The sequence below is a fragment of the Perognathus longimembris genome, chromosome 17 (genome assembly GCF_023159225.1).
Source record: "Perognathus longimembris pacificus isolate PPM17 chromosome 17, ASM2315922v1, whole genome shotgun sequence".
Lineage (NCBI taxonomy): Eukaryota > Metazoa > Chordata > Mammalia > Rodentia > Heteromyidae > Perognathus > Perognathus longimembris.
In genome coordinates this window covers 54,080,565-54,138,021 of record NC_063177.1, presented here as the reverse complement: position 1 = coordinate 54,138,021, position 57,457 = coordinate 54,080,565, and the positions used below count along the sequence as shown (strand labels likewise).

The 57,457-nt window shown below is 55.2% G+C and overlaps 1 protein-coding gene across 3 annotated transcripts; it reads left to right on the top strand.

Annotated features, from left to right (window-relative positions):
• Positions 1-2,574: 2,574 nt before the first annotated feature.
• Usp36 (ubiquitin specific peptidase 36) lies at positions 2,575-34,796 on the top strand. Of its 3 annotated transcripts, none has more exons than XM_048365434.1 (21): positions 2,575-2,658; positions 4,528-4,680; positions 6,253-6,592; positions 7,117-7,338; positions 10,950-11,060; positions 11,772-11,874; positions 16,394-16,461; positions 17,110-17,180; positions 17,758-17,840; positions 19,362-19,473; positions 21,043-21,183; positions 22,362-22,462; positions 23,097-23,235; positions 25,456-26,121; positions 26,727-26,857; positions 28,843-29,388; positions 29,733-29,932; positions 31,049-31,150; positions 31,658-31,773; positions 31,965-32,114; positions 34,314-34,796. In XM_048365434.1, the coding sequence occupies exons 3-20, from the start codon at positions 6,340-6,342 to the stop codon at positions 32,094-32,096; spliced, it is 3,297 nt and encodes a 1,098-aa protein (XP_048221391.1). In that variant the 5' UTR covers positions 2,575-2,658; positions 4,528-4,680; positions 6,253-6,339; the 3' UTR covers positions 32,097-32,114; positions 34,314-34,796. The 3 variants fall into 3 exon arrangements, with proteins under 3 accessions (XP_048221391.1, XP_048221392.1, XP_048221389.1); XM_048365435.1 differs by having other exon boundaries at positions 6,331-6,592; positions 29,736-29,932; positions 34,314-34,795; XM_048365432.1 differs by having other exon boundaries at positions 6,331-6,592; positions 34,314-34,795.
• Positions 34,797-57,457: the final 22,661 nt, after the last annotated feature.

Below are 57,457 nucleotides of genomic sequence, written 5' to 3'. Positions count from 1 at the left end.
ACTTCATGTTTGACTCTTGCTTGCACAAACAGCTCCTGGGAAGGCCTTGGAGACGCGCCTGGCAGGTGCACCCCCTCCTGGCCACCACCAGCCTTGCGAAGCCCCTCCTGGTACAGGAAAATGAGAACCGTTGCCCCTGAGATTCCTTCCGAGTCTAAACAAAACCGAAAGCGAGAAAACTGCTGGGCGGTGGAGTGCGGTCTTCATCTTGCTGTGAGGGCCTTGATCAGCCGGGGCCCTTCGGCCGCAGCCAGGCTTCTGGACCAACACTAACCGATCCGCAGACATGGATGGGAAGATGGCACGCATGTCCGTCTGTCCCCTGATGATGGGCTCTCTCTAACCTGAGAACCCAGGCCCACCGAGGTGCCCATCACGGGACTGTTGTGTACTAGTTATGGCCAGATGAGGGGCTGGATCCTAACTTGAAGTTTCTAGAAACTGGAAACTGTCAGGGATGGGGAGGCTTAACCATGAACAAACTCATAGGGACCCCAGGCTGCAACTGATGTAGAAGTCAGAAAAAGGAGCAATTTATGATTAAAAATGCAATAAAAGTTTCCCCAGAGATTACCACACATCTTCAGCCATTCACAGAGGCTATGAAGTTGGAGGAAGGGCCGAATCCATTTTACCTGGCCCTTCCAGGCTAGCAGCCAGTCAAGCAACTCCAGGGTGACAAGGATATTACTCTCCTAACATACCTTTTTCTCAAGGTATGTTCTAATTCAGTTAATTTGGGTTATTTTGTTTGTTGGGTCTAGCTGTGTAGCTCAGACTGGCCTTGAACTTGAGGTCTTCCTGCCTCAGATTCTGCAGTGAGGGGACCACAGTAGTGCACCGCCATGCCAGGCCTCAATGTGGCTTCCAGGTACAATCACTGGTGACCTTTGGAGTTGAGCACATTAGACTTTCAAGTTGGCCCTGTGAACATGTTGAGGACTTTCTCTCTGACGGCTTCTGAGGGAATTAGGCAGCGGAGGTGGGGTTGTCAAAGCTCCTTCCTGTCCTAATTCTAGGTCTCAGGTACATTCTCTAACTCTGAAGGATTTCCAACAATTCCTGTCTTTTCCTAAAAAGGTAACTGGGTTTCTCTGAGGGCCTCAGCTTAATATGTGAACTTGGAACCTGGCAGACCTAGGTCTTGCACACTCAGTTGTTTTTAATCTATAAAACGACACCCCCTGCAAAAACCCTTTGGTGGGATTGCCATGAGGATGGAATCTCACTGTATTGGTAAAGTTTGGTATCTGATACCCATGGTAGCAAATGTCAGTTTTGTTCTCTGAAGAAGTAGAGAGATGTAGATCTTTTCCCCAGATAAGGAAACCAAAGCTTGGAAAAACTAAAAGAAATCTCCAAAGCAATAGGCTAATTACAGCAGAGCAGAGACTAAAATCAAAGCCAAACAGCCCAGGTTTATTCTGCCAGCTGCCCCTTCTCAGCCCGACACGGTGACTATCACCGTGACATACTGTGTCAAGCCGGGAAAAGTGAGGATTTTCTTGTTTGAAACACACTCTGACCTGGGAACAAACAGTGGTCAGAGGGCCAACGTGCATCAGTTCTAAATGGCTTACGGAGCCAGGTGCTGGTGGCTCCTGCCTGTGGTCCTGAGGACTGGGGACTGAGGCCAACCTGGGCAGGGCTACGTCTGTGAGGCTCTTATCGCCCCATCAGAAAAGCAACCAATGGACTGATGATGGCCAGAGCAGTAAAGAGCTAGTGGTGAGCGGCAAGAGCGCAAGGACACACGCACACCCTTAGAGGCAGGACACAGCCTTCACCTCTAAGAAGGTTTTGGCTTTGCTTGCCTGCTTTTCCAGAAAGACGCCCGCCACGCGGGCGAGGGGGTACATGCCTGTCCGTCACGCGCCTCGGGAGGCAGAAGCAGGAAGGCCGCAAGTTCGAGGTCAGGGCGAGGCAAAGGGAAGCCAGTGAGCGCGGTGTCAATACCAAACGAAAACAGGCAGGGCTGGGGGTGCGGCGAGCGCCGCCGAGCACCGGCTGGAAACGCACAGCGTCCTGGGTGCGGGTCCCAGCACCGCCACAACGAAACCCCGCCAACCGAGGGAGAACGTGGGCACGGTGCCGGGCGGGGTCGGGGAGACCGGGGCCCGCGGCCCAGCCACCGACGGGGCAGACCACAGCCCGGGAGGCTGCGGCCGGCGCCCCGCGGCCTCGCCCCTCCCTCCCCGCCTCCCTCCCCACGCCGGCGGCTCGGCCCCGGGCCCTCCCTCCGCGGGACCCGCACGCCCGGGGCTCGCTCCCCGGACGCCCCGGCTCCGCCCGCCGGCTCCGCTCCGGAAGTGACGACGCCTCCCGTGCTCTGCGGGAAGGGCACGCGACCCGGGAGGCGGGGCGTCCCTGGCGCTGCGCGCTGGCGTCATTGCGTAGGCCGGTGGGGCCTTGGGGTCGGGAGGTGACGTGCGCTGCTCGTCAAGGGGCGGTGGGCGGGCCCAGGACAGCGGGGGGCCCGCCTCTTAAAGCCGTGCGGTCCGCGCCGGGTCCCGGCGACGCGGTCTCCGCACGCGGCTCCTTTAAGCGTCGCTGTGACACGTGTGTGGGGCGCTGGGGACCCGGATGGTGAGCGTGCGGGCCCGGACCCGAGCGGACGCCGACACCTTGCGGTCCTGCGGCGGGCGGCTCAGGGGCCAGGTGAGCTGAGGGCCGGGCGCAGCGGCCTCCGCGGGGCCCGGGGCGCGCGGGGAACGCGTGGTCCGCAGCCTCCGAGGAGGGAGGGCCCGGTACCGCTCCAAACGCCCGGGGGCCGGGGGGGGGGTCCCCAAGAAGGGGCCTGGGGTCGCGCCGTCCGCGCGCGGGGGTTCGGGTGACCCCAGGGGTGGCGCTGTCAGCAGGGGTCTCGGGTCCCCGAGAAGGGGCGCAGCCCGGAGCCCGGGCCGGGGTGGGGGGGAGAGGGGTCGGCCCGGGCCCCCTCTGGACAGGCCTTGCCCCCGCCAGACCCCCGGCCATCCGCTCCGCGGGGTCCCGGGCTCCCGTGCGGCGCCGGCGGCGGGGCCGGGGCGCCGGGCTCGGTGGCGCCGCGGGAAAGGCTACCTAGCGCCCGGTGGCGATCGGGAAAGGCCCAGCCGCGCTCCGGCCGGGGACGTGGGTTCACATGCCCCCCTGCGGCCGTCGGGCTGTGTGGCGAGTGCGAGTCCGCGGGGGTGCTGCGTGCCTTAGCACCCACCCTAAAAGTAGAGACGGGCAGCGGAGAGGGGAGGGCCCGGCACCCGCCCAGCTCAGCCCGGAGTGCCCGCCCAGGTGCTGGGCCGAGGTCCGGCCGCTCCTGCCTCGGACTCCTCGTCCGCAGCACGTGCTTGGCTGTCGGTGTGAGTCAGTTTATCTTGGGAGACTGGCTTTAAAGGGAGGAGACAGCCAGCGTGGGTTCCAGTGGCGTTGGTTTGAAAGGTAGCTTTGCTCGAGTACTTGGAGAGTTAGAGATGCACGTTGCTAAAGCTTTAAATTGCCCCTGAACAGATGCCAGATCTCCTCAGAAATCCTCAGAGCATCCCTCCTGGGCCGTCCCAGATGTTTGTGTTAATAAGCGTGCAGGGCAGAGAGCATTTTTTCCCCCTTGGTCCCCACAGATCAGAGATCAATTTTAGGTTAGTGCTTAAGACTTCAGGTGCAGCTGTGAAGAGGGAGGCTGGTCTTTTTCTGCCACCACTTCAAAAACTATGTCTGTTCAGAATCTCTGACGGCACTAGGATGGGTTAAATGGCTTATCCCAAATGGCATTGGGTAAGGTCCCCTCAGGTTCCTAGCAGTAAACGCTGAACATGAAAAGAGGACCTGTGTTGGTGTAGCTCTCACGTGTCCACCATGAGGTATGAGCAATCTAAAAAGAAAAATGACATTGTGGGGACTTTTTTCCATTATAGAAAACTATATTCTTTGCATTGTATCTCCCACTCCCACCCCTCCCTTTTCTTTTTTTTTTTTGCCATCCTGGGGCTTGAACTCAGGGCCTGAGCACTGTCCCTGAGCCTCTTTGTGCTCAAGGCTAGCATTCTGCCACTTGAGCCACAGTACCACTTCCAGCCTTTCCTGGGTAGTTTATTGGAGATAAGGGTCTCAGGGGCTTTCCTACCTGGGCTGGCTTCAAACCACAACCCCCAGATCTCAGCCTCCTTAGAGTAGCTAGGATTACAGGCGTGAGCCACGGGCACCAGCTGCATTTGGCTTTTATTCCATTGGACTTTGTGTGTGTGTGTGTGTGTGTGCTTGCCTGTGTGTGCAGTGATAGGCTTTCATTTGTATACTAAGTGAAAGGTCAAAGACCTGCTTGGTGGTAGCTTGGGGCTGGAGAGGGTCTTGCTGTGTAGCCCAGGCTTGCCTTGGATTTGTAATCCTCCTGTCTCTGGAGTGCTGGAATTACAGGCATACCCAACCACACCTGGCTCCCTTTAACCTCACTGCCGAAGGTTTCCTAGTAGAAGGTCACCTTCCCACATGCAATCCACAGGAAGAGCCTGAGACAAGTGAAGAGTTGACTTGCGTGATGTCTTCCTGATTATCCCGTAGGTGCTGACACCAATTCTGGATACTATACTTGGCGGTGTTGGTGATTGATTAGGCCAAGGTCAAGCAGACAGATCACCTGCCCTGCCAGAACTGTCCCTTCAGATTCTGACTCCCTGCTGGCTTGGGAAACAGCAGTCAGGATCACACACCCAGGTGAGCTGCCGAGGTCTCTTCCCACTTGAGACAGCAGTGATGATTGTTGGCGAGATGTCATAGTTAAGATTTAACAAGAGGCTGGGTGATAGGTTTCCTCATGCTAGAGAGCTGGCATTAGAGTTGTAAGATAAATTTATTGCACGTATGTTCTTTATAGATGTACTTACAGAGAATATAATTGACTCATGTATGAAATTAGATGGTCTGTAATGACGTATTTGAGTGACTTAGTAAGAGCTGAGTGGAGAGTTTCTCCTTCCACTAGAGTGGAAGTGGTTTGTTTTCTTTTTTTTAATAAGTGGTTGTACAGAGAGGTTGCAGCCCTCTAAGTCAGGTATCTTGATCAGTGTCATCTGGAGTGGAGTTCCTTTTTTTTTTTTCTTTCCTTGCTAGTCCTGGGGCGTGGACTCAGGGCCTGAGCACTGTCCCTGGCTTCTTTTTGCTCAAGGCTAGCACTCTACCACTTGAGCCACAGCGCCACTTCCGGCTTTTTCTGTGTATGTGGTGCTGAGGAATCGAACCCAGGGCTGCGTGCATGCTAAGCACTCCCAACCTGGAGTGGAGTTTTGATGAGCTGATTCTTGAGGGAAGTCTGGGTATTCCTGAGTTGTCCCATATGCTGTGAACAGGCAGCTGAGGGAGGTAGTTTCTAATTGTGACTCAGATAATGTGAGCTTTGACTAGGATGCTGCAAGGCAGAGGGTGATTCGTGCAGGTGGCATTGGGGGGTGGGAGTACCCCCTGTCGTCTAGCTTCTGTGCACTTAGCCAGCCATCTCACTAGTCCCTGCACTGCTTTCCACTGTCTTTGTCCCTGTTTTACAAATCACCTTCTACCCAGATCTGTAGCCGAAGGTGGTTAGAAACCCCCGAGTCTGCCACCTCAATGAGCCAATAGAACTTAAAAATGTACGGCAGCTACATTAGAAAAACAAATGAGTAAAAGTAATTTTCATAGTGTATTTTATTTAGCCCAATTATATGTCAAATATTATGATTTAAGCATGTAACCAATCCAAAAATTATTGAGGTTTTCCTCTTTTGTTTGGCAATACTGAGATTTGCGCATGCTGGGTGGCTGCCATGCGCTTGACAGATAGGATTTTGTGGTTTTGCCTGGTGCTAGCCTTGGAGCACACCCTCCTTCCTGTGGCACCATCAGGCCGATAGAGAGTGACACCGTGCCTGGATTATTTGTCGGAAGAGGGGGGGCCTGTTCCCTCACTTTTTGCTTGGCTGGCCTCGAACTGCAGTCCTCCTAGTGAGGGCCTCACGTAGGTGGTATTCCAGGCTGTGCCGCCATGCCCCACTCTTCGTTGCATGGCTGTGAGCGGGTGAATTCGCCGTTCTCTGTGGGCAGCTGTCGAGACGCACGCTGCCCTTGCGGAGGAGGGGGCTCCGGGGCCCACGTTCAGGTTCCGCTTGGTGCGGTACTTCTTGAGCCTGGATCTGTTCTGTGCACTTTTCCTGTTGGTGGGGTGTCTGGCCTCTCTGAGAGGGACATGTGGACTACACAGGGCCTGAGCGCCTCCCTCTCCACATGTCCCTGTCAGGGGGACAGCTGGCTCAGGGTCGCTGTGTTGGTGGCCGCCATCCACGGTGGCCAAGCTTGTTCCCGGGACTTAGTGCTGTCCTGCTGTCTCTGCAGGGATGCGCCATGCCGATCGTCGATAAGCTGAAGGAGGCCCTGAAGCCCGGCCGCAAGGACTCCACCGAGGATGGGGACCTGGGCAGGCTGCTGGCTGCCTCTGCCAAGAAAGTCCTTTTACAGAGGATCGAGTTTGAGCCGGCCCGCAAGAGCTTCTCCTACCAGCTGGAGTCCTTGAAGAGCAAATACGTGCTGCTGAACCCCAGGGCAGAAGGAGCTGCCCGGCACAGGAGTGGAGATGAGCTGCAGGCCAGGAAACAGGGTATAAGCGGGGAGAGCGCTTGAGGAAGGGCCTTGCTGGGTGTTGAGTGGGTGGGTGGACCGCGGCGGTGGCAGCAATGGCAGAATGACAGGGCCTTGATGTCTCACGGGTGGCCTGTTTGTACATGTCATGACACGGGTGGCAGCGGCGGCGTCTGTGTACTGGCTGTCCCTTGGGACTGCCCCACCTCGAGTCCCGAGGCTTAACACGATCACGAGAGGCTTGGGAACGGATACAGTTGGCTGTACGTGGGGTGCAGTGGGGTGCAGTACTGAGCAGTGCTGGGATCCACCTCTTCCTCTCCTCCACAGGGTGTGTGTGGTGGGGGGCTGTGTGTCTAGAATTCAACACCCAAGCAGTCTGGAATGACTGACAAGACACAATTTATTCTGGGCCTTTCTAGTGACCTCCGGGCCATGGGCACCCCAGCTCCCGCCCAGTGCTGTGTTCTGAGTAGATATCCGGCGAGGTGCGTCTGTGTGCGTTTGGACTGACTCTGCTTTCTTCGCTCTTCTCTTCCTCAGGCAGCGAGCGTGCATCAGGAGGTGGAGGGGATGGAGTTCCTGCTCCCCAAAAAGTGCTCTTCCCCACAGAGCAGCTGTCCCTCCGGTGGGAGCGCATCTTCCGTGTGGGTGCAGGGCTGCACAACCTGGGAAACACCTGCTTCCTCAACTCCACAATCCAGTGCTTGACCTACACACCGCCTCTGGCCAACTACCTGCTCTCCAAAGAGCATGCGCGGAGCTGTGAGTGGGGCTTGCGGGGCGGGGGGGGCACCATAAGTTGGAGCAAGTGAACCAGACTGTCTCCTCACAGATACACACTGTGCCACTGTGCTGGACACTGTGATTCTGCCTGGATCGTGTTCGGTTGGAGTTGATGACTGAACCCTGGCGCAGATTGGGGCTGCATGGGACCACCAGGGTCATGTGCACCACACTTTCCTAAAAGAGAGGGTTTCTAAAGATAGCTCCATAGTATACACTTCCAGCTCTTTTGTTTATCAGTTAGGCCAGTGTTGGACACACATTATAAAACATGGCCCAAAGTAGAAATTACAAAAGATGAAGCCAGAACCTGAAGAAAAGTGGGCACTGGCTGCTCGTGCCTGTAATCTTTGCCATTCAAGAGAATCCCAGTTCAAAGCCAGCCTAGGCAGACAAGCCCAAAAGACTCGTGGCCCGTTAATCAGCAAAAAGCTAGAAGTGGAGGTGTGGCTCAGGTGGGAGAGTATTAGCCTTGATCAAAGAAGCTAAGGGACAGCACTCAGGCCTTGTGCTCAAGCCCAGGACTGGCACAAATAAACCTGAAGCAGAGTAGTAATAGAAGCACATTTCCTTCCCCCAATAAGGGCATCTGCTGAAACCACAGCAAGCAGCAAAGCAGCATCGGGGTGACAGGGCTGGAAGCCAAGGCTTTGGCGCACTCAAGTCCGGTAGCTGCCTGCCACTTTACTTTGTGGGTTGCAGAGGGACAGGCAATGAAACTACCATGCTAGCCAAGCGCTGGTGGCCTGTGCCTGTAATCATGAGCATGTAATCATGTGCTGAGATGTGAGGTTTGAAGCCAGCCAGGTAGGAATGTCTGTGAGAGTCATATCTCCAGTTAACCATCCAAGAGCTAGAAGTGCAGCTGTAGCTCAAAGTCATAGAATGCTAGCTTTGAGCAGAAAAGCTTAGGGACAGTGTCCAGGTCCTGAGTCCAAGCCCCATGACTAACAAATAAACCAGCAAAAGCCACAATGCTTTGAGAACACTACTCCTGCATAGAAAACCAAAAGAATATGAAGACAAGTTGGAAAATAAGTGAATGGAATGGTGAAATACAATGTTTCAACATGCAGTTGTAAAAGGACCTTGCTGTCTTTAGAGAAGCAACTGCAAACACTAAAGTATCTAGACCTAGATTTCCCAGGAGGTGTACAGCAAACAGAAGGGATGAAGTCCCTGCCTGCATGGGTAAGGAGGTGGAGGCCAGGGTGTGGCGCTCCAGCTGCTCACAGAGGGAAGAGGAGAATGTCCATCCCATTCTAAACTTCACATTGAAAATCAAAGGACAAACCGGCAAGAACACGTTGCAGAGCGAAGATGTGCTCCCCCAGCTGGAGGCCTCCGGTATAGTCACGGAAGTCAGGGTGCCGTCCTGGCAGCTCCAGGGCGGATGTGCTGACACCAGCACAGCACACCAGGGCCGTGTGGAAGCGCAGCGCAGCTCCCCGGGTTTTCACGGCGATGGCGGCTGTTGTAGCAAAGCACTAAAATAAAAACTTGATCTTACATATGGAAGGCACTGACTTAAGGTCCTCGTTTTATGTTTTTAAAAAAAGATGAAAAACCTGTCTTCCAAAGTAAACTTAACTCATTTACAAGTACTTCTCTGACCTTGGAATGAACAGCTTCTTAGGACTCCAAGTATTAGTCTTAAAAGAAGAAAAGTTGGTAAATTCCGCTGCGTTAAGGTTTTGGTCTTCAAAACCCATCCGAAACACGGAAAAGACTAAATACAGGCTGGTAGACAAGGCCCGGGGCGCAGAGGCCAAGCATTGGGATTGAGGGTGGTGCCTGTGGAAGAACTAGATAAGAGGAAGAAATCCAGGCCGGCAGGTGCACTCGATGACCTGCGGTGCTCTGGCTTCGAGCCGCCGGAGGAAATCAGGAAAACCACACCTGGCTACTGTCGGACACCTGTGAGTTGTCACTCACCTGAAGGGTAAACACTCCAGGTCAGAAGGGAGGAAGCCCAGATTCTTTCTTGCCACTAGCTGGAAGCGTTCATCGTCATGGAACCCAGCGCCTAGCTATTGCGTAGGTGAGATCTGGCATTGTACAAAATGGTCTTCTCAGCAGGCGCCGGCAAGCAGCCCCGGAGGCTGTAGGCCAGACTTGGGTTAAGTGCAGTGCTAGGACAGCAGTAGTCAGCAGCGCAGGCCTGCCTTTCAGCCTCCAGGGCTCCTCACTGGGCCGTCACCTGACGGGAAGCAAACCCAGGAAGCAGCAGTAATTCCTTCTCTAGGGAAGCTCTACAACTCAGCTTTTGTTTTGGTTTTGTTTTGGTTTTGAGACAGGGTCTTGCTAACAAGATCTTGCTCAGGCTGGCACCAGGGTACCGTCTCTGAGCTTTTGTGATCGAGGCTCTTTTTTTTTTGGCCAGTCCTAGGCCTTGGACTCAGGGCCTGAGCACTGTCCCTGGCTTCCTTCTTGCTCAAGGCTAGCACTCTGCCACCTGAGCCACAGCGCCACTTCTGGCCGTTTTCCATATATGTGGTGCTGGGGAATCGAACTGAGAGCTTCATGTGTAGGAGGCAAGTACTTTTGCCACTAGGCCATACTTCCAGCCTGATCGAGGCTCTTTTGCTGTAGCACTTTGAGCCACAGCTCCATTTCTGGCCTTTTGGTAGTTACTTGGAGATAAGGGTCTCATGGATTTTGCTTCCCAGGCTGGCTTTGAACCATGATCCTCAGATCTCAGCCTGTGGAATAGTTTACATAGATGACAGTTGTGAGCTGTTGGTGTCTAGCCCAACCTGGATTTTTAAGAATGTGAGTTGCCCAAGTACCCAGTACTTAACAGCATAGTACAGTTAATATGCAAGCTTACAAACAGCCACGAGGCCAGTTTCTGACTGTGAATCCCCACCGTGTAGTAATATAGTGCACGCATGCTGGGGAATAGTAATTTCCTGTTCAGGGCAGAGGTTGCCATGACTGGAGGAACGTGGAGAATGGATTGTAGGGGTACAGGGGTCTAGAGACACCTGAAAGTGTAGAGCAGGGCCAGTGTCATAGTCTTTGTCCTTACACCACGTCACAGTTTAAAGCCCAGTGTACACCAGGCGGCTCGAGTGTTGCGCCAGAGCTCCCGGCCGGCCGGCACGCAGCAGAGGCGACAGGCCGCAGCGGCCGCGGGCTGGGGCTGTGGATCAAGCTCCTCGCGCCCGTGGCAGAGGCGCGTGGTGGTGACACATTTGCACAAAGCCAGAGTGTTTGCCGTTGAGGTCTTCAGGGTGTCCCTGGCCCCGGGTGGGCAGCAGAGGCTCCTGACTGAGTGTAGCTGAGCAGGGATTCCCGTGTTGGAGAGCCAAGGCTGAAGGATGTCAGCAAGCCCTGCAGTCTTGCAGCCCGTTGCTTGTGTGCTAGAGCTTTGGAATGGAGATGATTTTCCTGGGCCTCCTGTTCAAAGCCAGACTCGGCCTTCGCGTTAGCAACCAACACAAAGGTAGCACGCGCCGCGTGTGGAGGAGCCTGCTGCGGGAGTCCTGACCGTGGTGTGGGCCCCTCCGAGCCGCGGCCCTGCCAGCCGGGAGCACGGCATCGCGCTCGCTCGCCCTCCTCACCCAGCTGCGTCTTCTGTGCCGCAGGTCACCAGGGAAGCTTCTGTATGCTCTGTGTCATGCAGAACCACATCGTCCAGGCCTTCGCCAACAGTGGCAACGCCATCAAGCCCGTCTCCTTCATCCGAGACCTGAAAAGTAAGCACGGGCTTGCTGCTCTGGGGTCAGCACAGCGGAGCTGGGAGAAGGGAGAGCGGGACACGGATGAAGGCGTGGCACTCATAGGCACAGGCGCAAGTGTCGACCAGGAGGTAGTCTGGTGGATGGAATGCGTTGGGGCGGGGGGCTCTGCTTTGCCGAACAGCAGGTATGTTTTGGCCAAGGGGTGTGGTTCAAGTTAGGAGAGCTGGGAGGAGCACGCCGCGTCCTCTGAGCTCCAGAGGAGCTCCTGCTGTGTGCTGGGGACATCCAGTGTCCCTGTCACTTGGCAGGAAAGGTTGGTGCCTATGGTTTTCAAACCTGCGTAAGTTGTAGCACTAGCGCGTGGTTACGGGCTAGCTCTGGGAGATGAAGCAGTGGGCTTTGCATTCTTTCTGCTTGGTTTTGCTTTTGAGTCGAGGGTCTCGCTATGTTGCCTGGGCTGAGCTCAAGTTCCTGGGCTGTAAGGCTCCTGCTTCCCAAGTAGCTATGGTTCCAGGTGTGGGTCGCTTACCTGGCTCAGCCCTTAGGCTTAGAGAGCAGCCACGGTGGATGGGCCAGGTTGTAGGTAATGATGTCACCACCACCGCCCACCCCCATTTCCTTAGCTGACACTACTTCCTTGTCCCCCTGCCAGTGACTGGGAGTGAGGGGCGGGCGGGCACTTGAAGAGACGGCCCCACCTTTCCTAACCCTCTCTCCTTCCTTTAGAGATTGCCCGGCATTTTCGCTTTGGGAACCAAGAGGACGCACACGAGTTTCTGCGGTACACCATCGACGCCATGCAGAAGGCCTGCTTGAATGGCTATGCCAAGTATGTGTCCTGCCGCTCTCGCCCCTCCTTGGAGGGTTTCCAGAAGAGGAGTAGCCCCCAGAAAGGTGTCTCCTAGCTGAGGCAGCTCGGTAGGATCGGCATAAGAGGCAGAGGTGGAGGGGCTCTGTCCTGGCAGTCAGGGAGGAGAAGGGTTTTACCAGATGTCTTTGGGAAGGTCAGCTACTGCCTTAGACTCCCTTGTTTGTCAAAAGTCACTGATGCTTTGGTTTTGATTTGGTTTGATGATTTAAGACAGGGTCCTGCTATGTAGCTCGGGATGGCCTTGAACTCTCAATCTTGCCTCAGCCACCCAAGTAGTGGGATTGCAGGCATGTACCACTGTGCCCAGCTTGACTACCTTTTTTTTTTTTTTTCTGGTCGGTTGTGGGGCTTAAACTCAGGGCCCGGGCACTGTCTCTGAGAGTTTTCGCTCACGGCTAGCACTCTACCACTTTGAGCCAGAGTGTCACTTCCGGTTTTCTGGTGGTTAACTGTAGATGCCTGGGCTGGCTTCAAACCTCGACCCTCAGATCTCAGCCTCCTGAGTGGCTACGATGACAGACGTGAGCCACTGGCCCCCAGCTCTTGACTGCTTATTTTGATACGGGGGCGGGGGGGGCGGCAGTGGTAGGAGCTGTAACGTAATTGTCCGGTTTTGAAGATATTAGCCCGGTGCTGCTTCTCCACATGTGAAGGGTGGAAGTACTCTTGAACTTGGTGCGTCCCCACCTTGTACCGGTGCTCGTCCTGGGTTCCTGGTGCAGAAGAGGCCAGGCCAGGAGGGCTCCCCGGCTATCACCAAGGCTTGGAAGCGGGCCGCGCCCTCTGTCCTCAGTGCTTTGGGGACACCTCGCTGCCCTAGAGAACAGTGTAGAGTGGCTGGTTGAATTTCACCGTGAGCCACTAAAACAAGCAAAGCGCCGGAACTTAAAAGCTGCGGAAAGAAAATGCTTTGCCGGTCCTTGGCTGCTGGCTCCCTGTGCCCACGGTCGGGATGTGTGCGTCCTCACGCGTGGGGCCCGGTGCCGGCCTCCAGCGGACCGAGGGGACTGGCCCGGCCACTGCGCCACACACTGGGGATTTAGTGCACAAAGGTGCAGCCCTGGTCTCAGGAGCTCACGAGGTGACAGAGAAGACCGAGACACTGGGCAAGGTTGACCGTCTCGTAGGGGAAGCACCATCGCGGACACCCCTAGTGGGTGGGGGTCACCCTGGCCTTCTAAGGAGCCTATGGCTAAAGCTGGGGTCGGCTCGGTCCAGGCTGGGCGGAGTGGGAGCCTATAGCCCACAGTACCGGTGGGAGATGTGGTGATGGACTTAGTCTCAGGCCAGATGGCCAGAGTTGGCCTTCAGGGAAAGAAGATTCCAGGTGTGTGGGCCAGGCCTTTGGGTAGAGCCGGGTGGGTAGAAGGGAAAGGATGCTGGCTTGTGAGAGATGATGCATCCCCTCCCTCCTCTCTAGGGCAAGGCTGTAGGGAGAAGCACTGAGCGTGTCAGTGTCACTGGTGCAGTTGGTGGTGGTGCCGTCCTTGGAGCGTGTTGGTTTCTGTGGAGTGGTCTCATTGTTGCCCCGGGGTCTGTCCATCAGTGTACGAGTGTGTGATTCTCCCCAGATGCCACATTGTCACCTCACCAATGGCATTTAGAGGTTGAGCCTGGTACCCGCTCCTTGGAGATGGAGTCAGGGAGAGAACGGTTTTTCTGCCTCGGGGCCCACCCCCTGCTGTGGCTTCTGGATTGTGCCCTTGTGAATACCGGTGCCGCAGTGGCGCAGAAGCCAGCCTTGGATAGGTGCCACCCTGCCCCTGTGAGACACCCTAAGGTGCCCGTTGCCAGGCAGCAGAGCTTCCTGTGGGACATCACTCTCTCAGGTTGGATTTTCTGCTTGTTCTGTTTTTGTGTCACTCCTGGGGTTTGAACTCTGGGCCTCGTAGTCTCACTGGGCTTCTTTTGCTCACAGCTACTTCTCCACCACTTGAGCCGCATCTCTAGTTTGCATGTTGCTGGTTAATTGGTGGTAAGAGCCTCTTAGATTTGTCTGCCAGGCTGACGTCAAACGTAAGTCCTCAGACCTCAGCACCCTGAGTAGCTAAGAGACACTGGTGTCCAGTTTCTTCTAGTTCATGCATTTTACTGTTGTGGGAGTTCCAGTCACAGCTTTTTCTCTGAGCTGCTTTCTCTCAGACCGCTGTCATGACTAAATTTTTATTTCCTGGTGGCTTCCTACCTTAAATGCTCCATGTTGAATTTTGCCTGGCCTCTGTCTTAGGCAGCTTTATGTAGTCTCCGTCTCTTTTTTGTTGTTGTTATTGGTTGTGGGGCTCGGACTCAGGGCCTGGGCACTGTCCCTGAGCCTCTTTGTGTTCAAGGCCAGCGCTCTATCTACCACTTGAGCCACAGCGCCACTTCTGACTTTTGAGTGGCTAATTGGAGATAGGAGTCTCACTGGGACTTTTCTGCCCCGGCCATCTTTGAACCACAATCCTCAGATCTCAGCCTCTTGAGTAGCTAGGATTACAAGTGTAAACCACTGGTGCCCAGCTTGTATTCTCCACCTGAAGTCCATCTGAAGACTGAAGTCTTCAGTTTTCTTCCCAGAGTTCACGTAACTCTTACTTTTAGCATAGTTTTCTATTGTTTATTTTATTGTATTCTATTTTACTGGGGTTTAAGCTCAGGCTTACTTAGGCAGGTTTTGTACCATTTCAGCAGCCCTCAGATATCTCCATTTTTTTCTTTTTTTAAATTTAATTTCATTGTCAATGTGATGTACAGAGGGGTTACAGTTACATATGTAAGATAGTACATTTCTTGTCAAATGTTGTTACCCCACTCCCTTGTTTTTCTCCCATTTTACCTCCCCCTCCCCCATTTTTCAGATCTGATTGATCCCTAGACTTCGCCTGGGGCTGTGCTTGCACCTTGTTCTTCTTATGTAAACCATGCCTCCAGTAGAGCTGGGATTGTAGGTATGGCTTCCTGGTTAAGATGGAGAGCTTGCTAACTTTTTTTGCTGGGACTAGCCTCCAACTGTCATCCTCCCTCCCAACCTGATTCCCAAGTGGCTGGGATTGCAGGCATGAGCCACCCCTCCTGGCCCCAGGCTGGTTTTCTTCTTCCTGTTGTTGTGAGTGTGGTTTTCATGTGTGCCAATGGTGGAGGATAGCTGATCCAGTGTGGACTTTGTGCCGCCGTGTTCTCTGCCCTGGCGTGTTGCCTGGGGTACTTTGAATCAGTGATGTGCTTTTTTTCTATATAAGAAACAAAATGTCAATCCATGGCATTTTTTTCTGTCACCTTTCTGTGGGTTTGGGCTGCCTTTCTGACAGGCAGGACTGGTAGTTCAAATGTTTTTTCTGGGTGACAGAAGGAGCAGCAGCTCTGATATTTCCTTTGGCTTTTTTTTTAGGACCCTAAGTGTTCCTTCCCCCTTAGCTCTCCCCTCCCCGCGGCACGGACGCTTGCTCCCCTCCCCTCGGATCCTGTGCCTCCGGGAGCTGGCCGGTACCTGAGGACGCCAGGCACTCACAGCAGGTGGCCCTGGCTGGCGCTCCCTGCCCCGGGCCAGCGGGCGTTTGGGGGTACTGCTTCCGCCTGGCTCCTGGGAAGGCAGGCAGAGGCTTGAGTGCCGGCCTCTGCGGCCGCTCCGCTTCCCGCCGTGCCGCTCCCGAGCCGGCCGCCGGGCTGCTTCGGGAGTTAGCAACCCCGTCTCTGGCTGAGCTGCGGCCACCGTGGGTGCTGACCATTGGCTTTTCATTTCCTAGCGTGGCAAAAGTAAGCATTGGTCCCCCGTGTCTCCTAAACTCCCCGGGGAGCCTTGTGTTGACTGCAGGCCTGGCGTTGCCCAGGTGGTGTGGGCAGCATGGGGGCGCTGGGAGCTGCGCCCCACAACACCTGGCCGGATGTGGCACTGGTGAGGGTCAGAGGGCTAGGGTTGTCCAGAGCACGCCGGATGTACGCCACGTGCGGGGGCATGGGCACTGGGCCCTGGGGCACGGGGGTGGGCCGGCCTCAGTTGTTGCCCCAGGTTAGTAATAAGCAGAGTGAGGTGGGAGAGGTGGTTTGAATCCCACTCTCAAGTGGGCTTCCGGTCCCTGTCCCACTCAGATCTCGGGCTTGACTGCTCCTCTGTGGAATGGCCCACCAAGGAGCAGATCTGAGCCTACAGGCTGAAGGTTCCATGAGCCCCACCCTGCTCCAGGCCCTTCCATGGCAGCTGAGAGCATTCACGGGGGGGGGGGGGGGGCAGCGCTGTCCTGGGCCTGTCTTCTGGAGCCTGTGGCCAGGTTGCCTCCTAAGTAGGCCTGCTGTGTGGCTTCGGCAGTGGACCGTAGGGCAGGAGGCTCGGAAGGAGGGACTCTGAGAGGCTCTGGACACGGTTGGGCCTGCCCATGAGGTCCAGGAGGATGGGGCTCGGGGGACAGGGCCACAGCCGGCCGGTGACTGGAGAACTGGGTCTGGGCGTGAGTCCTGCTCCGTGTGTCATGCCGTTCTCTTAAAGGTCGCACCCTGCTTTCAGGTTGGATCGGCAAACTCAGGCTACCACTCTGGTGCATCAGATCTTCGGAGGCTATCTCAGGTCCCGAGGTGAGCGGGAACACTTTGTTCACCCTGCCCTGGAGGGCCAAGACCTTCCTAAAGACCCTCAGTGCTCCCGGGCGTGGCCTGGAGATCAGGCCTTGGCTTCCTACCTGCCCGTCTCCCCGGATGGTAGCAAAGTCCTTGTGAGGAACCTGGAAGCGCAGTTGTTGGCTGGGGGGGTGGGGTGGGGGGAGGGGTGGGTCTTCCTGGCACGCTCTCCCAGCTGCCCTCTGCAGGCCTGCCGTGCCAGGGCAGCCAGTCAGCGGCAGGCAAGGCCTGTGGGGGAGCCTGGCACCTCCCTGGTAGCTTTCCCACCCTGCGTCAACCCGGAGAGACAGTCGTCTTTGTCGGGAGCTGGGTTGAGTTCTAGACCTCCAGTTGTCCTGGGAACGTGGCTTAGCAGTAGAGATGCTCGCCTTGCATGCACAAAGCCCTGGGTTCGATTCCTCAGCACCACGTACACAGAAAAAGCCGGAAGTGGTGCTGTGGCTCAAGTGGTAGAGGGCTAGCCTTGAGCAAAAGAAGCTCAGGGTCAGTGCTCAGGACCTGGGTTCAAGCCCCACAGCTGGCAAGGAGAGAGAGAGAGAGAGAGAGAGGTGTCAGACCCGCAGTTGTGGGTGTTGAGACCCAGGTGTCCTCTTCCTTCTGTTGCAGTGAAGTGCTCCGTGTGCAAGAGCGTCTCGGACACCTACGACCCCTACTTGGACATAGCGCTGGAGATCCGGGTACACGTGGGGGTCTGCCTTTGTGGCCATCTGGAGCGGGGCCAGGGGCTTTTATCAAAACGGGTGCAGACAGGAAGGGCTTAGAGTTCTGCTCTTTTCAGAGGGCTACAGTAGAAACCTCATTTTACATCCCCCCAGGTCACACTTTGAGTTTGTGTCCCGAGGCAGACTAGTGCCAGCCCCGTCGGGCAGAGCGGGAGGAGCGGCGAGTGACCGGAGTGCCCTCCCACGGGCCCGTGGCTCTCACCGCAGCGGCCTCTTTCCCGGCTTGCTTTTTGAGAGCTCATCCTTGACCTGGCTGGAGCCCCTGAGCTTTGAGCAGACCCAGCTGTGGTCTGCGCACGACCGACCTCACGAGGCCGCCGAGCCACCCCGAGCCATGGGGCGCCGACTGGCCCCCGGCCCCTTGGCCCTGCCTGTTCAGAGTCTGCCGAGGTGGCAGATAGGGAGCCCGTTTTTATGCAAGTCAAGGTTTGTGACTTGCTGCCTCAGCCTGAAAGAGACCTTAAATTTGGCATTCATCAAGTCAGCCTTTTTCTTCTGCGGTTCATCCTGTTTGGTTTTTTGTCCTTCTCAGCAAGCTGCAAATATTGTGCGCGCTCTAGAACTTTTTGTGAAACCAGATGTCCTGAGCGGAGAGAACGCCTATATGTGCGCTAAGTAAGTCTTACTTTGTTAACGACGAAAAAAGGAATATGCATAATGCCTTGTGTCTGGCAGCTCATCCCTGTATTCCTAAACTGCCTGGGATGCTTGTAGCTTGAGGCCACAAGACCCCTTCCCAATCCACAGCTTGCCGTGCACTGCCCAGTGTCATCTCAGCTACTGTGCGAGGCCTGAAATGGGGTCACCGCCCCAGCCAGCCCAGGCAGAAGGCGAGTCCAGGTCAAAACCAAGGGCAGCCGGGCTCACGCCTGTCATCCTAGCTACCAAGGAGGCTGAGATCTGAGGATTGCAGTTCAAAGCCGCCCTGGGCAGGAAAGTCCATGAGCCTCTTATTGCCAATTAACCCCCAGGAAGCTAGAAGTGGTGCTTTGGCTCCAAATGGTAGAGTGCTAGCCTTGAGCAAAAAAGCTCGGGGACAGCGCCCAGACCTTGAGTTCAAGCCCCACAACCACCACCACCACCACCACCAATAACAAAGAAGCCCAGGAGGGGCTGGGGGTGGGGGGCTCAGGTAGCAGAGAACCTGCTTCACGAGTCCACACCTCAGTGCCGGTGGAGGAAAGCCAGGTTCCGGCGGCTCACCACTGCAATCCTTGCCGCTCAGGAGGCTGAGGATCTAGACAGGAAATTCCAAGAGACGTGTCTCCAGTTAATCAGCAAAAAGCCAGAGTGGAGGTGGGCTTAAGTGGGAAAGCACCAGCCGCTAACAGAAAAGCCAAGTGAGAGCCTGGGACTTGAGTTCAAGCCCCAACACTAGCTTGGAAAAAGAAAAAAAGCACACCTTGTGTGTCTGTGCCTGTGCTCTGCACAGGCGGTGGCAGCCGCGAGCCCCCGGCACACACGGTTGCCGTGGAGGCTCCTGGGGCGGCCATTGCTGGGGTGTCCACAGTCCAGGTCGGAGGACTGAGCCCCAGGGCCGCCACGCAGAGCCACCTACTGCCCTGGCCGTGGGCGAGAGCTCACCTCCCCTTCCATGGTGAAGCTCCTGCTGGTGCAGGCAGAGCTGCCCCCTGCCCCGTGCTGGCGCTTGGCTCGCCAGACCCTGTGCGGCTGGGACTGCCCAGGAAGATGACCTTGGTCCTTCTCAGACTTCTTGTTCTGTTTCCTTGGTCTCTCTGTAATTCACCTCCCTGGGGTCTGGAAGGTACTCACATTGGTCTCCCTTTCTTCCCGCTCCTCTCCTTGTCCTTTGCCTTGGCTTGCATCCATTTCCTGCTGCCCGCCTGCCTGATTGCCGGGCCCCACCTGCTTCGGTTTCTTCTTTGTGTGTTGGTCCCAAGACACTCTTTTTGCACTTCTTACCTGGTCTCCTGGAGGGCTGAGTGTTCTTGCTGGAGGCCCCCACCTATTCTTACCTTCCTGCCCTGCGCCAGCTTGTGGGTCCCCCGGCTCGGGTAGAGAAGGTACCGACCTCATTTCCAGGTTCCGTTAGCACAAAGCCATTCCTGTCATCGAAGCAACACGAGCAGTGTTCTTTTGAGTGTGCCCTGAACCTTTGTATTCACTTGTTCATAGATGCAAAAAGAAGGTTCCGGCCAGCAAGCGCTTCAGCATCCACAGGACATCCAACGTGCTCACCCTTTCCCTCAAGCGCTTTGCCAACTTCAGTGGGGGCAAGATCACCAAGGTGAGTGCTCGCAGGGTCCAGCCTGCTCCGTGGTCCCCGGTGGGTCACAGCTGGCTAGGTGGCCTTGTGCGAGGACAGGTTCCTCGCTCTACCCCAGGGCCAGCACGTAGCCTCGGAATCTGAACGGCTCTCAGCACAACCCAGCAGGAGGAGAACCACTGCCCTGGATCCCCCCCGCAACCTGTGTCCGCCCTTAGAACGTTTCCGAATAGAAGATCCAGAGTTCCGGAAGAATAGGTGTGATGTACGCTGTACTTTTTGTCTCCGACCTTCCACGTCCCAGGTCTAAAACAAGTGCAGTTGTGTGCTATGGCCTTTTGTGGAGTAGGGAGTGAAAATGTCCTTTTTTGCATGGTAGGATTTTGCTAGGAATGTGTGTTTCCTAAGCCCGCAGGTTGGTTTTCAGTTAGGGCCTGTTTATGTGGTTTGGGGCAAGCATGCGTCTGAGCCTCAGTGTCAGCAGGACTGCAGACTTTCTCAGAGCCGTCATGAAGCCATGTTTCATCTTAAATCTCCAAACATAATCCTCTGAGTAGCTGCTTGCACGTGAGCTTTCTCCTCCATTGTGGGGGTGCTGGAGCTCACTTGAGATCTGTGGTTGTGCTTACTTTTCAACGTCGGTCTCGAGGATTTTTAGGGTACCTAGTAAGGTTGGGTTGAGGCTCATGAGTCCTTAGGGCTTTTGAGATTTTGTCAGAAACAAAAACATAGCCACGTATAGAGAGGTGTATGCTTCTAATCTCAGCACTGAGGTTGCTAAGGCCAGAGGATGGTGAGTTCAAGGCCAGCCTAGGCTACATCGTGAGACTTGGTCTTTCCTTTCCCAACCCACCCTCCAAAAGAAGCGATTAGATAATATAGGTATGTCTCACAACAACAGAAATCCAGACAAACTGCATGCTTTATGATGGCAGAGAGTCCATGCTGACAGGCCAGAGCAGGGCATGCTTGAGCCGGGGCAGTGGCGGGCACATTTGTGCGCTGTGGGCTTCTGTCTCGATTGGAATTCAGGCTGTCACCGGGGTGTATGCCCGAGCACTGGGTCTTGTTCTAGATTATACACGTGTTTAAGGATCTTATATGTTTACGTGAGCAAAGACATACTGCCCTGTCTGAAAAGTAGAGCACGAAGGATGGGCATGTGGCTCAAGCGAGAGCCCCCACCAACCAAGTGCAAGGCCCTGGCTTCAACCCAAGCACGATCAGGAAAAAAGTTCCTTGACAGTTAGCTGAAAGTGTTTCTCTGGAGGAAAGGGAAAGGAAGTTGAGGAGCGCCTCCTGCAAGAATGAGTTAGGAATGGACCCCAAATGGCCCTGTGGGTTGAGAGCACAGCTCTTGGTGGCTCATAGCTCCCCATCGCTTACAGCTCCCATGGCCTCGCTGGGAGGACTCGCCATTCGCCTGCTCCACTTCTGTCTGCGACCTGGGCCTCCTGAGGCAGCCTTGTCACACAGCCAGCTGCTCCCCCATTGCTGAAGCCCGGTCAAAGTGGACCCCTCAGATGGATATGGAAGTAAAAGCAAACCTCTCCTAAATAACCGCTCACCTCTCTGGGTCTTTTCCGACAGGATGTGGGCTACCCGGAGTTCCTGAACATCCGGCCATATATGTCCCAGAATAGCGGGGACCCCGTGATGTATGGGCTGTACGCTGTCCTGGTCCACTCAGGCTACAGCTGCCATGCCGGGCACTACTACTGCTACGTGAAGGTGAGTGCCGTCGCCATGCACGGGCGTTCCGCGTGCCCCGTCCTCCGCCTTCTCAGGCTCGCTGGCAGCGTCAGAGCCAGAGCCGGCCTTTGCCCGCTTCTTCTGGGAAATGGTGATTTTTAGCGTGTGCCTTCGGGTCTCACGGCTTCCACGAGTAGAAGAAAAGGCACCTTTAGAAGGCAGTTCCACCAGAATCCGCAGAGCTCCTGGGGACCTAAGGAAGCAGCGGCCTCCACTGCCTTCCTCCTCCTGGAGAAGTCTCACTGGAGGCTGCATGTGGGTGGGAAATAAAGTGGTACCTCGACTTGCCTAAGTCTTCTTTAGAAGTGACAGCAGGGGGCTGGGAAGGTGGCTTCGTGGTGAGAGTGCTCGCCTAGCATGCACGAAGCCCTGGGTTCAATTCCTCAGTACTACATACACAGAAAAAGCTGGAAGTGGGGCTGTGGCTCAAGTGGTAGATCACTAGCCTTGAACACAGAGAGGCTCAGGAACAGAGCCCAGGCCCTGAGTCCAAGCCCAGGACCGGCAAAAAACAAGACAAAACAAAAAAGAAGTGACAGCAGGAAGGACTGAGCAATGTGGAGCACTGACAGAGAGAATTACTAATTAGCACTTGGATATATGTGTAGCAAGACTAAAGCACATACTGCTTTCTCCTTTTTTTTTTTTTTTGGCCAGTCCTGGGCCTTGGACTCAGGGCCTGAGCACTGTCCCTGGCTTCTTCTTGCTCAAGGCTAGCACTCTGCCACTTGAGCCACAGCGCCACCTCTGGCCATTTTCTGTATATGTGGTGCTGGGGAATCGAACCCAGGGCCTCATGTATATGAGGCAAGCACTCTTGCCACTAGGCCATATCCCCAGCCCTGCTTTCTCCTTTTAAAGAAGACTGAGCTGAGTGTGGTGACTACTAGCCACTCAGGAGGCAGAGTTGCAAAGTCCCTGAGTTCAAACCCCAGTGTCACACCCCCCCCCCCAACAAGAAAAGAGGGAGGGAAAGTGAGGACTAGTCAGGTGTAGTAGTACACGGGTTTGAGGCCAGCTTGGGCTTCAGCGTTTGCCCTTGTCTCAAAAAAAACAAAACAAGGCAAAGCAGCAAGGAAGGAAGGAGACCATGAGGATTGTGGGCTGTCTGTCGATTGTCCTTTCCTGCAACCTCCCCCCTCCCCCGTGTTGCTCAGGCAAGCAACGGACAGTGGTACCAGATGAACGACTCCTTGGTCCATTCCAGCAACGTCAAGGTGGTTCTGAACCAGCAGGCCTACGTGCTCTTCTACCTGCGGTGAGGACCCGGCCCCTCCGGGCAAGCCCCTGCTCTCCGGAGCTGTCTCCCCGAGCCTCTCCTGACCGGAGGAGCACGCGGGCACACGGCGTGTCCCAGGCGCGTGGGAGGAGCACGTCCACTGGGCAAGTGCTCTGTAGTCTCCCTGGCTGTTGGGTAGGAACCGGAGCCCCAGAGAGGGCAAGGCCGGACCGGAGCCCCCCGCCCCCCACTGAGGTGGAGCAGGGTCGTGTTGCCGCATTGGTGGGCTGCGGCACCTCCTTCCCGAGTGAGGCTCCTTTCCTGCCAGCCGCTGACCTAGAGGTTGGAGGACAGGTTGGCAGGAGGGCCTTGCTGGTGCTCACAGCCCCCCGTAGGGGTGATGGAGTCAGTTCACTGGAGCCTGAGGGTCTGATCAGGAGACCGACTGCCCTCGGCTTCCATCCCAGCCTCATGGTGGGAGGAGAGCCCGGCCAGTGTTCAGAGAAGGCCCCTGCGACATTGCGGGTTCCATAGCTGTTTCTCTGCTTCTGCGTGGCTTTCCTAGAAATGGAAGTGTAGCCCTAACTCTAAGTTAATTGACGTCCTCACCTTCCTCTCAGCACCTGTGGGCTTAGTCAGAGACCTCCCCCAACACCTCTCTTTGCTCTGACAGAATCCCAAGCTCTAAGAAGAGTCCTGAAGGTGCCATCTCCAGGGCAGGCCCTGCCCTTCCCAGCCGCCCAAGTGTCATTCCAGATCACACCAAGAAGAGCACTGGCAATGGAGTGGCTTCCTCCCCGCTGACTGCAAAGGTACGGTGGTTGCTGATGGGGAGACGGGGCTGGGCTGGACTTCCTGCCCGAGATCACAGAGCTTGGAGGCTCCTCCTGTGGGAACCTCAGCCTTGGGAGGAGTTGAGGGGTGGTGGCCCTGTGTTGGGACATGCCATTGGAGAACATCGAGAAGGCCTAGAATGCACAGGTACATCAGCTAAGTGGTCCACCTCTGCTGACGAGTGCTGGACAGGCTCCCTGGTGAACTGCGAACCCCAGGCATGTGAGGGTAGCCCCCTACCCCCCCCAGTCCAGCACTGAAAGCATGACGTGCCAGTGTTGTGAGTGTGGTGTTTCACCTGTGATGCTACGTGACAGTATCCTTGTTCTTCGGAGATAGACACGAACATCCCTGGCAGTAAAAGGACATGACATTTGCAAGTTACTCAGATGGCCCCCAAACAGAAATATACGGATGGATGCATGTGTGCATGCCTCATGCATGCACGCGCACACACACACACACACACACACACCTGGGGCACTAAACTTACATGGTAAGACATAAGGAACGTGAGGAATCCTTCAAAGTTATCTTTTTGTGCTTGCATTTTTCTGCGAAACCATTCGCTCGGTGTTGCTCACCCAGCTGATGATTTAGTGCGCTGATCTTTTTGATGACTGTGTGAGTCATCGCTTCTTTCTCTGTGGAGTTGACCCCCATACAGGCGTCAGGGGCTGGCCAGTCTGCAGGGGTGGTAGCCAGTTATGTGAGTGTAAGTCCATCTCTCACTTGAAGACAATGGAGGCTAAAGTTAGAGACATTGGAATGGATGTAGCAGTTATCACACAGGATTTCCTTGTAAAGCTGGAGGTCCTGTAGCCCATGCCGGGTAGCCGGTGGGCTTGCTTGTCCCAGGAGCACCTGGGGCAAAGTGGCCAGGGCCCACAACTCCATTAGGCACTCTGGAAGGCCATTTCGCGTACCATGGAAATTGTCATTACAAAAAACAGCTTTCCAAATATACCACAGTTGCACTGAAGTCTTTAAATGATGAGCCGCTTTGATGTGTATGTAAATGTTTCACAGATGAGCTGGGCAACAGTGGTTCACACCTGTCATCCTAGCTACTCAAGAGGCTGAGATCTGAGGATCATGGTTCAAAGCCAGCCTGGACAAGAAAGTCCATGAGACTATTATCTCTAATTAATCACCAAAAAGCCAGAAGTGGAGCTGAGGCTCAAGTGGCAGAGTGCTAGCCTTGAGCAAAAAAGCTATGAGACAGTGCCCAGGCCCTGAGTTCAAGCCCCAGCATTGGTATTTAAGTTTGGGTTTTTTGGGGGGTTTTTGTTTGTTTGTTTTTTTGCCAGTCCTGGGGCTTGAACTCAGGGCCTGAGCACTGTCCCTGGCTTCTTTTTGCTCAAGGCTAGCACTCTACCACTTGAGCCACAGCACCACTTCTGGTCATTTTCTATATATGTGGTGCTGAGGAATCGAACCCAGGGCTTCATGTATGGAAGGCAAGCACTCTTGCCACTAGGCCATATTCCCAGCCCCCAGCATTGGTATTTAAAAAAAAAAAAAAAATTAAAGCATCTTTTGCTTCATTTGGAAGTCATTAGTGGTAGTCATACATGAAGGGTTATCACTTTGTCTTGATGAATTGACACTTTTGTGAGTATATAATGTGGTTTTTTTAAATCCCTGCTAACATTCCTTATTTTGAGATCTGCTACACATGATATTACATAATACAATTTGTTGTGCTTAATGTGTACATAGAATGTCCAGGTTTTCTTTTATAAGTACCTCTAAGCCATTGGATTCTCTATCAAAAGAACATTCCTAAGAATAGAAACTGGACAGTGTTTGTTTCAACCCCAGACATATCACTGTTACCATGTTGTATGCCACCTAAAAGGCAAAGACAATAAAAGTGCTCTTAGAACTCAAAAAAACAACAACAAGAACGCAACACTGAACAGAACTTTCTGAAAGCATTTGCAGTAAGGACCGTGTAGATCACTGGTCTAGCAAGTGCTTAGCCTGGGTGAGGCGCCAATAAAAGACAAAGGGAATTACAGCGTTCCACTGAAATACACCGCAAGAGAGCGCGGCGTCTTCCGGGTCTCCTGCGTGCTCTAGCGCCGCGCCCCTGGCCGCTGCCGGGGGCTGCGCACGTCTCTTCGCCCGCGTGGCTAGGCCACTGCCCAAGCCCCTGCCCCCGGCCTGACTGCTTCCCCCTCGCTCTCTTTCAGCGAGCAGACTCCGTGCTGATTCGGAAACTGCCGGCCCCTGAGGAGACGGGCGTGCCCGTGTCCAGGAACGGCTCTCTGCCCAGCCTGAAGTCACAAAATGGATGTGTTCCCGCGAAGCCGCCCTTGGGGTCCCCCCCGTCCCGACTCCTCCTCACGCCCACACGCGTGCCCACGCTCCTGGAGGAGCCAGGCAAGAAGGCGAAGAAGCCGGCGCCGCCCCAGCCCTCCTCCCCGTCCCCGCGGATCCCTCAGGGCTCGCCCGCGGCCGGGGACGCCGCGGGCCGGCGGCCGGGCTCCTGGGACGGCGGCAGCGCCACCCTCTCTACCTCACCGAAGCTCCTGGCCAAGGCCGCGGCCAACGGGCACGGGCCCAGAGGAGACGACCCCTCGGACCCAGAGAAGGGGGCCTCCGGCAGCCCCAGCCCCGAGCACTGCACCAGCAGCGGCCCCGCCACGGCCCCCCAGACCCCCGAGCGCGGAGCCGCCCGACTCTGCCATCCTCAGGGAACAGACGGCCCCCCTGCTGCCCACGCCAAAGCGCCGCCGGGCGGCGCAGATGCCAAGGCGGCGAAGCTGAAGTCCCCCGCCCCGGGCAGCGCTGCCACCGAGCCCGCGAGCCTCATGTCTCCTCCCCCAGCCAAAAAGCTGGCCCTGTCTGCCAAGAAGGTGGGTAGGGGGCCTCGTGGCTGGAGTGCCCGGCGCCCCCGGAGGGCTCGTGGTGGCTGGGGGAGGGGGGCCCAGGGTGGCAGCGTGCCTGGATGGCCTCGCTCTGGAGGAGCAGAGGACCACCGGCCTTCCTAGCAGTTTGCAAGGGATGACGGAGCGAGGGACTCGGGGCGAAGGTGGAGATTTGGGGGGGGCAGTGATGGCTCGACGCCGCACTTGGGCTTAGTTAGGGTCTGGGTGGGGGGCAGTCTCACTGGGGCCGCTGAGCCTCGGGCACAGAGCCTGGCGCCGCCGGCTCCCCATGGCAGGGGCAGGCGGGCGTCGGCTCCACCAGGACTGGGGGCTCCTGTGCTCGCGGGGGGGGGGGGGGCGGTGCTAAGACTTTGGTTTAAGTGCCCTCCTTTGCCCTTTTTGCTTCTAACCAATAACACTTCTGATTCTTCTCCTGCCATCCCTCCCCCCCCCCGTGTTTTTCCTTCTGTCCCCTCATCCTTCTTTCTGAGCTCTTTCATTTGTTTATTTTCTTTTACTCATTTATTTTCCCACCTTCACTCACGGAAACCTTTTTTAGACCACCAAGTTTTTATTTATGTCAATAACTGCAGGCCAGCACCCTGCGGAGGGCGACAGGCAATGACCTCCGTTCACCTCCCCCTCCGCCATCCTCCGACCTCACCCACCCCACGAAAACCACTCACCCCGCCGCCGCCTCCACCTGGCCTGCCAGCAAAACCAGGTGAGCTTGGGGTGCAGGCCCGGCGTCCTGAGCGCGGCGGGTTGAGGGCCCGGGGCGTGGCCCCCGCCCCCTCCGGTGAGGCGCCGGCTCCACACGCACGCGGGTGGCCCGGAGTGCCACGGGCCGGCCGGCACGCCGGCACGCCTCTGGGGGTCCACCCCAGCCCCCGCATCGCGTCCTGTCCTCCCTCCCCCCCCCAGCCCTGTAGAGCGTTCCCGAGGCTCTTGCCCGAGTTACGCACCGGCCTCTGCAGTGGGAAGGGTCAGCTCTCCCCAGGGGCCGGTGGGGCCCAGGGCGCTAACGCGTCAGCTCTTGTGATGGGTGTTGACCGGCAAGTGGTCGAGGATCACCGATATTTGCCCGACTGCCTGGGACACAGGAGTCCCCCGGCCGCCTCCGAGGCAAAGGTGTCACGGGGGAGGGGCTTGCGTGCTACACAGCTGCTCCGCGCCTTCCTCACGCAGTCCTTGCGCACCCCTCCCTATCCCTAGCAGAGCAGCTTTGCACATGGTAGATCCATAAGTGGTAAGGTGTTCGTTGATACTTTGAGTCTTTGTGGAACTTCTGAAAACCCCCTTAAGCTTAGAATGGCATGACGCAGCGTAGGTGGCATCACCTGCTTTCCGTGATGACAGTGACTACTTTTTTGGGGGGAGTACTGAGGGCTTGAACTCAGGGCCTGAGCACTGTCCCTGGCTTCTTTTTGCTCAAGGCCAGCACTCTGCCACTTGAGCCACAGCGCCACGTCTGGCCGTTTTCTATATATGTGGTGCTGGGGAATCGAACCCAGGGCCTCATGTATGCGAGACAAGCACTCTACCACTAGGCCACATTCCCAGCCCCAACAGTGGCCATTTCTTGAACGCTGAGGTGAGCTCATGGATAAGAAAACACTTTGGGGGAGGGATTCAGGTCCCTGGCATGTGGCTAGCGAGCAGCAGACACATCTGTCGTGGCTTTCAGTCTTGTCACCCGTCTTGCAGCGTGACTTGGGCCTGCAGATCTCCGATATTCCTGGCTCCCAGATTCAGAGGGGCATTGGGCCTGCACTCGCCTCCCGTGTTCGCCCATGGACGCCAGTTTAGACATAAATAGAGACAGGAATTAATTTGGTGGAGAAAGAATGTGCTGAGGTTTGAACTTGGGGCTTGCAGGAGGAGCCGTACCTCCAGCCCACGTTGCTCCGTGTGTACACATGTGCACACAAGCATGGGTGCCAGTTCCAGGGCTTGAACTATAGGCCTGGGCACCGCCTCTGAGCTGTCTTACTTAAAGCTGGTGCTCCTCCTCTAGAGTCACAGCTCCCCTTGTGGCTGTTGAGTGTTTAACTGGACTTCCCTGCCCAGGCTGGCTTCAAAGTGAGCTGCTCCGATCTCAGCCTCCCGAGCAGCTGGGGTGGTAGGCATGAACCACTAGCACCGGGCTGCTTTTCCTGTTTTTCAAATAGGTTCTCTTAAATACAGGGCCCGGGCTAGCCTGTCCGTCCGTCCTGTGGTCCTCCCGTTTGTGTGTCCACCGTCACAGCGCTAGTAGGCTTTGCCACCCTCCCGGCTTTTCATTGCCGTGACCTTCCTGCCCGGGCTGGCCTCCCGCTGCCGTCCTCCCTGCCTCCGCCTCTCAAGTAGCTGGGGTCACAGGTGTGAGAGACCAAATCCCACCCATGTTCATTACACGCTTTCTCTGCATCTTTATATATTTGAATTTAAATTTGAAAACAAACCGTGTGACCGCACGAAGTTAAGACATGCCGTTCTTGTTAACGTCTCATCGACTTTGAACTGTGTCGGCTTATGTCCAAACATATGCATAATTTATGTATGTCTAAGGAATTACAGAGGAAAAACAAACCTTTTAAATGTTCTTAGGTAAAAACTCTCTTAAAAAAACACAATTTTAGCTAAGAGGAGGGGGTTGAAGGCGGGCAGAAGGAAGAGCTCTTTGTGTGCCCTCTCCAGTGACCTTCCTGTCCCCTAATGTCCCTACAGGGCTGTGTCACCTGCTCCCCAGTCATTTCACCTCCTGAAGCCTCTTGTCAGCCCCCCTTCAGCATCATTGTCCAGTAGTGGTCCCCAACCCCCAGGGACCTCAGAGCCACAGGCCCGGCCCCCCGCCTGGACTGCCCCGCCTCAGGTCAACGGAGCCTTCACGCCCCCGGCACGCCAGCTGCTGGGGGCCAGCCAGGGCCCTCAGAGCCCCTCGAGGAAGAGGAAAAAGACCCCCGCGGAAGAGCCACAGGGGCCGGGCTCCGAGGCACGCCTCCCGCGGCCCCGCAGGAGGCGGAAAAGGAAGAAGGGCCTCGACCACGCAGCCACGGCCACCCCGCAGGAGGAGCGCACGCAGGAGCAGCCTCGGAGCCCCAAGAGCAAGGCAAAGGGCTGGCCAGGACGGCCGGACGACGGCACGCCGCCACGGGTGAACGGCCGTCCAGTGGGCCATATGCTGGATGGCCACCCCGTAAGTGGCAGGAAGAGGAGGAAGACAGAAGACCTCATGGAAGAAGACGGCCCCTCCCTGGACCCCCCTGAGCACAGGTGAGAGCGGGGCTCGGCCTCCCTGAGGCCCGGGCTGCTGTGGAGACACAGCGGACTAACCTGCACCCGGTATGGGAGCTGGCACCCAAGCACGCCTCACGGGGCGTAGAGGGGCACAGGTGCGGCCACGCGCCCGTCACCACGAAAAGGGGGTCGAGGGGCACAGGATGCGTGTGTGCAGGACCTGCACTGCTGGGTCGCAGGGCACCCCGTCTCCTTCCCTAAGCCCACTGGGGAGTGGACAAGCTCACGGCCAACGGTGGTCTGGCCGGAGGCACAAGCAGATGGACAGGCTGGGGAGCACGCAGGTCCCCTGAGGACTGACCGGCCCCTCTCGCTCTCAGCAGCCGCTCCCCCACAGAGCCCAGGGAGCCCGGGGCCAGGGCAGAGTCTCCAAGGAAAAAGAAGAGGAGAAAAAGAAAGCAGGCGTCGCAGCCGGAGGAAGAGGACAGCGAGCCCCCGGGAGGCCGCGAGAGCCCGCGGCCCGTCGTCACCACAGTCCCCGAGTGGAACAGAAGCACTCGGCCTTCTCGGGACCCCCTGGGTGAGGACCTGGGGGGCTAAGGGAGCCCCTGGCAGCCCTCCACTGCCCCCCACTCAGCCATCCCCACACACTAGCGTGAGCTAGGCAGCATTCCACTACTGTAATGAACACCTTTAAAGATTCGCTCAAGGAAGGTGCGTGTTTGGCTTGTGGCTTTAGACTTGCACTTCCACGTCTGTGTGCTTCAACGCTAGGGGCCTGAGGCAGAGCAGCACCAAGGGCAAGATCAGGGATAGAAAGCTGTTCGCCTCATGGCCAGGAAGCAAAAGAAAGAGAGGGCTGGGGGCTGGGAATGTGGCCTAGTGATAAAGTGCCCGCCTCGTATACATGAAGCCCTGGGTTCGATTCCTCAGCACCACATATAGAGAAAAAAGTCGGAAGTGGCGCTGTGGCTCAAGTGGCAGAGTGCTAGCCTTGAGCACAAAGAAGTCAGGGACAGTGCTCAGGCCCTGAGTCCAAGGCCCAGGACTGGCAAAATTAAAAAACCCCAAAAAAAAGAAAGAAAGAGAGGGCTGGAGGGTCCCCCATCCCCTTCGAGACCAAGGCCTTGGTGCTCAGAAGGTGACCTCTTAAAAAGGTTCAACCACCTTCCAGTAGCACTTTGCCGCCACAGCCTCCAGAACACAGCGAGTGGGTGGGGGACGTTAGGCCTGAACATCGCACGCCGCTCCTGGCTGAGGTCAGTGTACAGCTGCTTCCCTCCACCGGCCAGGACTCCTGCCTAGAAGGGTTCAGGTTATGGCTTTGTGTGTGTGCCAGTCCTGCAATTAGAACTCAGGGCCTGGGTGCTGCTCCTGAGCTTTTTGCTCAAGGGTAGTCGTGCTTTACCACTTGAGCCACAGCTCCCATTGCTGGCTTGTTTAGTAGTTGATTGGAGGTAAAAGTCGCACAGACTTTCTTGCCTGTGCTCATTTTGAATGGCAGTCCTCGGATCTCAGCCTCCTGAGTGGCTAGAATTGGCTGGACAGCTCCCTTTTTGTTGGGTAAAATAATTGCTAGTGAGTAAGAATTTCGTGTTAGTGAGTTCTGCAGTTTTGTGGCGAGGAGCAGGTGATTTTTTTCTTCTGTGTTTGATTTTTGATGCTAATAAATGTTGCCTGGCTTCTCTGATTTCAGGAATGGGACAGGCGCCTCTTGTGCCCTGGAACAGAGATGGAGAATCTGACGTGGTCCAGGAATTGCTCAAATACTCATCCGATAAGGCCTATGGGAGGAAAGGTACGGCTCTTGTGGAACAAGACTCTTGCGTCCCATGGCTGGCTTATTTTGGGGAGGGAGAGAAATGGGTCCCGTGGACGCCGAGCCTGGGCCCTGCCCAGCTTTAAACACAGGAGGAGGCTCTCCGTGATCGTTGAGTCCTCTCTCCTCCCACAGTGTTAGCCACTGCACGAGGTGAGTTCCGTCCACAGAAGCCAGGAGCCAGGCAGAGTGGTAGGGCTGGGGGGGGGGGGGTAGACAGTCTCCCCAGCACTGGTACTGGCAACTCTGACTTGAATACTTAGTGAGGCCTTGAGAATGAACATGACCCTTTATCTCAGATGTGGGCATGGGCTCCCAGAGAAGGAGGGGTCCTCCACGCCGTCTCCTCTGCACTCCTGGGCCCCCCTCACCTCCCCGGCCCCTCTGCGTATCTGGTTCTGCCAAAAGGCAGCCCAGAGGAGCGTGGGGAGTAGACGGGTCCCGCTGGGAAGCCCGGGTCCCTGACGGTGGGAATGTGCCGCGCAGTTCTGACCTGGGACGGCGAGCTGTCTGCTGTCAGTCAGGACGCCATGGAAGACAGCAGATTGGCCCGGACCCAGACTGTGCTTGACGACTGGGATGAAGAGTTTGACCGAGGGAAGGTACGCGGCCCTGACCCCACCGCCACACGTGCGCGTGCTGCAGCCTGGGCTGGGGGCGGGGGGGGGGGCAGCTGGAACTGCCGAGCGGGGCGTCCGGGGCAAGGCGGGAGAGCGGGCAGGTGGGCGCCGGGCGCCGCGGGGGGGGGGGGGGGGGGCCCGCCGGCCAGCCTCACCCCCGCTGCTTGACGTAGGAAAAGAAAACGAAGAAGTTCAAGAGAGAGAAGAGGAGAAACTCGAACGCATTTCAGAAGCTTCAGAGTCGACGGAACTTTTGGTCTGCGACTCACCCAGCCAAGGCCTCCAGCCTGAGCCATCGCCGCTGACACCCGCGGCAGAGGCAGGTCAGTTCAGAGGGAAAACCGTTCACGGCGGGGCGGGGGGTCTATGGTGTGCTTCTCCTGGTGTGGGTGTGCATATCTGCTGGGTGTCTGGGGTGTCTAGTACATGCGTAGCTGTGTGTATATCAGCTTGGTGGCTATCTGATGTGTCTATTGTATATGTATGTCTGCTGGGTGTCTGGTGTGTGCATATGATGTGTGTGTATCTGTGGGTGTGTGTTGTGCCTTAAGTATGAGCGCATGTGTTCTGTATGCTCTGCTAGGTTTCAGATGTGTACATGTGACGGTGTGTGTGTGTGTGTGTGTGTGAGAGAGATCTGTGCTATGTGGATCTGCCTACGGTGTGTGTTTGTGTCTGTGACTCACAAAACACCTGTGTGTCCGGTAGGTCTGTCTGTTATGTAGATCTGTCTGCTGCAGGGATGTGTCTGATATGTGTTCGTGATGTGTCTGATGTACGGTATGTGTGGGTCTGTCTGTGGTGTGGGTTTCTCTTGACATGTGGTGTGAGTCTGTATACGTCTCTCTTGGCGTATGTGGGTCTATGTGTCTGATGTGTGGTATGTGTGTCTGTGGTGTGGGTTTCTCTTGATGTGTGGTGTGTCTGTGTGTATGTCTCTTGGTGTGTGGGGGTCTGTATGTGTGTGATGTGTGGTGTGTGTGTGGTGTGAGTCTGTGTGTACATCTCTTGGTGTGTGTGGGTCTATGTGTATGATGTGTGGTGTGTGTGTGTGGTCTGGGTTTCTCTTGGTGTCTGTGGTGTGAGTCTGTGTGTACATCTCTCTTGGTGTGTGGGTCTGTATGTGTGTGATGTGTGGTGTGTGTGTGGTGTGAGTCTGTATGTACGTCTCTCTTGGTGTGTGTGGGTCTGTATGTGTGTGATGTGTGGTGTGAGTCTGTATGTACGTCTCTCTTGGTGTGTGTGGGTCTGTATGTGTGTGATGTGTGGTCTGTGTGTGTGTGTACGTCTCTTGGTGTGTGTGGGTCTGTATGTGTGTGTGTGTGTGGTGTGAGTGTGTGTACGTCTCTTGGTGTGTGTGGGTCTGTATGTGTGTGTGTGGTGTGAGTGTGTGTACGTCTCTCTTGGTGTGTGTGGGTCTGTATGTGTGTGTGTGTGTGGTGTGAGTGTGTGTACGTCTCTTGGTGTGTGTGGGTCTGTATGTGTGTGTGTATGTCTCTTGGTGTGTGTGGGTCTGTATGTGTGTGTGTATGTCTCTTGGTGTGTGTGGGTCTGTGTGTGTGTGTATGTCTCTTGGTGTGTGTGGGTCTGTATGTGTGTGTGTATGTGGTGTGAGTGTGTGTACGTCTCTCTTGGTGTGTGGGTCTGTATGTGTGTGTGTGTGTGGTGTGAGTGTGTGTACGTCTCTCTTGGTGTGTGTGGGTCTGTATGTGTGTGTGTGTGTGTGGTGTGAGTGTGTGTATGTCTCTTGGTGTGTGTGGGTCTGTATGTGTGTGTGTATGTCTCTTGGTGTGTGTGGGTCTGTGTGTGTGTATGTCTCTTGGTGTGTGTGGGTCTGTATGTATGTGTGTGTGTGGTGTGAGTGTGTGTACGTCTCTCTTGGTGTGTGGGTCTGTATGTATGTGTGTGTGTGGTGTGAGTGTGTGTACGTCTCTCTTGGTGTGTGTGGGTCTGTATGTGTGTGTGTGTGGTGTGAGTCTGTACGTCTCTCTTGGTGTGTGTGGGTCTGTATGTGTGTGTGTGTGGTGTGAGTGTGTGTACGTCTCTCTTGGTGTGTGTGGGTCTGTATGTGTGTGTGTGGTGTGAGTGTGTGTATGTCTCTCTTGGTGTGTGTGGGTCTGTATGTGTGTGTGTGGTGTGAGTGTGTGTATGTCTCTCTTGGTGTGTGTGGGTCTGTATGTGTGTGTGTGGTGTGAGTGTGTGTATGTCTCTCTTGGTGTGTGTGGGTCTGTATGTGTGTGTGTGGTGTGAGTGTGTGTATGTCTCTCTTGGTGTGTGTGGGTCTGTATGTGTGTGTGTGGTGTGAGTGTGTGTACGTCTCTCTTGGTGTGTGTGGGTCTGTGTGTGTGTGTGGTGTGAGTGTCTGTACGTCTCTTGGTGTGTGTGGGTCTGTGTGTGTGTGTGTGGTGTGAGTCTGTACGTCTCTTGGTGTGTGTGGGTCTGTACATGTGTGATGTGTGGTGTGTGTGTCTGTGGTGCGGGTCTCTCTCGACGTGGGGTGTGAGTGATGTTGTGTCTTCCAGCTCTGGAGGATGCCGCGCGCCGCCGGTGTCGTGCGTGGACCACGGAGGGTAGCCGTGCGGATGCCAGTCTCTTCTCGCCTGGAGGATCCGTGTTCCCTCCCGTAGCCTCGCGGCGCCGTCGTGCCGGATGTCCCGGGCGCCACGGGTCTGGCTCTGCGGCGCGGCCCGGTGTGGGCTCCGCGGCCCCGTCATCTCTGCGGCGCCGTGAGCTGTCGCAGGAAGGGCGCGGGCACAGTCTCCAGGTGACCCCACCCGGAGCCCGTGTGGCTTCTGCAGCTCAGGGCCTCCGTGTCGCTCACACACGGGACCGCCTAGAGCCGGCAGCCGCCGCGGGGACCTGGACGGCGGGACGCCGGGGACGGGGCACCCGGATGGACAGAGCCGCCGGCCGCGGGCCTGGGCGGTCTGGGCAGGGTTTCCGGCACGTCCTTGGCTCAGGTGGCAGGCCTGTGCTTGGTGGCTCTTTCCGGGGAGCTGTCCCTTGCTCCCTGAGGTGGGGGCTGCCCTGCCTGCGCCCTCCCCTCGGGGCGAGGGGCCGGGTGTATTCCTTGCTGTTACCACGGGAGGGAAGCCCGTGCGGCCCACCCCGCCACCTCCGGCCCAGCGCGTCTCCTCCCGAGCACTTGGGGCGGAGGAGCCCTGGAAACCGCCGACGCCCCCGCTTCGAAGGCTGCTATCGACTCCCAGACTGCGGAGCGGAGCCCCCCTCCCGGCCGCGTCGCCCGCGGCTCCCTGCAGAGGTGGCGGGGGGGGGGGGGGGGGGCTCTCCGTTATTTTACTACTTCATATAAAGCATTTATTTTTGACCAGGCCTGTGGCTTCCATAGCAATATGTTTTCCTAATATGCAAATGCTGGCTTTGTTGGCTCAGTTCCGCGAGTGCTTTTGACTCTAGAGCACCGTGCGGCTCGGGAGGAGTCCCTTTCTTACCTTGCTCCAGCTGTGCCTGCACACTTGCTTTCCTAAGCATCAGCCTGCGGTGATGGGGGCCCCTCCAAGGGGGCCGAGGGACATGTCGCCGCTTCGGGGCGCTCCGTGTGCCTCCCTCGGGCCTGGCCCGTCGCGCTTCGTCTCCGCTGGCCTCCCGGGGCGGCCCTCGTTACCCATGTAGAAGGAAGGGCTGCTTTCTTCACGTGGAAGTTGCGTTGCGTCTCTCATGCCGGTGGTTCTCCTTGGCGTTCCTTCCTGTTTTTGTATTTCCCTTTCGACGGGGTGGGGGGGCTGGTGATGCCATCGCCTGGCGCGGGCCGGTTCTCCCAGCAGAGCGCGGTGGCGCTGCGTGGGCTGACGTGCACGGTAGCTGCGGGTGGGGGCGCGGCGCGGGCGAGCGACGTCCTCGCGGTGCCTTCCTGGGCAGGGCTCCCCCGCGTTTCCTCTTGGGGTGTCGACGCTTGGTCCCGAGTGAACTTGTTTCCGTGATGTTCTGTAGTTGAAATGTCCGCTAGCACGGAAGAGACCTCCTTTCCTTCCCTCCCTCCTCCTCTCCACGTGGGCTTCCTCCTGCTCCCCTGGGGTGTGCACTGGGGAGAGGTCACCACGAGGGCAGGGCGGCGGGAAGCTGGCCTCCACTGTCGCTTACAGGCAAGGAGGGGCGGGCAGAACGGGGCCCAGAAACCATCCGGGTTCCCTGTGCCGTGGACATGCGGGAACACATGACAGCAGCCCAAGCTCCTCCAGTCCCCACTGAGCTGGCCCTGGCCCTGGAGGTGGTGTGGAGGGCCCTGTGTAGTCCCCGTCCCCCCTCTTCCGTGGCCCTGGAGGTGGTGTGCAGGGCCCTGTGCAGTCCCCGCCCCCCTCTTCCGTGGCTGTGGAGGGCCCTGTGCAGTCCCCGTCCCCCCTCTTCCGTGGCCCTGGAGGTGGTGTGGAGGGCCCTGTGCAGTCCCTGTCCCCCTCTTCCGTGGCCGTGGAGGTGGTGTGGAGGGCCCTGTGCAGTCCCCGCCCCCCTCTTCCGTGGCCCTGGAGGTGGTGTGGAGGGCCCTGTGCAGTCCCCGTCCCCCCTCCCCCCTTCCGTGTTGCTGGTGACGCGGCTCTCACCCCTCGTCTCTGTGTGCGGGAGTCCCCATTCTCTGTACTTCCTCTTCCAGGCCTGGGGAGTCCCAGGCATCGCCAAGACACTGGTGCAATAAAATACTGTGTTTTTGTGTGTGCATCCTTTCTGTCTGTCTTTTTCCTCTCGTGTTTGAGTTGTCTCCCAGCACACGTCCAGTCTCCCTGTAGGAACGTTGTCTATGTGGCACTTAGCGCCGGTCCCCCACCTGGGGGAGGGCGGCTACAGTCCTGGGGAGGGCAGCTTGAGCCAGGAGTTCTGAGCCAGCCTGGGAACACATGCTCAAAAAAGAAAAAGAATAAAGAGGTTTAAAGAGACACTGAAATGTCGTTGACAAGTATATTTGCTGAAGTTTAAGGAGAAGAAATGGGTTTTGTGAACCCGCAGGACACGCCACTCTTGGCAAGAATGGGCAAGGAGGGCTGGCTCCCGGGACTGGAGAGCGGGTCGTGGCCGTGGAGTCCGTGGCCAGCCCTGTCCCTTCAGCCCCGGTGGCCCGGCGGCTTCCCCCGCCGCAGGTTAGAGCAGAGGTCAGTCAGCGTTCCCGATGCAGCCTGGGTTCTCTGTCCACGGGAACCGTCGGGAACCCCGTCCCTGCTGCTGCAGCCCTGCGGCCAACAGGGCACCTGGCCTGGAACCTGAGGTCTGTGTGCGGGCAGGTGGGTCCCCACGGAGGTGCCGTGGCCGGGTGTGCGGGCAGGTGGGTCCTGGTTGATGTGTAGGCACCGGGGGAGGAAATGACAGCCTGATTCTCCTGTAAGACACCCGAGCAGACAGTGCCTGTGTGCTGGCCCGAAGGGAGGGACAGAGGACACAGCAAGGATGGCGGGTCCTGCCCCCACCTGGAGCCAGGAGTGGATCCCGTGGTCCTGTGGAAGGTACAGTGCAGAGCGGGTGAGGTTCAAGGTGAAGGTCTGGCTAGCAGTCCGAAGTTGACCGGAGACCAAGCAGTAGCCAGGGGGTAGGTGGCGGGCTGTGTCGGTGGGTTCTGGATGGGGGCCAGGTTCACGCCGAGACAGCGCAAGTATTGTTCCGTCACTGAGCAGGGGGCCCAGAGAGGATCATGGGCATGGGAAGTGGGTAACCAATGACCTCTGTCTCTGAGCTAAGTCCAGGTGTTGGCACACCTGAGGAGCCAGGTGAGCTTCACGCGTAAGTCCTGTATATGCCGCTAGAGGCTGTTACAGCACCCAAAGCCCTCTGGTCCGCTGTGCCGTGGGCCGCTCTGCGTGGAAGGACGTGGGGACGCAGGGGCGGCCGTGAGCGCGGCTCGCAGGTGCCCAGCAGTGTGACGTCTCCTTCAGGGTCACACACTCCCCATCACGCTCCTCTGCTTCCACGTGGGGGCGCTGAGTTCCCCTGGGAGGATCATCTGTGTCTGTCCTGGGGGCTTCGGGGCCTCCTGCTTGCTCCGTCCTCGCTCTCCTCCTCCCTCCTCGGGATTCCCAAGGGTTTTCCCTTAATGCCTATGTGTCTCTGACTCTTGGTGAGTGGTTTCTAATCACTTCTGTAAGAATCCTCACCCCCAAATAAAGCATGGAAAGAGGGGAACTAGAGCCACCCCTCCCCCCATCCATTCTGCCTGTAGGGCAGAGTTGGGGGGGCGGGGGGGGAGCGAGGACACAGACTGGACAAGGCTGGAGCATCAGTGATTCAAACTTAATACCCTGGGAGCAGCTGTCCTGCGAAGTATCTCAGACCCTGAGCCCCAGGGGGTTCTTAGGGCCCCCCGTTTGCATCCACTGGAGATTCTGGTTGTGCCTAGCAGAGGGTGTGTGCCTCCACCGAGTCCTCGGGGTGGCCGTGCTGGCTGGGCTCGCACTCAGACCCACTGTGCCATCCTAGCGGCTCTCCAGTGGCATGCGTGAAGAGAGCAGAGGTGCCACTCACTGCTTTGCGCCCTTGCTCAAGGTCCCTGTTGTAGACTGCAGCCACAGGAAGGGGTGCCCCCCTCTGTGGGGCCCCAGCCCCTCCCTGCTCCCCACCTGGGGTGGGGCCCCCGCTCTCCCACTCGGGGGGAGATCTCATGCTCCCTTTTGTGAACATGCTAGGTGCCTCCATGCCAGAGAAGCCCTCGTCTCTCGGTGTCCCCAGCCGCCCTGGCCCTCACCCCGGCATCTGCTTGCTCCCCAGCTGCCCTTTCCGTGGTTCTCAGTCCACTCAGCGACCCAACTCTCAAACCTGATGGACTTGTGCCGGGGCTTCCTCCCGTGACCGGCACCTGCGACCCCGCGGAGCTCAGCTCCACCACCCCTCCCCATCATGGCCGGGCTTGTGCTCCGTGCTGCCTCCCTCGGTCCAGGACAGCGTTCCCGAGCCACAGCTGGGAGCACGCGCAGCTGTCTCTGCATGTCTGTACTGGAAGTCTGAGCTCTCCATCAGCCTTTCTGATCGCCTGCCTGAGTCCCTGGCATTCTTCTGGACTCAAAAAGTCCCCCGGCCAGTGCTCCGATCTCTTCCGGCTTCCTTCTCCCTGGCATTTGCTTTATGTCCTAAAGTGTGATTCTGGGAAAACTTCCATGGTCTGCTGAGAAGGCTACAAGTGTGCAGCTGCTGGATGAAATGAATACTCGGCAGGTGTCTCTTGAGTCCACTTAGTCTGTGGTGTCCTTTAGCTCTTGGTTTCTTGGTTGGTTTTGTTTGAGTGACCTCTAACAAGGAGAGTGGGAATAAGTCTCCCACTTACTGTGCTGGGATCTATCAGGAATTGTGAGTCCAGAAGTCTTTGCTTCATTTACTTGGGTGCACCAAGTTCCTTATACATATACCCCATTTGGTATGTATATGTTAATGACTTAGTTCCTTTTGCTAGTTTTTTCTCATTACTAATGTGACATGACCTTTGTCTCTTCTAATTTTAGTTTAGAATCTATTTTCTCAGCTATAAATATGGCTATTCCTGGGCTAGGAATGTGGCCCTGGGTTTGATTCCTCAGTACCACATACATAGAAAAAGCCAGAAGTGGCGCTGTGGCTCAAGTGGTAGAGTGCTAGCCTTGAGCAAAAAGAAGCCAAGGACAATGCTCAGGCCTTGAGTTCAAGCCCCAGGACTGGCAATCAATCAATAATAAATAAATAAGTAAATATGGCTATTCCTGACTGTTGACAAGGTCTATTAGCTTTCTAGATCTTTTTCTACTCTTCAACCATAAGCTTTTATTTATTTATTCATGAGTTTAATTTTGTCAAGGTGATGTACAGAGGGATTACAATTGCATACACAAGGTAATGAATACATTTCTTGTCATATTTGTTATCCTCTCCCTCATTTTCCTCCCACCTTCCTGCCTCTCAAATCCCCCAAGTTATTCAGTTAATTCTCAACATACTGTCTTGTATCACTGTTGCATTGGTTTGCCCTTTATCCTTTGTCTCGCCATTTTAATGTTCCCCTTTCCTTTCCTAATTCAGATTTTTTAAAGTATATATATATACAATATCCAGTGTACCAAAACCAAATACACTGATAATGGGATAAACCATAGGAAAGAAAAAAAATGAAAGAAATTCACATAGTACATTAAATAACAACAACAATGAAAAACCTCATTTCCATATCTTGGAGTTCATTCCACTTAGCTTTATCTTACATGATCATATGCTTCTTTGGGTCTACGCCTTTTTTAATTTATTTGTTTATTTTGCCAGTCTTGTCCCTGGCTTCTTTTGCTCAAGGCTAGCACTCTACCACTTGAACCACAGCACCACTTCCAGCTTTTTCTGTTTTTGTGGTGCTGAGGAATAAAACACAGGGCTTCCTGCATGCTAGGCAAGCACTCTACCACTAAGCCACATTCCCAGCCCCTAAGACTTGATTTTTATTAGATGTGTTTCCTTTTTTGTTGGTCCTGGGGCTTGAACTCAGGGCCTGGGCACTGGCCCTAAGCTCTTTTGCTCAAGGCTAGTGCTCTACCACTTTGAGCCATAGCACCACTTCCAGTGTTCTGGTGGGTAACTGGAGATAAGAGTCTTCAAACCACAATCCTCGATCTCAGGCTTTTGAGTAGCTAGGATTTTACATGTGTGAGCCACCAGTGCTCAGCTGTGTTTCTTATAGATAAGAAATGACTAGGTTCTAGTGTAAGTTCTTGTTCTGTCTTTTAATTAGAGAGTTGAGACTATTAACTTTACTATCACTTTTTTCTTCTGATGTTTACTCTTCTGTTCCTCCTTTTCTACTTTACTCATCTCCTTGATTTATTTTTGCCTATACTTTGCTATTTTTGTAAGCATCCTCTGCCATCTGGTATTGTGGTCATTCATTGGCCTTCATTTTTCATGGAAGGTTTTTATTTCTCCTTCAGTTATGAAGGATAGACAGACTCTTTCTCAGTTATGAAGGATTAGTACGGTACTGTAGGTGGACAATTACCTTTCAAGGTTCAGATTATGCTCTTCTACGTCCTCCTTGCACTTGGGAGTTTGTGTTGAGAAGTCAGTTGCTATTCTTGTGGGCGTCCCTGTGTGTGTGGCTTATCTCCTCTCTGCAGTTTTCAATATTCTTTCATTGTTCCGTGTATTGAGTGTTTTAACTAGAAGCTGTCTTCTCTGTTTCTCTTCTGATCTTGCCTGTTTAGTGTCCTGTAAGCTTCCTCCGCCCTGATGACCCTCTTGAGGTTGGAGAAGTTTTCTGCTTGAGTTTAATCCAATAGGTTTTCTATGCCTTTAGATTGGGGGGTGGGGGGCTAGTACTGGGCCTTGCGCTGGGGTGGCCCTGGCCACTTGAGCCACGCCTCCAGCCCTGATACTTTGCTAGTTATTTTGGAAATGGAATCTCTCCGGCTGTTCTACTGCAGCTAGCTTCAAATTGTAATCCTCCAGATGTTCGCCTCCTGAATGACTAGGATTATAGACATGAGCCACTGGTGGTGTCCAGAGGTCTTACACATTCGGTTTGTATTTTCTTAATGTTTTTTCAATGTGTTTGCTCTAATTCCTCTGCTTTATCTTCGGTCCTAGATACTGTGTTTTCAACTTGTTCTGCTCGGTTAGCTAGGCGAGTTAATACAGGCTCTTGAGCTCTTCATTTCAGCTTATTCTCTCCCCTCAAGATTCCTATATCATCCGTGAATTCCTCTTAATCCTGTTGATTGTCTTTACTTCACCCAGCGGTTTGAATTCCCTGTGAGCTCAGTTAATTCGTTTGTATCTCTGAATTCATTTAGGTGCTTATACACCTCCTACATTTCATTGGTCATTTTTGTCTTTTTTTAACATATTGTCTGAAAGTTCATTACTTCACTATCATCTGGGTCCTTTATTGTGGAGTTGGCATTGAAGGAGAGGGGTTGTCTTGTTCATTCTTGACTTCTGTAGCTTATTGTGCTGGCATTGACTCCTGTGGACCAGTTCTAGGCGGGAGTTTCCGTTTCCTGTGTCCTTTCCGTTAGTGATTCCTCGGAGATGACTTAAGACCGGGCTGTGGGGGTCGTGGCGCACTGGACTAGAAGAGTGCGGCTCGGGGTGTGCGGACTTCCCTTCCGCGCAGGGTGAGGACGCCTGGTTGCAAAAGACACTGCAGGTGATAAAGCACAATCTGTGTTTGTAGTAATCCTAAATGAAGGCCAGTCGCCTCCACAGCTCCAGGACCTTTAGACGAAAATGGAAGCACTGATAGATCTTCATGATCTAGGAGGACCTTAGTTAACTAACTAGGGTGCCCACAGTAAGGCGAGAGGGGAGATAGCATCTGCTAAGCTTAATAGAAGAGGTTAATGAGAAACTGCAGTGAGATCAGCGGAAAAGGCCTAGCTAACATGGTGTTGAGGGAAAGAAGGAGAGAGAAATTAGGAAGCTTGAGCAGACAAACATACACACATACCAAACAATCGCCGCATGCTGCTGGCTCGTGTCTGTGATGCCAGCTGTTAGACGGATCTGAGGCTGCTGGTTTGAAGCAAGCCTCGGCAGACAAATCTGTAAGATCCTTTATCTCCAATGAACCACCCAAAATGTTTTAAAAAGCTGGAAGTGGCGCTGCGGCTCAGGTGGTAGACTGCCAGCCTTGAGCAAAAGAAAAGCTCATGGCCAGCATCCAGGCCCTGGGTTCAAGACCAGCCCCCAAACAAAAACCAAAAGATTATGGCTTGGGCCTTGGGCTTCCCCGCTGCCTCTCAGCCTCGGCCGGGAGTTGGGAGCCACGCCTGCTCTCCTCCGCAGCTGTCCTTGTCGCCTTCTCAAGGATACGGTCTCGGTGCCGGGACTGAGGCTGGCAGTGTCCTCCGCAGCTGGCCCCTGTCGCCCACCTCTGAAGGGTCTGTCACACGCTCCCTCTCCTCAGCCTCTTGTGACCCAGTGACTGCCAGACTCTATGGCAAGGAGCCCAGAGACGACAAGCGCGGCCATTGTTCCTCTTCTCAGGCCTCTGGTCTGCAACAGTAAGTCGGCACCCTCTCCCTCTCCCGGTTGGCGCGTGGCCGGGGTCCCCTGAGGTGGCAAGTGACAGAAGGCCTTTCCTCGGCCCTGGCCCAGCCTTCCACCTCTCACCAGTCCCGGTATTGAGTGTATAGCTTTGAGGGGTGTGTGGGGCTCCCCCCCCCACAGCTGTCTCTTTTATCTTGTAATGGCCTCTCCCCCTTCCCCTTCCCTCCCCCTCCCGGGGAGCAGGGAGGGCTTGGGGCTAGCGTTTCTGCCTCTCCATCACCGCCCTCGGCTTCCCCGTGCCCCACTGATGGTTACTTAGGATAGAAACCTTCCCCCTCACCATAGAATACGGCCAGGTGGCATTTCCTGAGCGACCCTGGTCACCACATCCTGGGATCTTGCAAACCGCTCCAGCCTTCAAAAAAAAAAAATCTACTTGTGGCTCCGGGCCCTCCCCAGCCCCCTCCCCCTCCCCTCGAGGCCAGGACCGAGGTTTGTGATCAGGTTTGCTACAGGAAGAAGGGGGAGGGGGCATCTCGTGAGTCAACATTGCAAATTGTGGCCCGTGGTGTCCTTGTCTACACAAGGCTGAGAGGTTAGAGTGACATCATGGGTTGTCACCGTCAGGCCGTCTCCGAGGCTTGTTTCTACTGGTTTTCTCCCCGCCTGCTTCCTTTAGGAGGAGGATGGTGGCTAAGTGGGGTTTGGGAGGTGAAGTGTGACAGATGTGGTCACTTCATTGCGGTCCCTCCCGGGCAGGTGCGGAGGCCGGAGGGGGCTCTGTGTGTGGCTAGGCCGTGAGCAGGGAGCCCCCAGTGCCAGCTCGGGCTGAGCTAGCAGTGGCCTTTTGTTCTTTAATGTACTGTCCCCTCGCCCCTTGAAGCGTATTGTTCTGTGTGGTTTCTGCCTTCCGCAGCCGTAGTTAAATCGTTCCTATTGGCAGGGACGGGGTCATTGTCTTCCGCCAAGGCGCAGGGAGCCAGCCCAGACCCCCCTCGCAGCCACCGGGGGCGCAGAAATCCCCCTTTCCCTGGCCGCCTTCCCTGGGCCCCACCCACCCCTTTGTCCTGCTCAGATGTGAAAACATTTTGGTGAAGCCGAGCAGGAGCCGGAGCCTTCATTCCTCCACTTGAAGTGAACGCCGGATCCGGGGCCCCTGGCACCGGGCCAGCTGCCTTCTGGGTGGCACAGGAACAGTTGGTGACAGCTGGAGACAATCAAGTTCCATGACAAACACATTTTAGGTGCCATTCACACAGAGAAGAAATTGCAAGCTTTAGCAAAATAAAATCGGCGGGGGTGGGGGGTGGGGGGGACGGGGTTAAAGCAAGCCGGTGCCTCATCTGAGCCCCTGGATGGGAGGGGGGGCGGTTCCCGCACCCCATCCCTGCTCTCCCGACTACGTGCTGCAGAATTGGTCAGTGCAGGCCGAGGGGGCGGCTGGCTGAGCCCAGGACACCTGAATGGAAGGCCTGACCCCGCCCTCCACCTGGGGGGGAGGGGGCGGGGGCCCCGGCTGAGCTTGCTCACTTCCTTCTCCGGTCTCAGGGTTTGGGCACTGAGCCTGTTCTTTTTGCCCATGAAGCAGCTGCCCCTCCCTCCTCCCTCTGCCAACATACAGTGGTCCTGCCCCCCAGCAGACAGCCACCGGCAGGCAGCACGGCTGTATGAGGGGAGCCTTAGACGTGACCTTCTGGACACAGTCATTCCCTCCTTAGGAGACCCTGCACGCTCACCTCCACTGTCACCCTGTCACCTGGCTCACCCCAGTGGGAGGACGCAAAGGGAGAGACCATTTGCTTTGGAAGGAGGAGCCAGCCAGGTGCCAATGGCTCACACCTCCAATTGTAGCTACTCCGAGGGGCTGAGATCTGAGGATCAAGGTTTGAAGCCAGGCTGGGCGGAAAAGGTCATGAAACTTATCTCCAACTAACCACCTAAAAGCTGAAGTGCAGCTCAAGTGGTAGAGTGCTGGCCTTGAGCAACAAAGCTCAGGGACAGTGCCAAGGCCCCGAGTTCAAGCCCCAGGACTGGCACGAAAAGAAAAAAAAGCCAGCTAAAGGAGCCTTAGGAAGAGAACAGCAGGATTCCTTACCATAGGGTCTGATACGGCAAACGCCCTGTAGCCTTTTCTTGTGAAAATCAAGGTAGAAATACAGCACAAGTATATCACCTAAGCTTCCGGACAGCTCGCACACTGAGTGGATTAGAACGGGAATGCGTGGCAGAGCTCTGGAGGCTGAAGTCGGCTCCCTCCCAGGGACGCGGGGAGGGCTCTTGTGCCGCTGCCTCTTCCGGCGGCTCCAGGTGCCCTTGGCTTGTGGCAGCGTCCCTCGGGCCCCGCCTCCTCCCCGTATGCACCCCGTGTCCATATCCTACGATCAAACTGGACGAGGGCACCTGAACCACCCAGCTACTCAAGCACGTTAGCGAAGATGCAGCTTTCAAGTCAGCTCACGTGCACAGGGGCTGGGGCCTAGGACTTGGTTTTCTCTTGTGTTGAGGCATAATCCAAGCTGCGACAGTCTGGAAGATTCTCTTCCTGGTCCGACCTGCTCTGTGCTCAGCTGGTAACTCACCATCCGCATCCCCAGAGTGGCGGCTCGCGGAGGGCAGGGCTGCCCTGCTCTCCCCACACCCAGAGGCCGCCCAGCACGCCGCAGCGCGCGCCTGCGCCAAGTCTTTGTTGAAGAACCCAATGTACAGGGGCTGGGAATGTGGCCTAGTGGCAAGAGTGCTCGCCTTGTATACATGAAGCCCTGGGTTCGATTCCTCAGCACCACATATACAGATAAAAGCCAGAAGCGGCGCTGTGGCTCAAATGGCGGAGTGCTAGCCTTGAGCAAAAGAGAAGCCAGGGACGGTGCTCAGGCCCTGAGTCCAAGCCCCAGGTCTGGCAACAAAAACAAAACAAATAAACAAAAGAACCCAATGTACAAGTATGAATGTGTAACGTGTATACTTGCATCCTGATTAAAAACGGTTGTGTGTTACCATATACCGCTTCTCTGTCCTTGTTTTCTTCGTCCTGCATTGCAGAACACAGACATCTGTCTTAATCTTTGTAAAGCCCCACAGCACTCCTTTGTACAAAAGAATCGGATGTTAGCCGGTCCTCTCCGGCACAATGAGATGTTTTCCGGCCGTGGGGAAAAAAGATATTTCAGGATTCTTGGTTATCTCTTTAAATTGTTTTATTTTGTGGTTTTAATTTGTGTACTTGAGCTCTGGACCTTGCGCTCTAGCTCAACGTTTTCACTTGGGGCTGGTGCTCTACCACCAGAGCCATCCCTCCCACCTGCGGCTGGGGCTGCTTAACTGGAGATGAGAGTCCTGAGGCATTATCTGTCCAGGCTGACTTTGAACCATGATACTCAGAAAGTCTGGTGGGTCAACGAGGATTGCAAACCACAGAGAGTCCAGGGAGCCCAATGGTCTGGTGAGCCCAAACCCATCCTATTGTTATTGCTGTTGTTATGACTGTTATGATGATTACTGTCTTTTTGAGACAAGGTCTTGGTACGGACATAGCCCAGGCCGGCCTTGGAACTCTCAGTCCTCCAGCCTCGGGCTCGCAGGTGCTGGGATTACAGGTGTGGGACACAAGCCTATTGTAAAGGTTCTTGGTGGGGCTGGCAGGTGAGGTTTGGGTTGGGGTCAGCAGCCTGGAGTTGAGACCTGGGCCGCCTGTTCTCAACACCTCCCCTGGCCCCTTCTTTGGGTCTTCTAGTATTCCAGTGTAGAGTGCCAAGTACAGACCTGCTCCTGCTTGTACAGGCCCCTCCCACACCTCTGTGAGCTCACAAGGCTGTCGGGCAGAGGGACCAACCACAAACAGGACCTAAAGGAGCAACTAGTGAGTGCCTTTGACAATCCAAGCCAGTGGGCACAGGCAGCGCAAGCCAGCATGGTCCTTACTAAGAATGAGAGCCAGGGGCTGGGAATATGGCCTAGTGGCAAGAGTGCTTGCCTCGTATACATGAAGCCCCAGGTTTGATTCCTCAGTACCACATATATAGAAAACGGCCAGAAGTGGCGCTGTGGCTCAAGTGGCAGAGTGTTAGCCTTAAGCAAAAAGAAGCCAGGGACAGTGCTCAGGCCCTGAGGTCAAGCCCCAAGACTGGCAAAAGAAACACCAACAACTATTTAATATTCATCTAGTAAGGAATTATTTCACAACCCTCATTAGGAGGCCTGGCCTGCTGTTTGTAAATGCCCCCGTGAGCCATGGCTGGGAGCAGAGCAGCGTTCTGTTCTCCGACAGTCAAGTGCTCTGCTGCGCAAAGGCATCAGCAGTAATCTAGACCTGCTGCAAGCGTTCTGGCCCCGAGGGTGGCTCGCAGCACTGGGGTGCTGGCTGGATGTCTCACGCGCCAGTGTCTCAGTCGCTTCTCTTTCTGGCTCTGCTCACTGAGCGGGAGCTCAGTGGCCAGGGATACTGTGCAGTTAGGGAAGAAAGCATCTGGAACTTTCTGGTGACTTGTGCTGGAGAGGAAGTCGAGAACCCAACATGACAGGTAGAGCAGATGTTTGAGTTCAGGACCTGGGTGCTGTCCCTTAGCTTTTTGTTGTAGTGAAAAGGAGATAGAGTTTGATGGATTTTCCAGGGCAGGCTTTGAACCTTGATCCTCAGATCTCAACCCCCTGAGAAACTAGGATTACAGGCGTGAGCCACCAGCGCTGGGCTTAGGACACTGCCCTGAGTCCAGGAAGATAGGAAAGGACACACTGAAGCCACCATGTAACTTCTTTCCTAATGAGAATGGATACTGAGGAAACTAAAGAAGGTTAAAGCTCATGAGTCCAACAGAATCAAGCGCTCAGGAGCAGGGTAACGGATGGAGCTATGCACAGAGGGTGTGCCTAAGAAAATGGGCTGAAACTTTAGGAGGACAGCAGCCATTCACCAAAGATTGGGTCACACAGTTCTTGAGACTGAAATCTTTGCTTTGAACAGGCAGTTTCCTGAGCCCCTGGAAGGACAAGCCATGGCTGCACTCTCTGGAGAAAGCAAAGATCCAGACCCCATAGGAGTAGACACTGAAGTCAGTCTGGATGTGAGGGGAAGACAGCCACCAAGTTCTCACATCAGAAGTCAACTGGGGGGGCTGGGGATATAGCCTAGTGGCAAGAGTGCCTGCCTCGGATACACGAGGCCCTAGGTTCGATTCCCCGGCACCACATATACAGAAAATGGCCAGAAGCGGCGCTGTGGCTCAAGTGGCAGAGTGCTAGCCTTGAGCGGGAAGAAGCCAGGGACAGTGCTCAGGCCCTGAGTCCAAGGCCCAGGACTGGCCAAAAAAAAAAAAAAAAAAAAAAGAAGTCAACTGGGGGTGGAGGCCAGCACTGGGGAATGTTTGCACACGTCACAGGGCTCATTAAAGGCAGAGATGGAAGGAAAGCACTTTCCGAATTCATTCATTCCTTCTCTGTGATAGGTAATCCACACCCCAGCCCCTTCAACCAGACTCCATGCAAGCAAGTCTGAAGTTGTGTATTTTGGAGTTGACTGACAGTGAAGCAGGCTGCAGGGAGGGGTCACTCCCAAGGAGATCTCCTGTGGCCTTTCAGAGACATTGCCAGAGTCTTAGGCGGGCAGAGCTCTCCTGGAGCACAGAACACTGTTGAGATCCTGGTCACAGGACCCCTTCCAACTGCAACTCGTCATCATCGTTTTTTACAGTAAGCATAAACCCAGAGCAAATGCAACCAGGAGGTGCTTTGTTTTGTTTTTGCAAGTCCAGGGCTTGAACTCAGGGCCTGAGCACTGTCCCTGGCTTCCTTTTGCTCAACACTAGCCCTCTACCACTTGAGCCACAGCACCCACTGCTGGCTTTTTCTGTGTATGTGGTGCTGAGGAATAGAACCCAGGGCTTCGTGCATGCAAGATGCTAGGTGAGCACTCTACCACTAAAATGAATGCACCATACATTTAAAATCTACCAGACAACCCAGAGACACAAGGAAGAAAGTACAGAATGACAAGTTTCAACTTCCAGTTTATTCCTGTTATGATGTCTGTTTCCTTTGAGAAACTATTGTATAGGCACATAGCAGCACACACTCATGGATACATTTGTATCTCCAGAGAGAAGTGTCAGGTGGTACCCTGGAGGTGGTCTTAAGATGGACAAGGTTTTGAGCAATCACAGATTGGGCTGACACCCTCAGGAAGGATGGGTTGCTGCAGCTGATTTAGCAAAGAAGGAGCACTGCACAAGAGAGTGCGCAGGAAACTTCTGTAGCTTCTGCTTCGAATTTGGGCTGGTCTAAATCCTGCGGACATCTAGGAATCCCAGACAGTTCTCCAAGCCGTGTTCTGTCTTTACTCGGAGGGAGGGAAGGGTGGATCTCGAGGTACGATTCTGTAGCATTGGGACTCTTCTCTTTGTCACAAGGTAAGAAAGCCAAAATTTTCCCACTGCCTCACTGGGTCCCCCCCCCCTTTTTTTTTTTTTTTTGCATTTTCTTGCTGTTATTTTATGAGTTTTCATTGTTGTTGTTTTATTTTGAGATAGTCACTGGGCCTAAGCTGGCCTTAAACTTCTGGGCTTGAGATCCTCCTGCTGGAGCCTTGGAGAACCAGGGACTGTAGGTGTGCAACAGGTACACACATTGCACAGGCCCTTATGGGATCATTTAAAATAACCAAGTAGGATGTTCCTGGGGCGGGAGGGTTTTGCATGCATATTGGCAGATGTCCTCGAGAGGACCCCGCCACTTACCTGGCCAGGCCTCATCCCCTGTATGTCACCAGAGCCCCAAGTTCCACCACCTTGGGATGTCGGGATGACCTCCCCTCCCCCTCCCCTCTTCCTCCTTCTCCTCCCCCGGATCCTCCTCTCCTCTCCTCTCCTCGCTGGGAATGGAATGCAGGAGTGCACGGACCTGTGCCCCAGGTGTCAGGCCGGGTGTCTGTCACGTGCCTTCCCGTCGTCCCGGGCTGGCCCATCAGTTGCTTCATTCTGCAGAGCCCTCTTGGGGAGCAGGTGCTGCGGCCTCAATGGTGCGCCCCGCCACGGTCAGGGTCCGCCCCGGGCCCGCCCGCTTGGAAGGCCCGGACTCCGCCGCGGATCGTCTAGCCGGGTGTGCTTTTAGAGGCGCGTGGATGCCGTCGGCGGGCTCCCGGGCCTGCGGTTAAGGCCCCCTTAGATAAGGCGTCCAGGACAACCCGGGGGACCGAGGGGTCCCTACCGGAAAATCAACTCAAACGGCTTCCTCCGTCCCGGGGGCCGGGCATCGGGTCGCCGGGCACCAGCTAGGGCACCAGCCCCTCGGTGGCACCCACGACCCGGGCAGCCTTCGTGGGCAGCCGGGCTGGGCAGCCCCGGGCTCCACCCTGCCCGGCCCGAGCACCGCTTTCGAAACCCGAAACCCCGCGGGGGCCCAGCGGAGGCGGGAGGGGCGGGGCTGAGGGAGGGGCGTGGCCGGGCGCGGGGCCAGAGGGGGGCGGGGACTCGGGTGGCGTGCCTGCGCAGGCGCGAGCCCGAGAAGCCGCGTCCGCCCGAGCGTGGGGTGAGGCGGGCAGAACGCGGCCGTGCGCGCGCAGGGGCGGGCCCCGGAGCCGGGGGGCGGGCCCTCGAGCCGGGGGGGGGAGGGGGCGGCGGGGGCGAGCCTCGTGCTGGGGGCGGGACCTACGGTGGTGCGTGCGCAGACGCGTGCCGGCGTGTGCGCGCGCGGGCGCGGCGCAGGGGGCGGGGCCGCGCGGCTCGGAGCCGGCCTGAGGCGAGCGGGTGCGCGACGGGACGCGGGCGACGGGACCCGGGGCAGCGGGGAGGCGAGCGGCGGACGCACCGGCACCATGGAGGAGGACGACAGCTACGGTCAGTGTGTGGCCCGGCCCAGCCGGCCGACTCCCCGGCACCCGCTGCCGCCCGGGTCCCGGCCCGGCCGCTTCGCGGAGCCTCCGGCCGCCGCTGTCTCCCCGAGCCGGCGTCGCGGGGCGCGGAGCCGGGCGGCGCTGGGGGGGCGCGGGGGGGACGTCCGCGGGGCGGAGGTCCCGGGGCCGCGGAGGGCGCGGAGGCGGGGCGGCCGCGGGGCGCCCGGGTGGCGGTCGCGTGGCGGGGGTCCGCGAGCCGCCGCGGGCCGCCGGGGCTGGGGTCGCGGGGCCGGGCGTGGGGGCCGGGGGGTCCCGGGCGGATCGCGGGCCGTCCGGCGCTGTCACCGGCTCCGCCCGAGCCCGGAGCGGCCCGAGCCCCGCCGCCCGGCCGCCCGGCCCGCGGCCCCGAGGTTTCCGGCTCTCCGGGTGTGGGAAGTTGTGTGCCGGTCCGGCTCTTTGTTCCGAAATGACAGGACGGCGGGGCCCCGGCGTCCTCCGGACACCCGGGCCGGGGCGGCGGCGGCGGCGGCGGCGGGCCGGGTCCTGCTCGCCGGCCGCGGTCGCGTCGTGAATCCGCCCCGGGTCCCGACCCGCCTGCCGGCGCCGAGGGCACGGTGCCCGCCGGACCGGGTCGGCGCGCCGGGCCGCGGGGGGACGTGGGGCGGTGACCCCGCGGGGGCCGCCCTCAGGTGGGCACGGACTGGGCTCCGGAGACCCGGGGCCGACCCTCGGCCGGGGCGGGCCGCGGGGCCCTGGCGCGTGGGACGTCGCGGGGGCTGCACCGGGCTCCTGGCCACGCATTGTTGTCGGGAGGAATTGAAGCGTGGCAAGTAGAACTAGTGGCGAACTTTCGTGTTGTGGTTTGGCAGCGAAGTACAAATAGAGAACTTAAAAATCGCTGTGGGGGTGGGGTGGGGCCGGAGCAGGTGGCTGGTGCCTGTAAGCCTAGCTACTCAGCAGCCCGAGATCTGAGGACCACAGCTCGAGGCCAGCCTGCCCAGGAAAGTCGGTGAGACCCTGGATCTCCAAACTGACCACTGAAAAGCCGGAAGGGGAGCTGTGGCTCCAGTGGTAGCGCGCCAGCCTGGAGCGGAAAAGGCTAAAGGGAAGGACAGCGCCCGCACCCCGAGCTCAAGCCCCAGGACCTGCACAGAAGAGAAACAGAATGCTCTGGGGCCCAGTGGAACCAAGTCATAGCCCACCAACTGAGGTGAAGTGACTTGCGCACTGGCCGCTGTCTCAAAAGGAATCCTGCTAGGTGTTTTGTTTACTTACCAGCAAGACCTTGAAGAACTGCTTACTGGCCTACCGAGGTGGTTTATGAAGGAACAGCAACCAGACCCTGAGCTTCTTTAGGGTGTGTTTGTTACCTGCCTCCTTGCTTCACTTACCTTCTCATAAAGCAGCGTGTGCTTTCCCTTTATGATTGGAAAGCAGTGGTTGCTGGCTCTGCAGACTAATCTGGGTCTGGTCTGCCCTCTTCTAATGAGGAACGCTGCCCACTCCCCCACCCCTGCCTTGTCTGCTTCTATTCCCTCTGCACCTGGCCCTTCACTGCTCTCCTAGGTTTCTGTGTTCTGCCCGGGTCTGTTGGTGACCTCGGCAGGGCTCCTGATCACTGTGGAGGCAGGAAGCTGGGGGTCTGGTTGCTTCGACTACACCAGCTCCTTTCCCACCAGGCCTGATGTGAGCTTCTCTTAGGAAGGGGAAGTGGAAGCAGGGTGTATTAGCTTCTATTGCTGCTTTAACAAATTACCCCAAACATAAGGGCTCAGAATATAAATTTAGAAGTTAGAAATCCAAGTTAGTTCCCACCAGGCTGGTGCCAAGGGTTCCTCTAGGCTGTGTTTCTTGTGGATGAGGGGAAATTACTTCCTTGCCTTTTCCAGCTCTGGGATGCTTGCCTCCTTTGGCCCCTGGTCCCTCCCATCTTCAAAGCCAATAGGTAGCATCTTCTGCTCTGCCTGGCTGCTTCTCTTATCAGACTCTTGTGAGAATGGTAGCCATCTGCAACTTTAATCTCTCCTTTCCCCTGGAGATAACATAGTTACACGTTCTGGGGGGTTAGATGAGGATATTTTTCAAGCCATTACTCTGCCCGTCATACCCAGAGATGAGAAGGAACTTTATTTTCTCCTCTATACAATTTTTAAGAGTCATCTTTTTATTTTGGAGGAAGCAAAGAAATAGAATTAAAGAAGATTTCCCCATCCACAGGGTCACCACACAGAAAGCACCTAATGGTGTAAAATGATTGTGAAGGTCAAGAACACCAATTCCTTTTTTTTTTTTTTTCATTTTCTTGTTTATCATCTCCTACCTCTCCCTTTCCCACTCTTCCTTCTTTTTCTAAGTAGGGGATTCCTGCGATGTCCAGGCTGGTCTGAGACACTGGGATTGCAGGGATGAGCCACACTGCCAAGCTGAGCCTGTTGATTTTTTAATATTGTCCTATGGTTTCCAGAGCTTTTTGTTTCCCTCCAAGATTGTACAGAGAATTTACCCATACAGTTTTCATATGCTGACAGGAAATGTGTGCTCAGAGCCTCTATTGTTTTCTTCAACATGAACTTCATAAACCTCAATGCATGTTTTTAAATGTATTTAATAGTAATGAGATGCTGTTCCATATAGTTTTGACTTGTTTCATATTTTTTTTCTTTTGGGGGAAGTTCTTGACCGCCCCCATAAGCAGCACTAAGAGCAGATCTTTTGCATGCCATATTCCCTGTGCTGCTAATTTAAACTTTAAAAATCATATATATACTAACATATTGACTCAGCTTTGCTTTTGGTCCTGTTACCTGAAGTTAATTACAACAGTGGTGTCAGTTAGCCTAGAACCCTAGCACTTTTCATTGGGGAAATACATTTGGATTTCTGAGTTACAGTAAACAAACTTGGGAATACAACTCATTTCACTGTTCAATTAAAGAGAATGTCAGAAACAACCCAAAAGGCCTCGTGGTGTTTAGCAGGCACATATGTACCCTGTGCCTTGAATCTTTTTAGAAAAACCTCTCTTCAGGCCATGTCAAAACACGGTTGAACTTCTATTTACTCAACTCTTTGTACTCAGGAAGAAGAAAAAACCATAAAGTAACAGTTGTGTGAGTGGAATCACTGTGTCTCACTGGACAGGGTTATCAACATAAACCTCTATATACTATACTTGGCAGGAGAGAGGAGTGGAAGGGATTTATTTCCTAGAATATGTTCTCATCCTGTGACCCTGATATGGTCAGTAGTTTGGGGCTAGTAAATGCAGTTTTGCCTGGATTCAGGGACAAATCTCTTTGTAAAGTATAGTGTGTGTGTGTGTGTGTGTGTGTGTGTGTGTGTGTGTGTGTGTGTGTGTGTGAGAGAGAGAGAGAGAGAGAGAGAGAGAGAGAGAGAGAGAGAGAGGGAGAGAGAGGGAGGATTTGAACTTTGGATCCTGGGTGCTGTCCCTTTAATTTTTTCACTTGAGGCTGGTTCTCTACCACTTGAGCCACACCTCCACTTCTGGCTTTTTGCTGTTTAATTGAAGAGTATCAGAGATTTGTCTGCCAGTCTGGCTTTGAATTTCAATCCTCAGATCTCATTTGTTGAATAGCTAGGATTACAGATGCAAACCACCAGCAATTAGCTTAAAAAATTTTAAACTGGAGTCCTTGGAATCGATAATTTCATCATGCAAGTGTATGATGTATACTTTGCTTTTGCTCCTTTAGAAAAAGGTTAGCTCTATTTAAATAAATTATCTCTTGAGATTTAGTTTATTACAATTTTTAGGTAAATTTTCAAGTGAAAAGGAAAGCTATCTCTTGAGGTATCTGCAAAATGTCCTTTATATAGTCTGCTTCTGAAATATCTTATTTTTTTTGTTGAAATATCTTATTTTTAAAATTTATTTTCTGTTGGGCGTGGGGCTTGATCTCTGGGCCTGGGCCTGTCGCTGAGCTCTTCAGCTCAAGGCTAATGCTCTACCGCTTGAGCCACGGTGCCATTTCTGGTTTTTTGGTGGTTAGCTGGAGATAAGAGTCTCGCAGACTTTCCTGCCCAGGCTGGCTTTGAACTGCATCCTCAGCTATCAGTCTCTTGAGTAGCTAGGATTACAAGAGTGAGCCTCTAGCACCTAGCTGAAATATTTTGATTTCTATTCACCTCTGATGTGATCTTCCCATTGAGCTCCTAGATTATCTAGCACAAACAAAGTGGAACTTGTTTTAAGTTAGAACAGCAAGAGTTGAAAGGGTAGCTTTCAGTTTTCAGGTAGAGGGGGGGCAGTGAGTCCAGGCATTCACGAACATAGTTCATTTGTGTGCCACAAAGATTACTTGGGTGCACTTGCTTAAGAAAGTACCTTCTCCATCTTTGGCTTATGAGGTATATGTAAGAGGGGCATGCATTCAGGCCCAGAGTGAGAGGAAGAAGGAATAAAAAGGCACCTAGCACCTAGGCTTTCAGGGTCACCTTGGATTTGCTACATCTTCTCTCCTAGTCTCCGTGGTCACTGGAGGTGGTCACGGTCTAGCCTGAGCTCTGTGCATGGACCGTTGTGGAACATAGGCACTATGGACCCAGCAGGAGCTCTTTCTTTGGGGTGGGGCATGAGCACCTCCTGAGTAGGGAACTTGAGAAATAATTCTTAAACTTACTGTACTTTAAACATTTGCAATTGGTGGCCTTCTAAAAATTTGACATTTTCAGAAGGGAATTAATTTTTCTCCTAGCTGGTTAATGTCCCGGTTCTCAGTAAACATTATGAAACCGATGACATTTTTTCCTTTGGAGGGCCCCGTTATTTCCTTACTAGATGACTGTGTGTCTGGACTTCCCAGTTGTCTCAAAAGGAAGACATGTTTTTCCCTTCATAGGATGCCCTGCCCAAGGGAAGACCCAGCCGGCGCCTTTGTGCTTTTGTTTTCTCTTGTGGACTTCTGAACTTTGAATATGTACTTTATGTTTTAGTTTTGTTTCATTCTTACTAGTTTTTTTTTATTGTGTATGCTTTGTAATATACATATGTTAGCATAGGTATATTTTACAAAGATATATTTCTAATTGTTTCCTATTCTCGCTCTCTCTCTCTCTTTTTTCCCCCCAGTCCTGGGGCTTGGACTCAGGGCCTGAGCACTGTCCCTGGCTTCTTTTTGCTCAAGGCTAGCACTCTGCCACCTGAGCCACAGCGCCACTTCTGGCTTTTTCTGCATATGTGGTGCTGAGGAATCGAACCCAGGGCTTCATGTATACAAGGCAAGCACTCTACCCACTAGGCCATATTCCCAGCCCAATATAATGCTTCTTAATGTCACCCTGAGCATGCAATTCTAACCTGCACTCTCTCTGCCTCTCTCGGCAGCCCTCTGGGACCGCTTTGAAATCCCATGGTGTGCATCTTTTGCAGTCTTAGCTTTAAGCAGGTTCTCAGAGGGTTTGGGACTCGCCAGTCCATGGGTGGCTGAGTACCTTGGGCCTCTCTCTCAGGTCAGTCTGTGTGCTAGACTGGAAGGTCATCTGGGGAGTGATTGTTAGAGATGTTCATGGTGACGGCTTGGCATCAGAACACATGACAGAATAGCCAGATTTCTGAGAGTGGGTCTTCAGGAAAATCAGAAAACTACCTCCCAGTGTCAGTATTTCTTTTTTTTTTTTTTTTTTTTTTTGGCCAGTCCTGGGCCTTGGACTCAGGGCCTAAGCACTGTCCCTGGCTTCTTCCCGCTCAAGGCTAGCACTCTGCCACTTGAGCCACAGCACCGCTTCTGGCCGTTTTCTGTATATGTGGTGCTGGGGAATCAAACCTAGGGCCTGGGGTATACCAAGGCAGGCACTCTTGCCACTAGGCTATATCCCCAGCCCGCAGTATTTCTTTTTTTTTTTTTTTTGGCCAGTCCTGGGCCTTGGACTCAGGGCCTGAGCACTGTCCCTGGCTTCTTCCCGCTCAAGGCTAGCACTCTGCCACTTGAGCCACAGCGCCACTTCTGGCCGTTTTCTGTATATGTGGTGCTGGGGAATCGAACCTAGGGCTTCGTGTATCCGAGGCAGGCACTCTTGCCACTAGGCTATATCCCCAGCCCCGCAGTATTTCTTGAATATGACCTCTGCTGAACTCTTGAGCTTCTTGATTCTGCCACAGGAGAAAGAACTGGTCTTTCAGAGATGAGCTTTGGTGTGAAGGAGTGGAGAGGTGGTATCCACCCAGGTATGCTTACCCCTCAGAAGCCAATCGAGGTGTAGGCTCGCAGGCAGAGGGCTACATAGTGAGAGAGCTCATGGGCTTCAGAAGAGCTGCCTTTTTTCATTTTTATGCTTCCAGAACAAGCCTTGCACCTGCGGCCCCACAGGGCCAAGCTCAAGCTAGCATGCGCGGGCTTGAGTTTTGTCTTTAATTCTCTATCCCAAATAGAACATGAGCACTGCTGTACACATGCGCCCTCTTTTGATTTTCTAGGACATGGGTGACTTCCTTTGTTCTTACATTTAGTTACACAGTTAATGGTTTGCCTTTATTGAAAAAGAACAATTCTGTGAAGTAAGGGTTTTCTTAGAAAATCTGGAACATACAGTTACCATAATTATACATTTTGTGGACTTTTAAGATAGTCTCCTGGGGACGACATTGACATGTCAGAGAGTGTTAACTGTGTTTGAAGTTCTGGATGCATGGTGCCAGTTGTTCTTCAAAGGACTGTACGCTGTAGTGTTCCCTGCTAGCTGGGCTCCATACACTACTGATAGGCACCAGTAACAATGAACACTTAAAAGCTTTCTTTTCTTGAAAACACAAAACTAATTCAACAGTTACCAAATGGTGCCTCATTAAATCTATTGATCACTAGCTAGGTGAAAGGACTATATTTGTATTTTATGAAGTGACTATTTCTTATTGGATGACGGTTTCATTCCTGTCATGACCTCTATCAAATCAAGTGG

Coding starts and splice junctions, on each gene's coding strand:
- Usp36 (XM_048365434.1), top strand. CDS start 6,340: ATGCCGATCGTCGATAAGCTGAAGGAGGCCCTGAAGCCCGGCCGCAAG. Junction 23,236..25,455: donor CCTCCCCGCTGACTGCAAAG/GTACGGTGGTTG, acceptor GCTCTCTTTCAG/CGAGCAGACTCCGTGCTGAT. Junction 31,774..31,964: donor AAGAGTTTGACCGAGGGAAG/GTACGCGGCCCT, acceptor TGCTTGACGTAG/GAAAAGAAAACGAAGAAGTT.